Here is a 72,089-nt window from a genome sequence, read left to right on the forward strand (position 1 = left end):
AGCATCTCTGGGAACTCCTTCAAGACTGTTGGAAGACCATTTCAGGGGACTACCTCTTGAAGCTCATCAAGAGAATGCCAGGAGTGTGCAAAGCAGTAATCAAAGCAAAAGGTGGCTACTTTGAAGAACCTAGAATATGACATATTTTCAGTTGTTTCACACTTGTTTGTTATGTATATAATTCCACATGTGTTAATTCATAGTTTTGATGTCTTCATAGTCATGAAAATAAAGAAAACTCTTTGAATGAGAAGGTGTGTCCAAACTTTTGGTCAGTACTGTACCTCTCACCCATCTTCTCTAAATTCACTTGGATCCTCCGCCAGATAGAAGACAAGGCAGAGGAAAATCTCTCCTCCTCTGGCATCCCAGAGGAACTAGTCCCAGAAAAGGTACCAAACTGAGGATGAAAACCGTATGCGCCAAAAAATGGCGACTTACTTGTGGACTTCTGCCTGTTATTCAAAGCAAACTCTGCTAGGGACAAGAATGAGGACCAGTCCTCCTGATTATCGGCCACAAAGCACCTCAAGTAGGTCTCCAGGTTTTGATTAGTACGCTTTGTCTGTCCATTCGACTGCGGATGAAAAGCCGAAGAGAACGAAAGTTGAATGCCAAGCCGAGAGCAGAACGCCCTCCAAAACCTGGAGACAAACTGCGTGCCCCTATCAGAAACCACATCCAAAGGAATACGATATTATCAACAAAAATCTGCGCAAGAGTCTTAGCATTAGGCAGACTAGTTAACGATATAAAGTGAGCCATTTTACTAAAACGGTCAACTACCACCAAAATTACTGTTTTCCCGGAGGAACTTGGCAGATCCGTAATAAAGTCCATAGATAAGTGCGTCCAAGGACGAGACGGACTAGACAAAGGGAAAAGTGAACCAGCCAGTCGAGTATGAGCAACCTTTGACCGTGCACAGGTTTCACAAGCTGCCACGTAATCCTCAATGCTCTTACGTAACCAGGGCCAACAGAACCTCCGGGACACAAGATCAAAGGTGGACTTACCACCAGGATGTCCAGCAAGGACAGTATCGTGATGTTCCTTGAATACCTTGTATCACAGTTCATCGGGAACAAACAACCTCCCTGGGGGACAAGAACCAGGAGCCCCCTCCTGGGCTCCCAACACCTCCATCTCCATTTCGGGGTACAGAGCGGAGACCACCACTCCATCAGCCAAAATCGGAGCAGGATCCTCAGACAATGCATCTGCCTTGATGTTCTTAACCCCCGGGCGAAAAGTAACCACAAAATTAAACCTGGTAAAAAACAGTGACCATCTGGCCTGTCTAGGGTTCAGACGCTTGGCAGATTGCAGGTAAGCCAAATTCTTATGATCCGTAATAAACTGTAATGGGGTGAGACGCCCCCTCCAACCAGTGACGCCATTCCTCAAAGGCCAATTTGATGGCCAGCAATTCTCTATCTCCTATATCATAATTCCTCTCGGCGACAGAGAGCTTCTTGGAAAAAAAAGCACATGGAACCCATTTGCCAGGAGATGAACCCTGCGACAGCACTGCTCCAACTCCCACTTCTGATGCATCAACCTCCACCACGAATGGCTGAGACACATCGGGCTGCACCAGAATGGGAGCAGACGCAAAACATTCCTTAATAGTCGAAAAGGCCTGCAGTGCCTCATCCGACCAGACAGAGACGTCGGCGCCCTTCTTAGTCATGTCAGTCAGAGGTTTTACAATGGTAGAATAGTTCAAAATAAATTTTCTATAATAATTTGTAAAAACCCCAAAAACCGCATCAAAGCTTTCTGATTCTCTGGTCGGTCCCATTCCAGAACCGCCCGGACCTTTTCGGGGTCCATACGAAAACCAGAGTCAGATAGCAGATATCCCAAAAACGGAAGCTCCTGCACAGAAAACACACATTTCTCCAATTTGGCATATAATTTATTCTCCCGAAGGATCGTCAAAACCTGTCTCACATGATCCTGATGGGTCTTCAGATCAGGAGAGTAAATTAAAATGTCATCCAAGTAAACTACCACGAACCTCGCCACCAAATGATGGAAAATGTCATTGACGAATCGCTGAAATACCGCTGGCGCATTTGTCAAACCAAAAGGCATAACCAGATTCTCAAAATGACCCTCGTGCGTATTGAAGGCCGTTTTCCACTCATCCCCTTCCTTGATTCTGATCAGATTGTAGGCCCCTCTCAAATCCAACTTAGAGAACACCTTGGCTCCAACAATCTGATCAAAAAGGTCGGAGATCAAAGGAAGGGGATACGGATCCCGGACTGTAATACGGTTCAATTCCCAGAAATCCAAACAAGGTCTCAGCGATCCATTCTTTTTCTTTACAAAGAATAAACCTACTGCCACCGGAGACTTAGATGGCCTAATATGACCTTTTGCCAAACTCTCGGCGATATACTTCCGCATGATCTCTCTTTCGGGTTGAGAAAGATTGTAAAGCAGAGACTTTGGCAACATAGCCATGATGAGGCGGCAATTCCTGAGCCCCACCCTCCGAAAAGACATCCGCAAAATCTGAGAGATACTGAGGTAGAGCCGTAGTGGACACACCAGAGATAGATGTGCCAAGACAATTATCCGAACAATATTCACTCCACCCAATGATTTGTCTTGCTTGCCAATCTATAATTGGGTTATGTTTTGTCAACCATGGTAACCCTAAGACTATAGGAGCGGGTAAGTCCTTCATGACAAAACAAGACATAATCTCAACATGTGAATCACCCACCCTTAACTGAACACCATGAGCAATATGAGTGAGACTCCTTTGAGAAAGAGGGGAAGAGTCAATTGCAAAAACTGGAATCTCTCTTTCTAAAGTGCAAGTACTTAGACCCAGATTTTGAAGAAAAATAAAGTCAATAAGGTTTACCCCAGCACCACAGTCAATGAATACTTCAACAAAAAATTTTCTTGAGTCTAGCGCCACCATAGCTGCAAGGAGAAAACGAGTATTACAGGGAGCTTGCATAACTGCTTGCTCCACCACTCCATTCACGCTACCAAGAGTCAGGACGGTTCTCTCTTTCTCATTAACATGCGGTTTAACAAAAGGACAAGCAAAAATAAAATGACCACTTTTCCCACAGTAGTAACATAGTTTATGCAATTTCCTAAAGTTCCTACTACCAGAACGGAAAGATACCTGACCCAGCTGCATGGGTTCCTCCCCTACCCCAGAGTTACCTGTAGCATCACCCTGGGAAGCAGTAGAGACGAAACCACTCACAGAAGGGATCCCTTGCGCGGAGGGAGCCTTACACCTCTCTCTAATACGTCTATCTAACCGTACTGCCAAAGACATAGCATTCTCCAAAGAATCTGGGTACTCATGAAAAGCAAGGGCATCTTTCAATCTCTCAGATAACCCCTGACAAAACTGACTACGTAACGCGGGGTCATTCCACTCTGACTCGGTAGCCCATCTCCTAAACTCCACGCAGTAAACCTCTGCAGTATGTTCACCCTGTAATAAATCACGCAATTTGGATTCCGCCATCGAGACCCGATCTGGGTCATCGTAAATAATCCCAGGGCCCTAAAAAATTCCTCCACCGACCGGAGGGCCAGAGAACCGGGCGGCAGAGAAAAGGCCCAGGATTGCGCATCCCCTTTAAGCAGAGAAATTATTATACCAACCCTCTGACTTTCATCACCTGATGAAGATGGACACAGCCGAAAATACAACTTGCATGACTCTTTGAAGCGGATAAAGTCATCCCCACACCCTGCAAATCTATCAGGAAGAGCGACTTTAGGCTCCCCACAAATTTGACCTGCACCTGATGCCAGAGCATTCTGACACTGTGTGACCGAACTACGCAGATCCGCAACCTCTAGAGATTATCCCTGCATGCGGTCAACTAGCGCATCAATTGACGCCATCACCAAACCGCTGAGCAATGGCAGTCACAGTATGGCGGGTTATATTGTCACGGCGGACAGGATATCATATACACAGATAACAAAACAAACAAGTTTCTAGGCGAGAAGCTGGGGATAAGGCCACCTCCTAGCAAATCCCTACAGCTCTCCCTATTCTGCTAAGCCCACATTTAGACCCTGAAGATGGGAATAATGTGTCCTCGTGCCTGGGCTGAGAATACCCTAGAATCCCTGAGATGGTGAAAGGTGAAAAGGAGCAGCCTGCTCCCTCAGCACCAGGAGGAAACAGACGGCACTCAAACAGCCTAGACAGCAAACCAAAGAAATCAGAAACCAACTTATCTTATCAGAGCAGGAAAAGCCAATCCTTCACTCCTTGCTTCCACAGCCTGACAGAAGCTATAACCCGCACGGAACACTGGGAGAAGGAGTAATTTAAACCAACGACCCCACCCAGTGCATCTGAAGGGAGGCGGATCTAGCACAACTCCAAAACAAAACACAAGACTAGACGCATGCTGCTAATCAGGCAGACCTCCGCACATAGTCTGAGCAGGGCATGACACAGAGGTTATCTAGAGTCACGAATGTGGCACCAGGCCCTCGCTCCTAAGGTTTTAGATGGTCAGATCAGCAGGCCCTTGCTCGAATTGTTTTTGAGGGTCACAAGCAGGCCATCAATCATAATTTTTCAAGGGTGTGTATGATGCCCTCCTTTATGTGTAATAAAGGGTGTATTGTATTGCCAGATCCTTGTAATTTTTGGCAGCCCTTTCCCTTAGTGCATAGGCTTTATGAGTGTAGGAGTCCCACTATCTGAACTATTGTACCACAATGTGAATGAGGCCCTCCTTTATGTGATATACAGGTTGTATCGGAGTGCCTCTTCCTTGTAATTTTTTGCAGCACTTGCACTTTATATATAATTAAATATACAGGAAAGAATGCTTCCGAACAATTTTTCATTTAAATAGATTTTTTTGGGGGGGTTTAGTGCGTATTTTTGTCAGTCTGTAAAAGTGGCGTACAACTCGAACAACATGCTTCCCAGCAGCGACCTAGGAGTCCGAGATGCATCCAGACATCCCCATGGTGTTCCCGATCCATTTAGGTGGTGTTTCTGTCACTTTCTGACCTCTTACAATGGACCAGGCACACTCCCCTCTTCACAGCAGGGGGTTGTCTCCTATTGACTTCCATTATACTGGGGTGCTCGGCCGAGCACAGGAATATAGCAATGTGTGAGGGCCGAACACCCGAATACTTTGGTGCTCGATCATCACTACCATTGAGGGGTTAAAAAAAAAAATAATAATAAACTCACCTCATCCACTTGATCACGCAGCCGGTATCGTCTTCTTTCTTCTTCCTGCAGGACCTGTGCTGATGTCACCACGTGGTGAGCGAGATGACGTCATCGAAGGTTCTTTTGCAGGTCCGGCAGGAAGAAGAAAGAAGATGATGCCGGATGCGCGATCAAGTGGATGAGGTGAGTTTATATATTTTTTTTTATTTTTTAACCCCTCAATGGACATTTTAATTAATTCTTAATACAGAATGCTATTATTTTCTCTTATAACCATGTTAGAAGGGAAAATAATACAGTGAATTGACTTTAATGGGGTCCGGGGTTGCTCATCCCTATTTACTAACATCATCTCCTAGCAACTATATGTGAAAATCGCACCGCATCCGCACTTGCTTGCGGATGCTATGCGATTTTCACGCAGCTCCATTCATTTCTATGGGGCCTGTGTTGCGTGAAAAACGCTGAATACTGAACATGCTGCGATTTTCATGCAACGCACAAGTGATGCGTGAAAAACATCGCTCATGTACAGAGACCCATTGAAATGAATGGGTCAGGATTCAGTGCGGGTGCAATGCGTTCACATTGAAGGAGAAAATTAGAAATATATAGTATATAGGGAATAACAATATGGTGGCTTTTCGCTATAATGTGGGTTTTATAATATTTTGCGCTATTATACTGTACATACCTTTAATTATTCTTACTTAGGCCTCTCTCACACAAACGTATTGTTTCCATTTCATGCATTGAGTTCCCCAAAGCACGGGGCAACGTCCGTGCGGCGGCCGGGACGGATCCAGACCCATTCAACTTGAATAGGTCCGTGATCCGTCCGTAACTGCTAAAATATAGAACAAGTTTTATTTTTTTGCGGAACGGAAGCACAAATCGGAACCCCACGGGAGCACTCCGTAGTGGGGTTCCGTTCCGTGATATTGTTCCGCACCGCATCTCCGGATTTGCAGACCCATTCAAGTGAATGGGTCTGCATCTGTGATCCGGAATGCACACGCCCGGTGCCTCGTGTACTGCGGAACGGCCATATGCGCAATAGGGCCACGGGAGCACTACAGCCGTGTGAAAGAGGCCTTATGCTGCTGTTTTAATTTTCACACATTGGGTAGTGGGGTCCCCATCATACACATGACCATTGAATGTTTAGCGGTCCGCGTGCGTTCTGCATTTTGTGGCCCCTAATAGAACAGTCCTATCCTTCTCCGTAATGGGGACAATAATAGGACATGTTCTATTTTTTTGCTGCCCGGACACGGAATAAAACACGGAGTCATTTCCGTTGTTGTGCGGCCCCACTGAAGCTAATGGTTCCGCATACAGGCCCCCAAAAAAAAAGTACGGACACAGAAAAAAAATATGTTTGTGCGCATGAGCCCTTATTCTGCTCTGGGGCCCCTGACTGGCGGCACAACATTTGCCATTTTAATGTTTGCAGCCAGAAGTGACCTGACGTGTACGGCCTCCGCCAAACCTGATGCCGAAGCAGTAACTCAATCTCTTCCTGAGCCTGTGAAGGGTTAATGCAGGCCTTTAATTGCTGATGACATCTCAGGTGATAATGAGAGGGGGGGGGAAGCCCTTTGTGTCAGGTTAACCTCCACTCAGCTAGTTGTGTGTAAATGATCTGCAGTCCCAAGTAACCAGCCCAGCAGGTTTCACTATGCTCTTCTGGTTAACAGCATTTGAAGCGAACACAAGGTCTGACCAGACGCCCAAAGCCGAGGACAGCTGGACGCAGGGGGGCTATTCCTAAAACACGGCTTCCGGGAGGGGTCCGGACATGGGAATCTTGTCACTGGAAGAAGCTGGACATTTGCTGGGACAGGTGAGTCGCCTATGATCATCCTCCAGAAGTGCTTCACTATTGTGTATAGGATACAATGTATCACCCAGTGCAATACTACAACTCCCAGCATGCTAAAAGTTGTAGAGGATATCCCGATTTTAATCTTCTTTTTTAAAGTCTTGTGCAAATAAAATTCCTGGTGCAGAAGCTCAGTAGATTAAGCAGATAAATGGTCTGCGAAACTTTCCGTATCCAGTTCATTTTCAAATGTTTAAGGGCTCATGCACACGACAGTATTTTGCGTTCAGTATACTGGCCGTTTTTTGAGTTCAGTATGCGGAACATATACTGAACCATTCATTTCAATGGTTCAGCAAAAAATACTGAAGTGTCTCCGTGTGCATTCCGTTTCCATATTTCCGTATTTCCGTACCGTGAAAAGATAGAACATGTCCTATTCTTGTCCGCAAATCACGGTGCTTGGCTCCATTCAAGTCAATGGGTCCGCAAAAAAAACTGAACACATACGGAAATGCATCCGTATGTCTTCCGTATCCGTTCCGTTTTTGCAGAACCATCTATTGAAAATGTTATGCCCAGCCCAATTTTTTCTATGTAATTACTGTATATGGCATACGGAAAAACGGAAAGGAAACGGAAACCCAACGGAAACAAAAAACGGAACAACGGACCGCAAAACACTGAAAAAGCCATACTGTCGTGTGCATGAGCCCTTAGTTATGTGTTAGTTATTTTAGACTTCCCCTTTTTTGTTTTCTTACACTTTAAATTCATCTGATTTAATTGTTTTATATCCTTTTTCCTTTTATGCTATTACACGTGTGTGGTGTTTTTTTTGTTTTTTATATATATTATTTGGTCTCCATCTGTCTGGTGAAAGGATGGTACTGATTGATACAATGATTTTCTGGGATATTGGCTCACACATTCAATGGGGGTCATTTACTAAGACGGCTATGCCAGTCTTTGCTGTAAGAAAGAGATGGAAAGAACCCCTTTTTTTAATTTTTTTTAAAAGCTCACGTGACAGTATGTTGCCGCATGGGTGTTTTTACGCCGTCCTCATCGCTGGTAAGGGGCAGGGCTGGGCTATCGGCCCCGGCAAATATACTCACATTTAAGTCTCATTCTCGCGTCCATGTCCAACGTATGTGTGTTGTCCATGTTCTCCACGGACAGCACACGTACCCATTCATTTTAGGCCACATTTCACTTGAATGGGTCCGCAAATCCAGAGATGCGGAACGGAAGCACTGCGGAGTGCTTCTGTGGGGTTTCGTTCCCGCAAAAAGATAGCACATTTCCTATCATTTTGCGGCACAGACATACGGAAATGGAATGCACATGGAGTAACTTTTTTTTTTTTTTTTTTTTTTCCGGACCCATTGTAATGAATGGTTCTGTATACAGCAAATAAAACGGAACGGACACGGAAAGAAAATACGTTTGTGTGCATGAGGCCTTAAAGTGTGTATTCACACGTCGGTTTTTTACCACGGTCTGTGGCTCCGTGTTTTTAGCAAGGATGCATGCTCTAGTTTGCCCGTGTGCACAGATCCATTATAGTCTATGGGTCCGTGAAAACTACGGATGCCATCCATGTTTCACGGATTATTAGGAAGAGATGCTTTGAAAGTAATTTTTCAGCTGCACAGTGTCCACGAAACACGGATGATACACGGACAGCAAAAAACGGACAAAGAGATCCTTCATGGACATCTTCACGGAGGCATCACTGACCACCTTTTCACGGATTTAGGCCTCTTGCAAACGAACGTATTTTCTTTTTGTGTCCGTTCAGTTTTTTGTTTTTTTTTGCGGAACGTATACAGAATTATTTACTTCAATGGTTACTCCGTGTGCATTCCATTTCCGTATTTCCATTCCGCAAAAAAATAGAGCATTACGGACAAGGATTGGACTGTTCTATTAGTGGCCAGCTGTTCCGTTCCGCAAAATACGGAATGCACAAGGATGTCATGCATTTATTTTTTTGCAGATCCGTTTTTTGCAGACCGCAAAATACATACGGTCGTGTGCAAGAGGCCTTAAGCACGGACGTGTGAATGAGGCTTTACACCTAAAAACAGGCATAAATGCTGATTGAAAACTACTTTTCGGGCTCATGCACACGACCGTATGTATTTTGCGGTCCACAAAAAATACGGATGATGTCCGTGTGCATTCTGTATTTTGCAGAACGGCTGGCCCCTAATAGAACAGTCCAATCCTTGTCTGTAATGCGGACAACAATAGGACATGTTCTATTATTTTGCGGAACGGACACACTGAAACGGAATGCAAACGGAGCAATTTGCATTTTTTTTTTTTTTTTTTTGCGGACCCATTGAAATGAATGGTTCTGCAAAAAAATTAAAAAAAGGAACGGACACTGAAAGAAAATACATTCATGTGCATGAGGTGCACGGACTGCCAGAAGGTGCACCTAATTTATGATGAGGCGTGCTCCTCGTCATAAATTAAGCGCATCCTCCAGCAGCGCAGGCGCTATCAAAGACTGCCATAAAACACCGGTCTTTAGTAAACGACCCCCAATGTTTCTATTACAAAGTCTAGAATGTACCGAAGGAGGAGATTTTCTAGGGAGATTAATTGCTACAATCTACAGATGAGAAAATCAATTTTGAATTTGCAAATGCAACCCAAATTTTTTCAAAAATTCCGATTATTTAGGGCTCATGCACACGAACGTATATTCTTTACGTGTCCGTTCCGTTTTTCCTTTTTGCGGACCGTATAGGGAACCATTCATTTCAATGGGTCCGCAAAATAAACGGAAGTTACCCTGTGTGCATTCTGTTTCCGTATGTCCGTATTTCCGTTCCGCAAAAAAATAGAACACGTCCTATTATGGCCCGCATTACGGACAAGGAAAGTACTGTTCTATTAGGGGCCATCTGCTCCGTTCCGCAAAATACGGAATGCACATGGACGTAATCTGTATTTTTTGCGGACCGCGAAATACATACGGCCGTGTGCATGAGGCCTTAGGAACACCAACCGTGGGGCAGCCGCAGCGGATTGTGGACCCATTCACTTTAATTGGTCCTCGATATGCCTGTTCCGCAAAAATATAGGACATGTTCTATCTTTTTGCGGAAAGAAAGTACGGGACGAAACCCCACGGATGCACTCCGTAGTGCTTCCGTTCCGCATCTCCGGATTTGCTGACCCATTCAAGTGAATGCGTCCACATCCGTGATGCAGAATGCCTACGGAATGGCGCCCGTGTATTGCGGACCCGCAAATGCGGTCCGCAATACGGCCACGGAGCGCACACGTTCATGTAAAAGAGGCCTTATAGTCCCCTTTCACACGACCGTGTTTTTTTTTTTTTTTTTTTTGCAGTCCGTATACTGAACCATTCATTTCAATGGTTCCGTAAAAAAAACGTAATGTACTCCATATGCATTCTGTTTCCGTATTTCCGTTTTTCTGTTCCGTTGATAGATAGAACACGTCCTAATATTGCCTGCAAATCACGTTCCGTGGCTCCATTCAAGTCAATGGGTCCGCAAAAAAAACAGAACACATACGGAATGTACTGTCTTCAGTATCCATTCCATTTTTGCAAAACCATCTAGTTAAAATTTTATGCCCAGCCCAATTTAATGTAATTACTGTATATGCCATATGGAAAAACGGAACGTAAAAACAGAACTGAACCGGAAACTCTACTGAAAAAAAAAACCTGAAAGACGGATCCTGGAAAAAAGTCCCGCAAAACATTGAAAAAGTCATACGGTTGTGTGAAATAGGCCTTAAGCCTCCTGCACACGACCGTATGGTTTTTTCTGTATTTTGCGGTCAGTTTTTAACAGATCAGTTGTTCGGTTTTTTGTTTCAGTAGTGCTTCCGTTCCGTTTTTTGATCCTTTTTTTGCGCATCGGAAACGGAAGCATACAATAATGTTTAAGCAGTAAGTACATAAAAAAATTGGGCTGGGCATAAAATTTTCAATAGATGGTTCCGCAAACACGGAACGGATACGGAAGACATACGGATGCATTCCATATGCATGCTGTTTTTTTTCGCTGACCCGTTGACTTGAATGGAGCCACGGATCATTATTTGCAGGCAATAATAGGACATGTTCTATGTTTGAACGGAAATACGGAAGTAAGGAAACGGAATGCATACGGAGTACCTTCCGTGTTTTTTTTTTTTTTTTTTTGCGGATCAATTAAAAATGGTTCCGTATACAGAACGCAAAAAACGGAACGTAAACGGGAAAATAAAAACGTTCATGTGCAGGAGGCCTTAGAATAAGAATTTTGTGCACTTTGAGCTGAGGACAATGCCTGAACACTATGAACATTTGCACCTCACCGGTGTCTCCATAGGATTGACGTCCTTTGACAAGAGATGATCTTTGGGGGTGAAGACTGACTGCGATTCATGAGTTCTTCAGAAAAAAATGCAGTGAAAGGCAAATTATTTACCCAACCCGGAGGATGAGCCCCATTCATGTCTTGGCCGTCTGTCCCTGAGCTTTAGGTCAAGCTTCTACCTCTTAAAGGGATGGTGCTACTGCCTGAGGACCCATGGAATTAACCTGTGAGACAGTATAAGAGGACTGTGGACCAAGATGACTCTGTGGTGGACACGGAAACCTGTGGAAAGCGCTTCTGAAATCAACTTGCGACAGCAAAAGAGGTGAGACCTCGTAAAATCAGCTGAGTGACAACCAATACGGTCACCAATACAGCTCCCGCCGGGGTTGTCACGAACTATATCTTCAGAGGGGTTTCTAGGATTAGAAGAACATGGCTGCTTTTAGAAGAAGCAGCCATATTTATCCACAAATAACTTATTTGACCCTTGAAAGGGGTTTCTCAGGTTTCTTATATTAATGACCTGTCCTCGGATTTATAGATCGTCAATATCAGATCGGTGGGGATTCTCTTCACTGTTTACCTGCTCGCGGTCAATATCGCTGAGGTGGGCAGGAGTAATTGCAGCTCCTCCGTCCCATTCAGTGACCGGCCTGGCTCTCGGGAGTCGGACCGCCGCCGATCTAATATTGCTGACTAAAGATGAGCGAAATATCGAAAAATTTTATTTGGCTGCTTCGCTGAATTTTATAAAAAAATTTGCTTCTTGACTAATAACTTTGTCATGAAGCACATTTCTTTGTAAGAGTGGATGCAATGAGAGAGAGCGGCGATTGCGCCCCCCACCCCCATCACTGTACCTCTCAGATGCCGCGTTCATAGCTGATCCCAAAATCTAAAAGCAATAATACAGTGTAAAAAATGTATAATACCATACTTGCCCTCATCCATTAGATCGCGAAGAGCCGGCCACCACCATCTTGATTAAACACCTGGTGCGTAATCTTGCGCAGTCCGTTATGACATCATCATGTCGGCCAGCGTGGTGACATCACACATCACAACGCACAGGATTTCGTGCGAGATCTTCAATCAAGATGGTGGCCGGCTCATTGCGCTCAAACGAATGAGGTATGTATGTTTTTTGTATTTTATTTTTTCCTTACACCACCATTCAGGGGAAATCGATTCGCTACCACAAAGCACAAGGAAATTCGGCTTTGTGGTAATTTGAATTTTCCCTGAAATTTGGATCGAATTCCAGTTCGTCCGGATCAATTCGTTCAACACCATTGATGATTATCCGGAGGACAGGTCACCAATATAGGAAACTGGTTTTGCAGGTCCTCACTCTGCGTAAAAGTGTTTTGGTGTCGATGCAGGGGGGTGAGTGGCTTCCTGCGCGTTCCTGTTCTAAGAACCGGCTGTAACTAACAGCTCCAGTCCTTAAAACCGCTTCCTGCTCTACAGCCGGGATCAGAGGAATCACGGATCCTGACCGTTTAACCCCTGGTTCCATGGCTTGTGACCAAAGCAATGAGCAAACTGAATTTCAGAACAGGATCATGGGCGTGAATACTTATGCATGTGAGATTTTTCAGTTTTTTATTTTTAATATGTGAAGATGGAGGGTTAGAGTGATGGTGGCAATGAGGGTGTTTATAGTTCTCGTGGTGGTTAATACTGCTCCAACGCTCATCCAGATGCAACACTTCTTCCCCTTGGGGCACAACCTGAATTTTGGGGTGGTGGTTGTGGTGCCCTTGCTGTTAGATAAAAGGGATGGTGTCTCCCTGGAGAAAAATAAATTCCTCTTGCTACTTTCTCGGATTGCTTGCCAGGAACTCTATATACAGTATGCTCTTCCTCTTGGCTTGCTTGCCAGGAACTCGCTAAACAGGGGTAAGTGGGGCCAGCCCACCACCTGGCAACTATCACTCAGGACTGCTGCAGCGTACTCAAGTTGTGTTTAATAATGTTCCTGGGTGTTGTAGTGCAATAGACACTAACCTGAGACGCTGACTCTCTGCAAGGGCAGGTGATGGTGGAAAATGTTCGTGACGCCAGTGCCAATTAAACGGTGGCACGCCGTTTGCAGATAGTAGGAATAACTGAGGAACACGTGAGGTTAAAGCAGAACTCCAACTTTAGTAGTCATCATCAAAATAGGGACAATAGTGGAATCGCAGTTCCTTTGCATACAGTCGATTTTGCAATACGGTTGATGCAGGCAATACAGTTACAGCAAGGTGACTTTAGAGTGTTTAACTCAGGACTTGCAGTACAGGCCGTTTGCACTCTATTCCTGTCTGATCCTGGAACATAGAAATTCTTCTCCAAGGTCCAATGCCCTGCTCTGGCGTATATCCTTGGGTTTATTCTATTAAAGTACCTCCTCTGTAGACTTAAGTACCTCTTGCTTTCCTTGGCTTGCCTCTGTCCCTCTCAGCTTCCTCAGGCTCTAGAAACTTCTGAACTCTAGACTCCAGACTGACTTTCCCTTCCTTGACTGGGCCTTATATAAACTAGGGCTCCCTAGCTCCCTCTAATGACCAAGAGCTGGAATGACACCCCTAGCAGGCCTGTACATGCAAGTTTCACAGTAACAGGGAAATACATAGCATTACATTACATGCCATTTTATAAAGATGACATATACCAACTTCCCCATAAATAAGGAGGGACGACAGCACACCAAGTGACCTTTGGTAGTGACGGGTATTACAGTCCCCGTACACTACACTGCCAGTTAATTATTTCCAACCCATATACTACAGAGTGGAAGCTTTTATCATTTGTCATACTTAGCATCACAGACAACTTTAGCAGAATATCCTTTTGCAGTGAACCATAGCATTAACCCTTTAGCAGTGAACCACTGGGTCACTTTGTGGGAAAGAGCTTGTCCCCATAGAAAATCCTAGTTTTTGGGGAGCAGATTCCTGTTTATATAGGACAATCTGCTGCCCACAAATGATCCTTTTGGTGTTTGCATCAATGATGCCTTCACCCAATAAACAAGCTTTTGGGGCTCCTTTACACAAGTTCATTATTGGGCCAGGTTTTCAGAAGGAATGTCCTAAGGAAACCTCATTCCTGATAATTGTCCTATGTAAAGATGTCACTGATCCCCCGGGAATGAGCGAAGATCTCCTAGCCCCATACAGTAGAGATGATCGCTGCATGTAAATGCAGCTCTCACCTCCTCCAACAAGCAGGCAATTATTGGGATAGAACCATTCATTCACGAGAACTGCCTGCTGGGTCACCTCACGAGAGCAGGTGAACGCACATAAGATCCACGTGAATTTTCGTACGGATTTACGTACAGAGTTTTTTGCCTCGGATCTTGCCCTTCCATTGAAAAGGGTGAAATCTGCAGCTAAAACCGCAAACATAATTGACACACTATTAGATTTGAAAACCGCAATGCAGATCAATTTCTGCACTGATAAATCTGCAAAGTGAGATCTGTGTAATGTCGTACATTTTGCTGGTACTGTAAAACACTGCAGTTTTTCTGCAACGTGTGCAGGTGGTCTGAAAGGTTCCCAAGCGCATTAGATGAATGCTAGCCGATCACATAATTTTCAGCAGGAGCAGCCTGATAATTTGTGCATGAGGGCGTCCCGATTGCAGATGTTGGAGAAAAGAAGGCTTGAGCATGTGTGATGTCTAAACATGGTGGACGTGTCACAGGTTCAGCTGTAGAACAGCGTGCGGAAAATCTGCAGCGTGTCACAGGACCAGCAAAATAGCAGCCAGATCTTCCCCGGACTCCATTATAGTCAAAGGGCAATGAGGGATCCAAAGAGCTTCAGGGGGTTCTTTTCTGCCGGAACAGCCTGGTTTATCAGTAAATTTCTTGGCGGCTGACTCCCTTCGAAGGGGTTATCCTATGAACAGCATAGGTGATACGCACCGGGGTCGGAGCGATAGAGCACTTATCAGCCCACTCCTCCATTTACTTCAGGGCGCGGTCTATGTCGCCCACATAGTAGTGAATGGAGACAACATATACATTACCTCTCCATTCAAACTTTGGGCTTTGAACCCCTGTTCTTGGAGGACACCCGACCATCTCGGGAGGGTGTACAGGGACTGGGGGTCCCCCTTCCCCCTCCCCAGGTCCCCCTATCCTCGTTTTGTATGGCCCTACGTATTGGTCAAGGTTTTGGTGCCTGGGGGGGGGTTAATGGTTGCATGCTGCATATGGGCCCCTTTATAAGACCCTGTGTCTCCTCCTGCCTTCCTCTTTGGCAGAAGCGCTGTGTGGGGTAAGATTACAGCGTTCTGTCTGCACAAGAGTGATGGATCCCCTGAGGAATATGTTTATATCACGGATGGCGGAGGGAGGTGAGGAATGGCTGCGTTCATTCCTCTGCAGCCTCGGCTCCCCCTTGCCTTCTGCCCCTGGCCGTGTGCGTACCGCTGGGGGCGCTTTTGATGTGCCGGTTAGCTCTAGGGCCTCGTCGGGGGGCAGGCGGTCTGCCCGGCAAATCCGCCCCCCGCTAGGTTCGGTCACAGCCTTCCCGCTCTGCATACCTTAAGCGCTGGCAGCAGAGCTATTGCGATCCCGGCCGGCCAGCGCATCTCTGCAGCGGCGACCTTAGCTCCGCCCCTTCCGCTTTCGTCAGCGCTCCCACACTTCCCGTCTCCACGTGTATGCCGGTGGTGCGGCGCGAAATAGAAGCAGCAGCGATGGGGGCCAATGTCAGTCAGTCTCCTACTAGGGACTCACCTCCTACCCCACCAGTTTCGCGCCCCGGATATTTTCCTTTCTGGTCTCCAGGATGGGGTCGAGTAGGCCATGTTCTTGTTGGTGGTTGTTCGGAGCCCCGTTTGAGGGCGGGTCTTCCTGCCCGCTGGGAGTCCAGCGGCCGGAAGATCGCACGGGCTCAGCTATGTTTTATGCCATTAAAGAATTAGCTGTGGCCGACTACCACCCAACAATGGCAATAAAAGTTATGAACACAGCTTGGTTGTCAGTGTCGTTTGTGGCGTGTTAACATGGTGGGGCCAGAAGTGTAAGGGGTTACCCCTTCCCCTCCTCCTTTCCTAAAAGTGACTACCGACAGTCTTAGGCTACTTTCACACTAGCGTTCTGCTGTCCGCACGTGAGCTCCGTTTGAAGGGGCTCACGAGCGGAGCAGAACGCTTCCGTCCAGCCCTGATGCAGTCTGAATGGATGCGGATCCGCTCAGACTGCATCAGTCTGGCGGCGTTCAGCCTCCGCTCCGCTCGCCTCCGCACGGCCAGGCGGACAGCTGAACGCTGCTTGCAGCGTTCGGGTGTCCGCCTGGCCGTGCGGAGGCGTGCGGATCCGTCCCCCATTGACTTTACATTGAAAGTCTGAACGGATCCGCTCAGGCTAATTTCGCACTTAGAAATTTTTCTAAGTTATTAATGCAGACGGATCCGTACTGAACGGAGCCTCCGTCTGCATTAATATGATCGGATCCGTTCAGAACGGATCCGATCAAGCGCAAGTGTGAAAGTAGCCTTAGATTGCTGGTGGTCTGACCCCCCCCCCCCGTCCTGTGATAAATGCTGTGGGTGAGGAACGTTTTTGAAAGTACCTTTACACAAGCCTATTATCGTGTAAATAACTGCACCGTTATCGAGCATTGTGAAGGCAATGAATGACAGAGTGAGAATCGGTAGAATTCTCGTTGGTTTGACAAAAATCATTGTTGGACGTTAACGATTTCATATGTGTAAACAGGAATCGTTCATGCACGCACAATTACAGACGATTATGCCGTGGGTGTGTTTAAATACGCCACTCAAATTTGCCTTTGTGTAAATGCAACTGTCTGCTTTACGAACCATGGAATATGCGATCGTAATTACCATTTTGTGAACGATAATCGGAGCGCCTAAGGGGTCATTGTTGAAACGTTCACTACACCAAGTAACAACTCGTTTGTAGTGATCATCGCTTTGTGTAATGATACCTTTAGGCTCCATTCACACGTCCGCAATTGTGCGGACCCTTTCATTCTCTATGGGGACGGAATGGATGCGGACAGCACACAGTGTGCTGTCCGCATTTCTGGAGCGCCGCCGCCAATCTTCCGGTCCGCGGCTCTGGAAAAAAAGATCTCCTTCACAGTATGAGGACGAGGGATCGCTATATCGATCCCTCATCCTAATACAGAATCATGGCTTCTGAGCAGCAGACCGCACGATCTGCTGCCCAGAAACTATGATCGGTGGTGCCTGCATGCCAAGCGTTTTGCTTGTTCATTGGGTGATCGGCGGCACATTTACACGGGCAGATAGTTGGGAATGACTGTGCGCAGGTGTAATGACCAAGAGTGGCATTACCACCTCTTTTGTACCTCCACTATCTTGGTTGCTGCATCATGTGTCAGCCTGCATATGTATTGCCATATCCTGCAATGTGTATGTATTCATTTCCTTGCCAATGTAATGTTTAAGTGTAGTGTGCCTGGTTCACCAGCAGATGGCGGGAATCTGTGCAGAGCTAGTTTCTCTGGAGAGGAACCTTTTTGTTCCTTTCATCCCTCTTTAGAGAGGGAGGAGTTTGGTTGGTGAAGGCAGTCTAGCCTTCCCCATCCTGGGGAGAGGTTGTAGAACATGTCCTATTCTTGTCCTTTTTAGGCATCGTTACAATGGATCCGCAAAAAAAAATTAATGGCATACGGATTTCATGTGTTTTCAGTTTTTTTTGCGGATCCGCAATTTGCGGACCGCAAAACACATTCGGTCGTGTGCATTTAGCCTTATTCATATCTTTTTGCACTTGCTTCAGACCACATCACGTCTGGGATCCAAGGATATCCATGTAGGAGCACCGAGACACGTGCATCTAACACCCTCAGAGACACTGTAGGCCACTCTACACCACTCTGGCAATCCTACCCTGGGTACCAACACTACCATCTATAAAGGGGACTCCATGTCCTCATTAGAGATGGCCTTGTGGTTCGCCCGGCGGTCGTTTCGCGGCGAACTTTGCGCATTTACGATTCGCCGAACATATGGAGAAATTCGCGCCCGCCATATTCTTTTACATTGTAAAGAACTTTGACCGTTGACACATCCATCAGGTGGGACAGGACAGCCAATTGAGACGTTTCAGCACATGGACATACCCCCTACCTTATAAATAAACCTGATCTGGCCGCCATTTTACATTCAGTGTTTTGCCATTGTAGGGAGAGGTTGCTGTGTGGAGCAGGGACAGGCTGTTAGGGACACCAAACGCTAGCTGATAGGGCCACAAAAGACATTTTAAGGACTGGTATAGGTGTGTTATCGATAGGTGTGATATACAGAGGGGTGCGATATACTTTTATAATGAGTCAAAAACACTTAGATCTATATAGTGATCACCTGGAAGTTAGGGGCCCCGGACGGGGTCGCTCTTATCAGGGCGGGTGGTCTGTGGTTAGGCTATCAGGGCCAGAAAAGCACCCCCCGTAGGGCAATATCAGGGACAGTTCTTTGCCCACCCAGTCCTTCAATACCACATCATCATCGAGCCCAGGGATAGATGGTTTTTGCTTTCCCTCCGGGATTCATCGATGTGCGCTGGAACCCCCCGGTTTGTGGTAGGACATATGGTTTCTGATTTGGTGCCGCCGAGCTCTTGTTAATGCCGACCACATCTATGATTTTTGCTTGACTTTTTAATAATTTTATTTATTTTCATTTTGAGGGATATCTTTTCCATTCACACGTCTGCAAAATGGGTCCGCATCCGTTCCGCATTCATTTTCAATGGAGCCGGAATGTGTTGTCCGCATCCGCGGATCCGCACTTCTGCATCTGTGCTTCCGTTTTCCGGAAAAAAATAGAATATGTCCTATTCTTGTCCGCAATTGCAGACAAGATTAGGCATTTTCTATTAAAGTGCCGGTGATGTGCGGTCCGCAAATTGCGGATCCGCAAAACACTTAGACGTGTGAATAGACCCTCATAGTAACATTATTAAAGGTTACGTTTTATCTTTTGTATATTCTAATGGATTGCCTTCCTTGTACAATGTTATAATATACTTTCTATGTTAGACAGTATATTATAGTGCATTTGTATTGTGCGGCAGTCGTGTGCGGTTCTGCTGCGATACTGCAGGTATATAGAGGGACAAGCGTTATTGGGACAAACAATTTCTACTGGTGTGATATACCAGTCGCCCCCAAAAAAGCTGATTTAAGCGGGGTGTTATATACCAATATACTTTCTTTATAGTGCATTTGCGCATGTGCGAAAATTATATTGCCGATATTTCACATTGAAAACATCTGGTATGTCACTGTCCATGTTGTGGGACTATTTGTGCACTTCTAGTAATTATTTTTTGGCTGCAAATATGAGCTGAAGGTTTTTCAGGTTCGTCTGCCATTAAAATGAATAGGGCCTGCGAACCGCCCCGGCAGATGTTCGTCCATCACTAGTCCTCGTTGCTTAACTGCAACTGGCGTCACGTCTACTTGCTCTATTAGAGGGATATATTTTGTAGAAACCTCCTAAGGGGCAAGAGAAACCCCAGACGCTTGACAGTAGGCCGCTGCACAGAAACGGTCGTTCCCAATAATCTGCCCGATTCTCGGTCCGTGTAAATGCACCTTTAGTTGTGTGCTCTGAGTGGAGTCACCTTTCAGTTTCCATACAATGAGCGGAGAAGGGAGGAATAACAATGGGTTGTTTGCTTTGCAGAATTCAGGAGCTGCCGCTATTGTACTGTGCACAGAGGAACCGTGTAAGAGCGCTGAAGAAGCTTCTATCATGTAAAGCTATTAATCCGCTGCAGACAGGTAAGTGCTGCTCATATTCTAGATTTCCTACCATATTTCATTCTGCAGTTCTCTTCCCTAAATCTTGGGTTTAAAGTGTAAGAGCCCTGTATGGCTTCATGTAACAGTTGTATGGAAATGTAATAGTGAACCATAGGCTTCTATGAGGTCACAGGCTTTTGTGGGGTTGTAGGCTTCAGAGGGGTCCTAGACCTCTTTGAGGCCCTAGACTTTTGTCAGCTCCTAGACCTATGCTTCCAGTTTTATACAGAATCATACAGAGATTTGGGAGAAAAGAACCCAGGAACTTGGCTCTGCACAATGCATCCCATGGTGCCTACTGCTCTATAGAAGGACTCCTTGTTCCACTGGTGGGTCCACTAATGGGCTCCAAAAGTCCAATCATTTGCTTCTTGTTTTTGTTGCACAGGCTGAACTGGTAACTGCATAATTTGGTAGATCTAGGTGTGTTCTAGATTGACAGCGGGCCGATTAATTTCTTCTGGTGGACCTAAGACTCAAAAAAAACTGATCCACAAAATATACGGAAGACATCTGTGTGCATTCTGTATTTTGTGGAATGGAACAGCCGGCCCCTAATAGAACAGTTCTATCCTTGTCTGTAATGTGGACAATTATAGGACATGTTCTATTTTTTTTGCAGAACGGACATATGGAAACAGAATGCACACATAGTAACTTCCTTATTTTATATTTTTTTTTTGCGGACCTATAAAAAGAATGGTTCCGCATAAGGACTGCTAAAAAAAAAAAATACGGAACGGACACGGAAAGAAAATACGCATGTGCATGAGTCCTTAGTCTGACACTGCTTGTAGGCAAGGTTTCAACCATCAGTATAAAGGTGTCTTCAGACAAAGCTTTTTAGGTGTGCTTTTTAGAGCGGATTTGATGCAGAAAACTGGGACAAATCTACACTGGAACCACCTCCCATTAATTTCAATGGGAAGCAGTGCCGCAGTTCATGCGTCCAATGGCATTTGCAGTGCAGTTTCCCAGAGCGTGCAGAGGGAGCCGGCCTGCTGTTCAGCGGTATTCAGTGGAGCTAAACCAAGAGCGGGCAGTAATTTCTGCCGTAGGATACACGGCTGATTTAGTTTCAAACAAAATCCTCCGACTGAACATATCCTAAATGTGTTGGGTGATTTCGGTGGAATGCGGTGACGGTGACCATCTAATGTGTATGGGTGCACCGGCCAATAGACAGCTGTAGGCTAAGCTTTTGTCTGTCGGCTACGTAAAGCGTATGGCCATCATAATTGCCATTACCTTACTGGTACCATTACATGCACACAGACATGACGCACATTTCTGTCCATAAGGCCTCCATTGCACCCAGTATGCCTTCCTTTTCATACGTTTACAGATTTTGTTCAAAATGAGTGACCCGTTCCATCGTATGCCATATAAGCGGAGGTATATCTCTACACATCAAGTCCAGCAGAATCTGTAAAGCAGCAGGTGGAGATAGTAAAGTTCCACCATTTACTGTACAATACATGTGGCTGGAGCTTCCAATATCCACATGTAGCAGAAGAAATGCTGAAATCTGTAGCTTGTCAAATTGTCACAATGCCAACAATTTTTACCATCAATTTCACCCTTTCCAATCCATGAAATCCACAGCAAATCTGCATAAAGCAAATGAAGACTCTGCTGAGCATTCATTGTGGATATGCTATGGAGGCCAAACTCTGATATATCTGGAGTTATCCTAAAGGGGAATTCCCAGACCACTACTGATATGACTCTAACATATCTACAGTATCTGATATATTTTGAGGATGTCATCAAGATGCTCTAATGTTTGAATGGTTCTGACTAGAGTTGAGCGAACCCGAACTTTAGGTTTTTCGGCACCCGGACCCGAACATTTACGTAAAAGTTCGGGTTCGGTGTTCGGCAATTTTTATGGCGCTTTTTGAAAGGCTGCAAAGCAGCCAATCAACAAGCGTCATACTACTTGCCCCAAAAGGCCATCACAGCCATGCCTACTATTGGCATGGCTGTGATTGGCCAACTGGAGCATGTGACCCAGCTTCTATTTAAGCTGGAGTCACGTAGCGCCTCCCGTCACTCTGCTCGGATTAGTGTAGGGAGAGGCTGCAGCTGCTGTGAGGACGAGATCAGGGAGAAATCTTATCAAGAACTGGTTTATGTACTCAGCAATCTACAGAAAAAGTGTTTTGTGGGTGCAGTGCACAATTTCTTTAAGCCTGCCCTGAGCCAACTACTGCTGAAAACGAACTTTTGTTTTCTTCATTTCATCATTATCAATACCTGATCGGCAGCCATTTTATGCAACGATCGTGCACCAGCATAGGCTAGCTGCAAGTCCAGAAATACAGCTTTGGCATACTGGGGTGAAAAAACCCTCTAATATACTGCACATCTGGGATTAGACAAGCATAAGTGACTGTCACATTTAGGACAGAAATACAGCTTTTTGGTTAGGGTGAAAAAACCCTCTGATATACTGCACATCTGGGATTACACGTGCATAAGTGACTGTCACATTTAGGCTAGGTCTACACGGCGACATTTGTCGCGCAACATTTTGTTGCACCAATGTCGCTGGACAATTTTTATAATGGCAGTCTATGGTGTCGCACTGCAACATGCTGCGACTGCGATGCAACAGTCGCAGAAAATCCATTGTCGTCGTGTAGACCTAGCCTGAGGCCACAAATACAGCTGTCATATAGAGTTAAAAAAAAAATATTGAGTGCAATACCCTACATCAGGGTTTTTATTGGCGGTTAATTTTTTTTAACAGACTTAACCACTTTTTACTTTGCTCTGTAAACGCTAACTATGAGGCAAACATCTAATAAGGGACGCGGTCATGGTCGTGTTGGTGGAGCCTCTGGTGCAGGGAAAGGACGTGGCCGTTCTGCCACAGCTACACGTCCTACTGAACCTACTACCTCAGGTCCCAGTAGCCGCCAGAATCTACAGCGATATTTGGTCGGGCCTAATGCCGTTCCTGAGCAAGTACAGGCGCTAGGCAATTGGATGTCCGACAGTGGATCCAGCACGTTCACATTATCTCCCACCCAGTCTTCTGCAGAAAGTGCACAGGTGGCGCCTGAAACCCATGCCCATCAGTCTTTAACATCACCCCCGTGCATATCGGGAAACCTGTCTGAACCTGAAGTCATGCAGCAGTCTCTTATGCTGTTTGAAGACTCTGCTGGCAGGGTTTCCCAAGGGCATCCACCTACCCCTTCCCCAGGGGTGGAAGACATAGAATGCACTGACGCACAACCACTTATGTTTCCTGATGAGGACATGGGAATACCACCTCAGCACGTCTCTGATGACCAAACACAGGTGCCAACTGCTGCGTCTTTCTGTAGTGTGCAGACCGAAAAGGAGGTCAGGGAGGAAGACTGGGTGGAAGACGATGCAGGGGACGATAAGGTCCTAGACCCCACATGGAATGAAGGTCGTGCCACTGACTTTCAGAGGAAGAGGCAGTGGTGAGACCGAGCCAACAGCGTAGCAAAAGCGGGAGCAGGGTGCAAAAGCAGAGCAGCCGTCGCCAAAACAGTTTGCCTGCTACTGGCCACTGTCACCAGGGACCGAGCACACCAAAGGCATCTTCAAGGAGTTCCCTGGCATGGCACTTCTTCACACAATGTGCTGACGACAAGACTCGAGTGGTTTGCACGCTGTGCCATCAGAGCCTGAAGCGAGGCATTAACGTTCTGAACCTTAGCACAACCTGCATGACCAGGCATCTACATGCGAGACACGGGCTGCAGTGGAGTAAGCACCTTCAAAACCAAGAAAGGGCTCAGGCCCCTCCTGCTCCCTCTTCTGCTGCTGCCTCGGCCTCTTCCTCCGCCGGAACGTTGGCACCTGCCGCCCAGCAAACGGTGGATGTGCCACCAACAACACCACCTCCGTCACCAAGCATCTCCACCATGTCACACGGAAGCGTTCAGCTCTCCATCTCACAAACCTTTGAGAGAAAGCGTAAATTCCCACCTAGCCACCCTCTATCACTGGCCCTGAATGCCAGTATTTCTAAACTATTGGCCTATGAAATGCTGTCATTCAGGCTGGTGGACACACACAGCTTCAAACAGCTCATGTCGCTTGCTGTCCCACAGTACGTCGTTCCCAGCCGCCACTACTTCTCCAAGAGAGCCGTGCCCTCCCTGCACAACCAAGTATCTGATATAATCAAGTGTGCACTGCGCAACGCCATCTGTGGCAAGGTCCACCTAACCACAGATTTGTGGACCAGTAAGCACGGCCAGGGACGCTATATCTCCCTAACTACACACTGGGTAAATGTAAGTGGCGGCTGGGCCCCAGGCGGAGAGCTGTTTGGCGCACGTCCTTCCGCCGCCAAGGATCGCAGGGCATCATTCGTTGCCTCCTCTTCCTACTCGTCTTCCTCCTCCTCTTCTTCCACCTCCTCATCCGGTCAGCGACTGACCTTCACCACCAACTTCAGCACAGCCAGGGGTAAATGTCAGCAGGCCAATCTGAAACTGATGTGTTTGGGGGACAGGCCCCACACCGCACAGGAGTTGTGGCGAGGTATAGAACAACAGACCGACGAGTGGTTGCTGCCAGTAGGCCTCAAGCCCGGCCTGGTGGTGTGCGATTAATGGGCAAAATCTCGTTGCAGCTCTGGGACTAGCCGGTTTGACGCACATTCCTTGCCTGGCGCATGTGCTGAATTTGGTGGTGCAGAAATTCATTCACAACTACCCCATTTTTATAATGATAGTCTAGGGTGTCGCACTGCGACATACTGCGATGCAGCAGTCGCAAAAAATCGATTTGAGATGGATTTTTCTGCGACTGTTGCGTCGCAGTCGCAACATATCGCATTGCGACACCATAGACTATCATTATAAAAATTGTCGCGCGACATTGGTGCGAAAAAATGTTGCGTGTCAAATGTTGCAGTGTAGTTGTGCCCTATCTGTCGTGCGACTTATTGTCATGCGACACATGATGTCGCGTAGACCTAACCTAACTAGAACTCTCTGGGACTACGGTTGGAGCCAGCCCACACCCTAAGCTCCCTAAGAGGGCTGTGCCAGGATAATTAACCCTTGTTGTGCCTACACCATGCATAGATATTCTGACTACACTCACATTACATAGCATGGAATCATGGCAAATTACCAAACAATTGCAGATACCCATGTACTGGGGTACTGCATTAGCTCCACACACACACAAACTATGGCTTCTCAATATATTGACTCCACACGCTGTGCCCCCTGAATATATTGGCTCCACACGCTGTGCCCCCTGAATATATTGGCTCCACACGCTGTGCCCCCTGAATATATTGGCTCCACATGCTGTGCCCCCTGAATATATTGGCTCCACACGCTGTGCCCCCTGAATATATCAATGCCACATCCCCTTAAAATAGGAACTACAGAGTGCCCTCTGAAAATAATAGTCCCACGTACTGTGCCCCAGTAATTCACACACTTGATCAGCTTTCTACGTGCAGGTGGACTGGGCTGGAGGTCTGATTCTCCCCAGTTATGAGAACCGGCTGTAGTTCCTTCAGCTGTTTCTGCAGAAGCAGGGAGAGCTGGCTGGGTCACATCCCTTTTCTTATAATATGAGGAGGAATCGACAGTACCAGTTCCAAACAGGTGTGGTATCAAAGCTTCATGAATCTAGTTTTTTTCCACTAGTTTTGACAGAAAAATGGTAAACAAGTGGGGCATATAAGGTAAGAGCACATATTTGAGGATGAGATCACCTGGAATGATGACATGTCAAGAATCTGTGCTGATCTCTAAGAAACCCTGAGGGTTGGTGCTCACAACTAAAGGCTCCTCAGACTTCTGGAAGCGTAGTCATTATTTCACCTTTTTTATTCTACTTTTGTGTTTTTTATATTCTATTTCTGCTTTTTATGCTGTGACTTCTATACGTTTAGGACCTATGGAAGACCGTTTTTTTATCTCGGCTATTGCTCTTGGCATTTTTATTCCTGCAACCCCTGAATTTGCTGGAAAATAGAAGTGACCTTAATTTATATTGGGATGACATATTCCGCAGCACTTTAGAAGTATAACCTAATACGAACTGATACTTGTATAAACTTCACGGCGGCGTTTATCAGGAATATCAGCATTTATAAAACCTGCTCTGTTACATTTTAATCTCTCCAAAACTCGTACCACCTTCCATGTCTCACAATGATGAACCTCTCACCAGGAGCTGCAGGGGAGACTGCACTACATTTGGCCGTCCTGCACGATAACCTGGAGTCTGTGAAGGTTCTGCTGGAACGGGCTCCTGAGCTCGTTAACCTGCCCATGACCTCCGACCTGTACAAAGGTGGGTGCTGATTACCATTATTACTGTCTAATATTACTTACACAGGTTCAAAATTATTTTTTTTTAAATCACAAAGTTAATACAAAGGCGTCCTCCACTTGAGATCTTATCTTATCTATTAGACATTTCAGAAAATGGCTAGGAAGAGCAACTGGAGGACCCGGAAACTGGTTAAAGGGGTTGTCCCACGAAAAGTACTCTGCGGTTTTCAAACCTCCGTTTTTTTAAATGGAACTGAGCATGTGCGTCCACCTCCAGTGAGGTGGACGCACATACTCAGTTCCATCCGTCAACTGCCTCCTGAGCTGTGATGGGGAGGGAGCTGCCAGCTTGATAGCTCGAGCAGAGCAATTGGAACAGTAAATGGGGAGATCTCTGGATCCATGTGAGATACAGGGCTGGTTCTAGCTTTGGTAGATGTTGTCATGTACTCTATGATGTCTGATTTTAATTTTAATTTTTTATATTAATAATGATAGAAAACCTGTTTAAGTTAATTCGGTGGTTTTGCCATTCAGAACTTTCATCTATAAATGAGCGTCCAGAGTGGCTTCAATGAGTGACTGTCACAGTGAGGAACCACCATGTCTTCACATTACGTGGAAAACCCATTGACTTCAATGGGATCTATGTAATGCCTCATTTCCCCAGTGGTGGCGCTGCAGGATAATTAATTGCTTGGTGCAGGGTATCCTGAAGATCTGGATATCTGAAGTCATATACTAGTTAGTTAGTATAGTAATTAGTTACTATACTACATTTTGCTGGTCTGTCACTGGAGTCTATATAACACTGCAGCCAATGGCCAAACAAATTTTAGGGCTCACGGAGGCGTGACCACGGAGGCGAATTCATGCGACCAGCGTCCTAGACAGGAGGGCAAGGCCGCAGTTGCTGCATCACGGCCTTAAAGACTGTTTTTGTTGCCCATAGCAACCAGAGCACAACTTCCATTTTACATTCTGCTCTTGAAAAGTGAAAGCTGTATCGTGATTGGTTGCTTTGGGCAATAATGGCACTTTTTTTTTTTTTTTTTTAAACAACTTTATAAGTCTGTGGCACGTCACTGGCCTGGTTTATCAAAACTGAGTTGTCCTTGTCTTTTAAAAGGGGTTCTCCCACGAATATTGTAAAAAATGAAAACCAGACATTAATCTAGTGCATGACACCTCTAACAAAGCTAGAACCAGCCCTGTACCTCACGTGGATCCAGAGATCTCCTCATTCATTGCTCCAATTCTTCTGCTAAATTTATTGCAAGCTGGCAGCTATGGGGAGGGTCCTTTTGTAAGGGTGCATATCCTTTCTCCCGCAGCTGGTGGCAGTTCAAGGATGGAACTGAACGTGTGCGTCCATCTCCGTGAGCAGGACAGAGAAATTAAGAAGAGGGCAAACAGCAGGTGGCGCTATACACATAGATTTTGTTGAATAACTCAGTAACTATACAGAATTTTTAATTACATGCAATTACAAAAGTATTTACATCCAGGTGCTGCTTTTGAAAACTGTAGAATATTTTTCATGACACAACCCCTTTGAACTGCACTAAGAAGGTGAAAGTTTAGGGTGGACTGGTTGCTATGGGCAACAGACAGTTTTAATGAAACCCAGAGAGGGAGATTGTATGGAGACTGTCTTTGTTGCCCATAGCAACCAATCGCAACACCGCTTTCATTTTTTAAGAGCAGAAAATATAATGAAAGCTGCACTGCGGTTGCTATGGGCAACAAAGAAAATGTTCCTATTTGACAGTTTTATAAATCTCCCACGGGCAGTAGCTGTGGGGGTGCTACATGTGCTGCTGTATAACCAAATACCTTGACGAGGCCTGGCGTCAGGTGGCTGCCATGTTCTGAGACCGTCTTCTCCTCTTCTGACAGGTCAGACAGCTTTGCACATCGCCGTCATGCGCCAGAACGTGGCGATTGCTCAGGAACTGATTAACAGTAAAGCCGATGTGTGTGCGGCGCAGGCGGTGGGCACCTTCTTCCAACTGAAACCCAATTCCTTCTATTATGGTGAGCGATATCTACTGAAGAAATCTCCTGCTGTTTTAGGCTAGGTCTACACGACGACCTTTTTATAATGAAAGTCTATGGTGTCGCATTGCGACATGCAACATGCTGCGACGCTGCGACTGCGACACCATAGACTATCATTTATAAAAATTGTCGCTGTAGTTGTGCCCTATCGCGCGACACATGTCGCCATGTAGACCTAGCCTTATGCTGACAGCCCCAGCGCTGATCTATGTGTCTCCATGACTACAGACTACAACAAAACTTGCGTAGTCTGATGCTGCAGTCATTGGGGGTATGCATGCCCTGCGGATTTTGGTGGAACATGTCTTCACGTCTTGCAGCCATTGGATTGAATGGGGTTGCAGTGAAACTCGCGTTTGCTTTAAGTGCTGGATTTAAGTCGCAGCAAACATGCAATTCACACTTTCACCCCATACATTCCTATGGCTGCTCTACTACACTGCACAATTTGGACGTGACACGGACATGTAACACATGTTGCGCCCAAAATTTCCGGTAGCTGTACCCTTACTGTCCTCCATGTGTCCCCTATTTTTGTGAATATTATGGCAAGTAATATCTATGGAAAAATGTCCTACTTTTGAGGACTTTGCAATTTGCCTTTTTTTTTGCATTTTCTTTTTTGTACTCCGACTTCCCGGAGCCATAAGGAGTATGCCCTGTAGCTGGAAAAAGTACAGAGGAGAGCGACTAAACTGATAAGGGGCATGGAGGGTCTTAGTTATGAAGAAAGATTAAAATAATTGAATTTATTTAGTCTTGAGAAGAGACGTCTAAGGGAGGACATGATTAACCTGTACAAATATATAAATGGGCCATACAAAAAATACGATGAAATATGTAAACATGGAACACGTAAAATGTTGTCAAAAGACGAGGGGGCGCTGCCTCCGACTGAAGAAGAAAAAGTTCAGTCTCCAGAAGCGTCAAGGCTTCTTTACTGTAAGAACGGTGAATCTGTGGAATAGACTTCCTCAGGACGTGGTCACAGCAGGAACAGGGGACGGGTTTAAAAAAGGGTTTAGACGAATTCTTAGAAGTAAACAACATTAATGCTTATGAAAACGTGCAAAAATCTGAGTCGCTTCCTTCTGGGATTCGCGTCCCCACCTATCCCTTGGTTGAACTTGATGGACTCATGTTTTTGTTTTCAACCGTATCAACTATGTAACTAACTTTTTTTTCGTTTTCTGTTCACATAGCCATATGAGGGCTTGTTTTTTCTGGGACAAGTTGTATTTTCTAAGAGCATGATTTTATATTGCATAGGATGTAGTGGGAAGCTACAAAAAAAAACAAATTAAGTGAAATTGGGGGGGGGACTCAATTCCATGATACCATGTTGGAGCGTGTTTGACTTTTTAATCACTTTTTATTACATTTTTTGGGGAGGTGATGCATCGAAAAAAGGCATCAAGTCAGCCATTTTGATTTTATTTTCTGTTACGCTGTTGACCATACGGGATAAATATGTCATATATTTTAATAGTATTGGCATTTTAGGATGCAGCAATGATCTTTTTTTTTTTTATTGTTTAACTTTAATACAGAAAATAGGGGTAAATATATTTATTAATAATAATAATATTATTATTATTTTTTTAATAAAAAGCAAATGGCTCCCATGATCTCAATGCAGGGAAGCAGTTCGGGGCCGGGGAGTGCAGCGCTCCCAGAGTTTCACCGATTTACATGGCATCTGAGGTGTTAACTGTCCATGATCAGTTTTATCGCCGATCAAAGACATTGCCTTCATGTGTCTGCCATGTAAAACAGCACGCACCTTCTAAACAGGCGCCATCTTTAAAGTCTGGCCTTTAGGTCTGGAAGGGGTTAATGAATACAGCTTTTATGCTGATCTATGAGTCCCCTTGGCTACAGACTTAGCAACATCAGACTAAGCTATTTTTTTTTTTATCATTACTCCCTTCCATCTGTCCCCTACTTGCGAAATGTATGTGGACAAGAATTTGGGGGTAGATGAAATGGAGTATAACTGTAGGATCCGACTACACCGTGTCTGTAGTCTGTGTGACGGACCGCTTGGTGCCTCCGCCAATTGATGCTTCCTAGTGCTCACCGAGTACTTTCAAGCACTCCAAACGGACACCATCAGCACTGTAGTCCCCACTTCCAGCGTTACAGCTTGGCTGGGGTCTCACTGTCCTCCACCCACCCTGGGTCCAGGACCATGATCCAGATTCTGGTGGGTAGAACTGTGTTGTAATCCCAGGAGAGTATAATACCGATAGCAATCCCCAGAATAAATATAGCTGCCCCCCACTCCCCCCCTCACACACACACACACACACACACACACACACACGAGATGAGACTCTATGTTGAGGGTGAAGCAAATCAAGAACTCTCTTTATTGAAGACCAACTCAGTATATATACAGTTCAAGAAGGCTAACAACATAACTCCATCAAACATGAACAGCATGCAAACAGACATCCCCTCTACAGTGTCTTAAAGAATAGGGAGAGAGGAGACCCATGTGATGGGATTATCTCCTGAGTGTATCATAGGGTGATCTACTCCTCTACACCGGAGTAGTTTACTCCTAGAGTCGGCTATCTTAATCCAATCGCTAACACAATAGAACAAAGGGACAAATAAATAAACACATTCATTGGGAGTCTCAGTGCAGAGTTAACCCGTTTTTGTGTTGCGGGATTCACACCCTGCACCTTTAATGGGCAGTAGGAAAGATGTGGCCTATAACTCCACACACAAATCAGGGTTAATAGTTCCTTGTAACCCCAAGAGGTCTGAGGGGGGTCTCCATAGTTCTGGGTCAGTAGGAAGGAGTCTAACCCTCAAGCTTCTCCAGCAGCCCCATTGACGGTTCAGTCCATCACAGTCTGTAACCATGGAGAACCCAAGCTCTCAAAATAATAGACCCCTAGTAAAACAAGGACCTTTAAAGAGGACCTTTCATCAGTTTTGAGACAACTTATGGTTCTACCTTGTAGGGCGGCCCCCACTGATGCCATGGGTGTTTTTTTTGTTTTTTTTCAAATTCCCCCCCCCCCCGTTTGTCCCCTGTGGCCCCCCCAATATTTTGGCGCGCTGTATTGGAGCTATAACTTCACAACGGGGCGGAGACACAGTCTTCTGCTGTGGGCGTCTCCTTCTCCCTGGCTGTGAGCGCGATCCAATCAGGGCGGACCGCTCACAGCCAGGGAGAAGGAATCTGTTGCCGATCCAGGCAGGCATTTCCCCTGCAGCAGCCATCCATGAAAACATGGGCACTATGAGTCCTCCAGAGCGTAAGTCATTCTTGCAGAGAACCTCTTGATTATGGCTTGTAGGAAAGTGCTAAGTGGATATGGAGTAGATTTGACATCTTTTCTCATTGCAGGGGAGCACGTTCTTTCCTTTGCTGCATGTGTGGGTAATGCAGAGCTGGTGCGGCTGTTGCTGCAGCATGGAGCCGATGCCCAGGCCAAAGATTCCCATGGTGAGAAATCCAGCATATTTTTGTTTCTCTTGCATCATATGAAGGCACTTAAAGGTCTGCAGTTCCTGCAAACCCACAGTATGACAAATACCAGATTATCTGAAAAAACTTTTTCATATATTGTGTGTTTGGGTTTTTTTTTGGGTATGGAAAAATCCATACTCTCCTGCTCCCTGTCACTCTGTTTTGGATCCCTGGCTATGGTCAGTGGCCTTCCGTCCCTGTCCTATAGACTTCTGGATAGATGGGTCATGTGCACCTCGTCAGCCAATAACTGGCCTCAGGGGTGACCTTGCAGTGACGTGCTGCTTGGGGAAATGTCACCACTGAGGCCAGTTATTGGCTGCAATGGGGTGCGTGACCTCATACACCCAAAAGTTGACAGTCTAGGCCTGGGACTGGAAGACCAGTGGATGCCAGGGAGCCGGAATGGAGTGACGAGATGCAGGCAAGTATGATTTCTCCAACTAGTCTAACAATCTGGGTAGGGCAGCCAAAAATGCCTAAAAGCCGGTCAACCCCTTTAAGAAAGCACAACTTTCATCTATTGTCCTCACTTTAGGAAATACCATCCTCCATATCCTGACACTACAGCCAAACAAGATGTCTGCCTGTCAGATGTATGATTTTATCGTAAGCTTCCACAAGGAGAAGTATGGTCCAGGACTAGAGGACATACACAATATTGAAGGCCTTACTCCTTTAAAAATGGCAGCTGTGGAAGGTAACACTGTGGTATGTATGCAGAAGACTATGGTGCCTCGATATACTGTATGTATTTGAAGCAATTTCCAAATTGGTCCTAATAGACTCCTGTTAGGAGACAATTGGCCTTTCGATGAAGGTAAATTGGGATTTGTGTAAATCTCTTTCCAGGTCAACAGTCACACTGAATCTCAGTTTTTTTCTTAGATGTTCCAGCACTTGGTACAAAAGAGAAGACAACTACAGTGGACATTCGGTCCCATTAGCTGCTATCTCTATGACATTACTGAGATAGACACATGGGAAGATCCTCAGTCTGTTCTGGATTTGGTGGTTTCTGGAAAGAAAAGAGAGGTACTCATACTAGAAGCCATCAAGGTGCATATGATATGGTAACAGTCTAGAGGCTAAAAACTGGCTGTCGTTATGAATGCCATTTCTGATCCGCATAGTGTTTGCTGCTTTTCTGACCACATGTAAGACTAGGGCATTTTCTTAAAACAGACAATAGACCTCTCCATGAAAGAGTTGGTGGAATTTGGAGCATATTTCTGGATCGAAGAGTAGTTTTGGATCTGCTTAAAGGGACCCTTACATCAGAAAGGGGTATTTTTTAAACTCTATATTCATAGACAATTTTTGGGCTGTTTTTCTTTACCATTGAAAATTAAATATAAAGTTGTGTCCTTCTGTAGACGGTTTACTCCTGCTGTGTGGAGACAATGTTATTGGCAGGGCAATCCTTATCAGAACAGTAGATATAGAACTGGAATAACAGTGTGGCAGCTCTATTGTTCTCTTGTTAGGACTACATAAAAATGTCCAAGTTGATAAATGTGACCTTTCTTTCTTATGAGAGGTTTCTTTTCTTTCCAGGCACGGCGGATATTGGACCTATCTCCAGTCAAGGAGCTGGTCAACAGAAAGTGGCAGAGGTTTGGCCGGCCATATTTTTGGACCTTGACTGCTCTCTACATCATATACATGACCATTGTGTCTCTAAGCTGCGCGAACCGACCTCTCAAACCAAGGCCAGACAACAGGACTGATCCCAGGGATATCAAAATTATGGTGCAGAAGCCTCTAAATGTGAGAACCTTAATCTTTACTCAAGGCCCATTGGAATGTTGCATTGAGTTTTGAGTTACAATATGTTTTCTCCTCCAGTCACATCAACAGCTACATTCAAAGGGCTGCTGGCATCCTTTAAAGGGAACCGGTCATCTGTTTTGTGGCCACTAAATACCTAGCATGCTGTTAGGCACCTGCGGTTTAGGGTCCCAAGCCTGTACATGGCAAACCATCCTACCCCATAGCAAATTAAATTCCAACTGACTGGGAAAAGAGTCCAGGACTCTTCTACAGCATCATCAGATGCAGGGCGCCATTGAAGACAAGGACGTTACACCTACCTTCATTACACATGCACTGCACATCAAGCAGTGAAGCGAGATGTACCATCCTTGGCTTTATTGGAGCACAGCACATGATCCATTTGCACATGAAGAAGAGTCCTAGATTCTTCTCCAGGTAAGCTTGAATTTCATTTAGTTTGTGGTGGCCGGATGGGTTTGCTATGGGCAAGTTTGTGTCTCTGCATAACAGTATGCTGGTGGTTTTGCAAACCCACACCAGGTGACAGGTTCTTGAGAGCATACTGTAGGCACACATGTAGCTTTCTAGGCTACACTGTATACATGCATACACTAAGTTAAAGGGGTATTCCAATCTGGGACATTGATGGCATATTGCTAGGATAGGTAGGGGCAGGGGTGTAGCTAGAAGGGGTGCAGAGGTAGCAGATGTTATCGGGCCCAGGAGCCTGAGGGGGCCCAAAGACCGTTGTGCCACATAGGAAGAAAGTGCATGCTGGGAGGGCTCAGTTATAGATTTTCCACTGGCATCCAGAATGTTCAAGTTAGTCTTCTGGCTTGAGGGAAGAAGTTGGGTCAAGAATTTGGCATGGGGTGTGCTGTTTAAATTTTGCTTCAGGTAGCACGAAGGCCATGTGCTTCCCTGCCGCTGGCCACAAAGCACTAAGGGAAGGGAGCCCAAGCTAAACTCTTGCACCAGGGCCCCATGAGCCTTTAGCTACGCCTCTGGGACCCTCTCCTATTTCCAAAATGGGGCCACCGAAGTGAAGGAGGGCACACCCTGCATGCACAGCTTGCTCTTCATTCGCTGCTAAGGCACCGCCAAAAATAGCCAAGCGAGAGCACTCACACATTTTTGGAAGTCCCATAGCGATGATCGGAGCAAAAACCGGGAGACTGCATCTCCATTCACCACTATGACACTGTCGGAAATAGCAGAGCCAGCCTTTGGCTCTTTTTGGAACTCCCATATCGCACAGGCGCAGGTGTTCTCCCTTCACTTCGGAGCCCCCATTCTGGAAATTGCAGCAAATCCCAGATGTGGGCCCCCACAGCTAGATGATATTGATGGCACATCCTAGGAATATGCCATCAATGTCCTAGATGGGAATACCCCGTTTAAAAAAAATATCTGTCACCATGATTAACCCTATTAAACCAGGAATGCTGCCTGGTAACATTGATCATGGTGAATCAAATGAGCCCTCCTCGCTGTTCGGATGCTCGACCTGAAAATCTTGCTCTTGTGTCAGTGACGCTTAATGGTTGCATATGCAGCTGATCTCCCTCCACTGAGAACAGCACTGCGCAAGCGCCATTGATGTCAGTCTCCCCTAGGAAGAGATGACTGTCCACTACGCTTCTAGATGAGCAAAGCCGAGCGTCTTCTGTTTCGGGAGGAAAATTATATCATTGTCACATGCTCGGAGCAGAACTCAGTTGGTAGAGCCTCCTGGGATGAACTGCGCATGCGTTGATGAAGTCTTACTAGCACAAGATTTCGGGGCCAGGCATCTGAACAGTGAGGATGCCTGGCCCTGTCAATCGGGCCATACGGGAGAATGGTGATGGGCAGGGGTGTAGCTAAAGGCTCATGGGCCCTGGTGCAAGAGTTCAGCTTGGGCCCGCTTTCCCTCAGTGCTTTGTGGCCAGGGCCAGGGAAGCACATTGGCTTCGTGCTGCCTGAGGCAAAAACTGAAATGACACCCTACCCCCCACCCCCCACATGCCATTTCGTGACCTAACCTTCCCTCCAGCCAGAGGTGTAACTTGACCATCATGCACTTTCTATAATACCGGTGTCTTCTTATGTGGCACAAGGATCTTTAGGCCCCATCAGGCTTCTGGTTCTGCACCCCCTATAGCTACGCCTCTGGAGACGTGGACGAGAAGGAGATGAAGTGGTGCTCCGAGGGGCTAGGCCAGCCACTCTGTTTTCTGAGCACCTAATTTGTATATGAATAAAAGTAGATTGCAGCAATAGAGGGCTTATTTACACCACCCCAATCAACCCTACTGGGAAGTATGCCTGATTTAATAGGGTTTCTCGTGGGAACAAGTCTTGTCAAGTGATTCCACAGAATCCACATATTCTAAGGCTACTTTCACATTAGCGTTTTTTGCGGATCCGTCATGGACATCCAAAAAACGCTTCTGCTACCATAATACAACTGCATGCATCCGTCATAAACGGATCCGGTTGTATTATGTCTTCTATAGCCATGACTGATCCGTCACGAACACCATTGAAAGTCAATGGGGGACGGATCTGTTTTCTATTGTGTCACATCGCGGACAGAGTTATTCTGTCCGCGATGGGAGCGCAACCAAACGGAACGGAATGCATTTTGGTGTATTCCGTTTTGTTCAGTTCAGTTTTTGTCCCCATCGACAATGAATGGGGACAAAACGGAAGCGTTTTCTTCCGCTATTGAGATCCTATGACGGATCTCCATAGCGGAATTGAAAATGCTAATATGAAAGTAGCCCTAAGTAAAAAGCATCAGAATTTCTACTTTTGATTTGTATGTGAGTAGAGCAGAAAATATCAGACAAGTGAGAATGTACATTTCATATTCCATATGCATTACGCACTTAGCACTGAGGTCACCGTCCATATTGGGAGGGTCCTGGACGAGAACTGTTGGTTTCCATATGACTCCGTCCACACGTACTTGTTGATCTAAAAGTCATTGGTGACTGACGAGTCCATTGCAGACGAAAGATTATTTGTGTGCATTCAGAGGACTGTTTTAAGTGATAACAATTTTTGAAGGGTATTTTATGTTTGTAGTGTTGTTCGGCATGACACCGCTCCTGCTCCCTCAGGAAGTGCTGTTTTCACCTAGTTGTCGTTGTATAGTATTTCCCCCTAAATAACATAAATTCGCTAAAAATATTGCACCTTCAATTGTCCTCTTCTGTCAGACCATAACTTAGTTTTACCTATATCCGTCAATATGTAGTGACAACTGATTTGACTACAGATTCATTTACATGTAAAGTGTTTTTTTTTTTTTTTTTAAGGAAAGGAATTATTAAAAAAAATAATAATAATAATTAGCCACCTCGCCAATCTCCTGTTTCTCCGTTTCGAAATTCTTTTTATTCCCTGGTCCTAGACTTGTCCCACAGGAAATGGCCTGGACTGCTCGCTCAGCCAATCACTGGCAGAGTCTCGTCGCTCCAGCGGCCGGTGATTGGCTGAGCAGGCAGTCCAAATCATTTCACATGGACGTGGAGAGCAACCACCCCCTTTGGTATGGAAATGTACAGACATTGATGTGAGGTTGGGGACGTTTTGTCAGGTCCTCTACTTTCTATTTTTTGACCTTTTTGGTTAAAAGGATCTATATGACCTTCCATGGTATTTGGCAAGGAGTAGGCCCATATAATTTTTGGAGTAGTCCTTTGGGTGGTCGTTTTAAATGACCAGTCCTATATTTGGGAACATGGGCAGAGGCAAATCAAGATCTGTTTCGGTCAAAGAGCCATTGTGTGGTGCCCTATTCTTGAAAGGAGAGAAAGAGTAGTACTGAAATTTCTATCGTAATAGCACTGCCATATAGTGTCCAATTGAAAAAAAAATAAAACAAAAAACACTGCCATATAGTGCCCAAGTAATAGTCATAATTTGTAAATATGCGCTAAATATGTTCAGAACAATAGGCCATTGTGCGTTGACTGAATGCGAACGTCACGTCATTGGCTTTGGTAGACAGCGAACCGCCACTGCCTTTTCAAACAGCTAATTGGTGGGGGTGATGGTAGTCGGACCCCCACTGATCAGATATTAATGACCTATCCTGAGGATAGGTAATTAATATTGTACTCCTGGAAACCCCTTTTAAAGGGTATGTCCGAGATTTTGATATTGATGGACTGTGCTCAGGATAGCACATCAATATCACATCAGCGGGTTCCAAGTCCTACCACCCCCACCAATCAACTGTTTGAAGAGGCCACAGTGCTCTGGGTCCTAGGCCAGTGACGTCACGTTCATCAGTCACATGACTGAGGTGCAGCTCCGTCCCATTCAAGTGAATGCGGCTGAGCTGCACTACCAAGCACATGCACTATGGAGGCGACGCTGCTCCCCGGAGGGCTGCGGCCTCCTCAAACAGCTAATCGGCAGCGGTGATGGTAGTCAGACCCCCACCGATCAGATATTGATGACCTGTCCTCAGAAACCCCTTGAAGGCTACAGAAAATTCACACATGCAAGAATGGCAGTGCAAGACATTGGGATGAAGCATTAAGAGGGTGGAGCTATTTTTAATTTTAACTTTGGAGCACTATTCTATCTGGACATGATGTGAAAAGTTAGGGTTGGACAACCTGTGCTCAACAAGCAGTGTGGGGACAACCAACCCTACCTATACCATTGGAGTGTATCTAAAGGTAAAAGTCCCTTCATAATTCATAAGGTTAGCCATCTACTTCCTTGCGCCGTCTTAATTCCAAATAATCGATAAAATGAGACGATGCAGGGAAGATCTCACCCAACCTCACTTGAATGGTGCATTTTATGGTTTTCTTGTAGGAAGCGTATGTCACGTCGGAAGATTACCTACGTCTGGCGGGAGAAATCATTAGTGTCATAGGAGCCATTATAATACTATTATTAAAGGTAAGAACTAGAGCATCAGGGGGCCAACAGAGCTAATTCACAACCTAAATATGCTTCCTGAGGGTGGTTTCCATTGAAGGGGTCTCCATCCAATTTGTTGGTACATTCATGTACATTGTTGTCATTCGACTCTCTTGACGTGTCTGCTACCCGTGTTTATCCGAAAATAAGACAGGGTCTTATATATTTATTTTTCTCCGAAAAAAGGGTTAGGGCTTATTATTGGGGTAGGGCTTATTTTGGCTCCATGAACCTATATTATATAGACACATGCCAATTACAGAACAGTCCCTGGACAGTGTTTATATTAAATATGACTATAACCCCCCTCATCCATTGGAATGCACCCATATACTGCAATACATGGGTGCATTCATGTGGATGAGAGGGGGTTATAGTCATATTTGCCACACATTTTCATTCTGGTACTGTATATTGCCCCTGAACTGTCCTTACCCAAGGGACCTAGGCAGCAATCTACGGTACCAGGGAGAGCTGATACGTCACGGGAGAGATGTAGGGAGCTCCTCCAGGCAGCAGAGAGGAGAAGGAGATCCTCCAGAACGTGCGGGCTGGCAGCAGTACAGGGCATACAGAGAAGCCGCCAGCCCGCCCAACGTGAAAGTGAAGGGAAGCATGGGCTGCCGGCATAATTTAGCATTTAGTGAAGCCTGCCCGTCAGGTGCTGCTTAGTGCCACGATGTATGCGCGGGCTGGCGGCTTCACTTCACTGAAGCCTGCGCTGCCTGCCTGCCCGCCCGCCCACAGTTTCATGGCAGCTCAGGAGCCATTAGTCAGCGCTCCCGAACTGCTGCAGCCCACACATTTCCCCCACCTTCCCTTTATATAAAATAAAATACAGCTGTATCTAGGGCTTATTTTTGGAGTAGGGCTTATATTTTAAGCATACTCCAAAAACCCTGCAAAATAGCGCTAGGGCTCATTATTGGGGTAGGGCTTATTTTCAGGGAAACACTTGAATTCCCCATAGTTCTGGAGCCTTAATTCTAGAACTGTTTTGCGCTATTACTTGTAATTCCGCGTAGAAATTTATGAATAAATTTACAATTGGGCTTACTATTCTTCTTGTTGGCAATGATTGCACTCTGTCAGTTTGTGTAGGAATATCCAATTTTCAATTTTATTCAAAAAATGTATAAGAATAATAACGGAGATGCCATAGCTAATTGTGCCTTTTAATATCTCTCTGTAGATCCCGGACCTGTTTCAGATACGTGAAGCAAGATTTCTGACCCAAGCAGTACAAGGAGGACCATTCACACTTATTATGTAGGCATCTCAGACTTGTCTTCTTGGGGACAATATTATAGATATTTATTATTGGCCTTTAGTTCACAGTTTCTTGGGAATTTCCAGAAGTACTATATATACATGCAACGTGCCAGTCCGCAGGGGTAGAACATGTGAGGTTCACGGTGGGCCGGAATGTACATACAGTTCATCGGTTACTCACGGTTTAGCAGTCGCCTCCCTGGGCCAGCAGTGCAGTGAAGGGGAGAACAGCACTGGATTCTCCGGGGCACACTCGGTTACAGGGGACCCTGGCCTGGTGGTGGTTGAGGTGCCCTTGATGGTGACTGGTTGCTGAGTGCTTGGGCGGCTGGGCCCCTGGTTTAAATAATGTTGTGACGCCAGCACCTTGATGGTGCAAAATGTTGAGTGGTAATGGTATGGAGTTAGAGTAATGAGGCAGGTTTAAATCCAACGGTAAACTTTACTATAACCAGGTTCTTGATAACAGTTTACATCCAGCAATAAAACAGTCTCTGATACACATGCAAGTTGGATGTGATAAATCCTAGTAACAGGCTTTGCTGATGATACTGTGTCAGACTAGGGTGGTAAGTTATGTACTCACTGACAAAACAGCTATTTGCCTTGCTTCAGTCTTAGTTGAGGTAGTCCCAATCTTGAGCTTCTACACAAGTGATGTGACAGAATCCTTATCTGTCTTTAGAATAACGGTGAGGCTGCCTGAAGCTAAGTCCTTCACCAAATTACAAAGGCGCCTAGAGCCTATACCAATGGCTTTGTCCTTCCTTGGTTTTGATCCACTAAATTCAAGAAATTCACTTGTTGCTCCTGAAGAATATAGGTAGACTTCCCTCTGCCTGTCTTCCCTGCTTAGATCCTGAGGTGTATGATGGCTTCTCTGGGCCGTGAAGCTCCAGAGAGCTGGGAGGAGAGGGGACCTCTTCTTCCCCCTGTAGCTCCTCACTCAATCTCCTTAGAGAGAACCCACAATCTCCACTAGCTAGGCCTGAACTACACTATTTATACTGTGGTGCTACGCCCATCTAGTGGTGGATGTATGTAGTGCACCTGACAGCCTGGTAAATAGGAATATCACAGAGTAACATAATACAGCATGATATACAGATGATAACAAAAAGGCTTTTGCAGTTCCCACATAAGCTAGTGGGACGCTGCATACATATTGTTGAACTATCCTCAGGATTGCCCATCAATATCTGATTTGTGGGGGTCTGACTCTTGGCACCTTTGACGATTAACTGTTTGAAAGGCCACGGCACTCCAGTGTTGTCATGTTCATTGGTCACATGGCCTATGATCAACTCTGCCCCATTCAACTGAATGCGCCTGGGCTGCAATACCAAACACAACCATGGGGCTATGTTTGATAAGATGTGAGTAGGCCACACAGCACTCACCGGAGCACCACAGTCTCTTCAAACAGCTGATTGGTGGGGATGCCGGGAGTTTAGCCCCAACCAATCAGATGTTGATGAGCGATCTTGAGTATAGGTCATCAATTTTGTTATCTTTGACTTTTATGGCATAGTAGCACAGTTTGTAAGGCTGAAAAAACACATGTTCCCATCCAGTTCAGCCTATTGTCTGACTAAGGCTAGTTTCACACTAGTGCTAAATTGTTCCGGTAGAGGCACAGCTTGCTGGAGTTGATCATGTCCGGCATAGCCGGATACTACCTTTCCTACTGGAGCCCATTAACTATAATGGGACCCCGCAGGGATCTGGCCTTTTTCCAACATTAGTGCCGGGATTCAACCAGGCAGATACCGCTGTTTTGCAAGCCCTAATGAAAGTCAGCACTGGATCTACACATTGTGTAGTGGAAGGAGCTGGTTACCATTTACTTCCTTAGGAGTAGAGTTGCAGTAACCAGCTCTTTCCACTACACTAGGGAGGTAGCTGTGTAGATCTAGAGCTGAATTTCAGCATCAGAGATACTTGGAACAGTGGTTCGAAGGGGTGTGGGATGTCAAACCCCCACGGATCAGATTTTGATGGCCATCAATAGTGAAATCCTGGAAAACCCCTTCAAGTTTACTGTCAACTATTCCCAAGTCCTTCTCTACTGTCAAGTCAAATTTTCCTGTCGAGATGAGGATCCCCTGAATCCTGTTCAGCAATCCAATTCAAATAGGCTCAATAGACAGTCTCCAACATGTGCAGCCATCTCTCCATTTATGTTCCTTCTGAATGTGGCCACTGTCTGTGGGCCACCTCACCCTGCAGAATGAGGATCATGGCACCCTGCTATGTTAATAAATATAGAAACTCCAGCAATTGAGTTGCAAGAAAAGGATTTTTTAATTGGTATTGTGGCTGTGTACAATGTGACGTTTCGGCCACACATTGGCCTTCATCAGACTTATGCCGCTTGTTTAAATAGATGTCCAGGATGCAGGCGTCAGGGTAAGAGTGCATTAGCACTGACTGGAAAGCGCTTTCCAGTCAGTGCTAATGCACTCTTACCCTGACGCCCGCATCCTGGACCTCTATTTAAACAAGGGGCATAAGTCTGGTGAAGGCCAATGTGTGGCCGAAACGTCACATTGTACACAGCCACAATACCAATTAAAAAATCCTTTTCTTGCAACTCAATTGCTGGAGTTTCTATATTTATTATAAGACTGGGTAGGAACCCGACTTCCAGCAGCAAACGGGCGGCAGAGTGCCATGAAGTTTTGCTTATAGATTAATTCACCCGGTTATGTTAGGTAGGGAGAATCCATTTTGCTTTTGCCACAGATTGGATCAGTACTAAACATACAAACTGTGTAGACTCCGCTCTATTCACATGTATTTTATGGACCAACAGCACCTGCTTCCCATGTCTGGTCCTGGTGTTACTAATCCTAAGACTAACTGGCACCGATGGAGAGGTCATCCCCATGTCTATCCTGCTAGTACTGGGATGGTGTTACGTCATGTATTTTGCACGTGGATTTGAGATGCTTGGACCTTTCACCATTATGATTCAAAAGGTAAGCAAATTTCATGAAATCTCTTGAAATAAATTCAGTGCAAAAAGACGACCCTCGAACATGTTGCCTCTTATAGGGAATGCATAATCAGAAAATTTCCTGATCACTTATCAAGTCATCTCATTTTAACATATAGGATTACAATGAAAGGTAATATACACTGCTCAAAAAAATAAAGTGAACACTTAAACAACACAATGTAACTCCAAGTCAATCACACTTCTGTGAAATCAAACTGTCCACTTGGGAAGCAACACTGAGTGACAATCAATTTCACATGCTGTTGTGCAAATGGGATAGACAACAGGTGGAAATTATAGGCAATTAGCAAGACACCCCCAATAAAGGAGTGGTTCTGAAGGTGGTGACCACAGACCACTTCTCAGTTCCTATGCTTCCTGGCTGATGTTTTGGTCACTTTTGAATGCTGGTGGTGCTTTCACTCTAGTGGTAGCATGAGACGGAGTCTACAACCCACACAAGTGGCTCAGGTAGTGCAGCTTATCCAGGAAGGCACATCAATGCGAGCTGTGGCAAGAAAGTTGCTGTGTCTGTCAGCGTAGTGTCCAGAGCATGGAGGCGCTACCAGGAGACAGGCCAGTGCATCAGGAGACGTGGAAGAGGCCGTAGGAGGGCAACAACCCAGCAGCAGGACCGCTACCTCCGCCTTTGTGCAAGGAGGAACAAGAGGAGCACTGCCAGAGCCCTGCAAAATGACCTCCAGCAGGTCACAAATGTGCATGTGTCTGCTCAAACGGTCAGAAACAGACTCCATGAGGGTGATATGAGGGCCCGACGTCCACAGGTGGGGGTTGTGCTTACAGCCCAACACCGTGCAGGACGTTTGGCATTTGCCAGAGAACACCAAGATTGGCAAGTTCACACTGAGCACATGTGACAGACGTGACAGAGTCTGGAGACGCCGTGGAGAACGTTCTGCTGCCTGCAACATCCTCCAGCATGACCGGTTTGGCATTGGGTCATTAATGGTGTGGGGTGGCATTTCTTTGGAGGGCCGCACAGCCCTCCATGTGCTCGCCAGAGGTAGCCTGACTGCCATTAGGATGAGATGAGATCCTCAGACCCCTTGTGAGACCATATGCTGGTGCGGTTGACCCTGGGTTTCTACGAATGCAAGACAATGCTAGACCTCATGTGGCTGGAGTGTGTCAGCAGTTCCTGCAAGACGAAGGCATTGATGCTATGGACTGGCCCGCCCGTTCCCCAGACCTGAATCCACTTAAGCACATCTGGGACATCATGTCTCGCTCTATCCACCAACGTCACGTTGCACCACAGACTGTGCCTCATTTTGATTTGTTTTAAGGACATTACATCAAAGTTGGATCAGCCTGTAGTGTGTTTTTCCACTTTAATTTTGAGTGTGACTCCAAATCCAGACCTCCATGGGTTGAAAAATTTGATTTACATTTTTTAATTTTTGTGTGATTTTGTTGTCAGCACATTCAACTATGTAAAGAACAAAGTATTTCAGAAGAATATTTAATTAATTCAGATCTAGGATGTGTTATTTTTGTGTTCCCTTTTTTTTTTTTGAGCAGTGTATATAGCACAGGATCCATCATTCACAATTGTTGATGTCACAGCTCACCCCCTTCCTGCACAATGACCTCTGCACGATTCACAGGGCATGCCCACAACACGCTCCCATAGAAGTCAATAAACATATTCCGCCTACAGGCTCCTAGGATCCATGTGGTTGCTGTAAAGCAAAGAGAATTTAAAAAATCTACAATTTAGAAAAAATATGCTTCAGTATCAGGTTTCAATTAATGAACAAATCTAGGTGCTAATCTTCATCCTAGCCATCACCTATAATTTTGTTACCTTGTGAGTCTGTAATTTTGTCCAACAAGACACTTCCATCTCAGTTCGACATTTAGACAGTTTCTGAAATCAGCAGAAATAATGCAACGTTTGATAAAAGTTTCCTTTTTTTTTTCCTAGATGATTTTTGGGGACCTTCTGAGGTTCTGCTGGCTGATGGCTGTGGTCATCTTTGGATTTGCTACCTGTAAGTGTAACTCATTGAACTCTTTTTCATGGAAAATACCAGAAAGAGCATTTCTTCTTTAAAGGAGGTCTGTCAGCGGTTTTGACCATGCTAAACTGCTGCTGGCACCAGGTAAGAGTCAGGGAGAGCATTACAAACCTATTTTTTTTATGGAGCTTTTATTATCAGGAGTAGTGTGGATATGAACTTTTATTCTGCCCAATTCCGCTCCTGCAAGTGCCCAAGAGGTGGAGCTTTAACATAAACTGATCGCTCTCGCTCTTTCTCTGGATTGAGTTGCTTCATAGCCTCACCTTTCCTCCATTAGTGACATCTGTAGTGGTCTCCTGGCCTCCTGCCACTCAGAGCAGAGGGAAGGGTCTGTAAAACACCTCAATGCAAAGTAATATAGAGCACTTCACATTAAAGCTCTGCCCCCTGGGCACTTGCTGGTACAGAACCTGACAGAATAAAACTTATTATTCACAAGAGTTACAAAAGTATGTTTGTACTGCTGTCCTCCTACCCCTAATTAGAGTTGTCAGCCATATAGCAAGATTAAAACTGCTGACAGACTCCTTTTAACAAAACAGAGGAAATGCTATTAAAAAAATATGAAATGCTGTAGCAATATGACGCTCTGTATCTTCCCCCAGCTTTTTACATCATATTCCAGACCGTGGACCCCAACCAGTTTGGCTACTTCTACGGCTACCCTATGGCTCTGTTCACCACCTATGAACTTTTCCTTAATGTCATCAACGCTCCAACAAACTACGATGTTGATCTCCCTGATATATTCCAAATCGTGTACTTTGCCTTCACCATTCTTGCCAATCTTCTCATGTTAAACCTCTTGATAGCCATGATGGGGGATACTCACTGGAGAGTGGCACAGGACAGAGATGAGCTGTGGAGAGCTCAGGTACAGTACCTACAAAGGTTTGAAGATTTGTATGTTTAAAAAAAAGTTCTTTAGAAGCAAAAAAATAATCTAGTAGTATCTGAGCATTCTGCACGGTGGCGCTACTGAGCGAATATCATCACCACTCTGGTTATAGGAGGGTTGAATCTGTTAGTATTAGGATCCTGAGAAATATTGAATTGGCTTACAACTATTTAGCTAGTGCAACCCCTCAATACGTTAACATTCTTTTCTATGTATTTTACTGTATTATAACTTTACACTTATTTTTTAGTTTTGATAAGTTTTGCTATCCTTTTTGCCCATTGCGCATCTTAATTGAAAATGTTATGAGAATAAAGCATGTGCCTCATTGTAAAATTGAGTAGTTAGGAAGAGGGATCGAAAATAAAGTGAAGATGTAGGCACTGGGTACAATGGGCCCACCAGAAGGATTCTGAGACTAACCTACAGCTCATAAGTAGGGTTGAGCGAACCTGAACTGCAAAGTTCGGGTTCATACCGAACTTTGCGAGTTCGGGGACCCGGACCCGAACCCGGACTTTCACTGAAGTTCGGTGTTTGTGTGATTTTATTATTTTCCATAACATGGTTCTAACAGAAAATAATAGCATTCTTATAACAGAATGCTAAATAGAATGGCCATTGAGGGGTTAAAAATAATTTTAAAAAAAATCACCTCATCCAATTGATCGCGCAGCCAGTATCCTCTTCTTTCTTCTTTCTGCAGGACCTGCAATGACGTCACCGCACTCGCCACGTGGTGAAAGTGAAGTTCGGATCCCCATTGACTTTAATGGGGTCTGGGTTCGGGGTCAAGTTCGGGTCCCGAACCCGAACTTTGACCAAACCCAGTGAACCCGAACTTCCATGGGTTCGCTCATCCCTACTCATGAGCAAATTCACCCTCAGATCATATGTTGTATAATAAAGAATAACGTGTTCTTTGTGAACTAACTTAATATAGTGAAATACGGTATCGGACATCTGCACTAAATTAAAATTTTAGGTGAACATCCTGAGCCCTCTTGTGGCCAGGCTTTTGATGGGCCATTCCAATCATCAATATCATGCTATCAACTCAAATTTTAGACCTACTCACTAGAGATGAGTAAAATGATTTTAGACAAATCAAATTTGATACAATTTCCCCAAATTTGCCAAATCCAAAACCTCTGTGATTTCTACCGCATGAAATCAGAGGTTTTGGATTTGGCAAATTTGGGGAAATTGTATCGAATTTGATTTGTCTAAAATCCTATTACAAACCTTTTGAACAAATGGCAGCCGCCATTTTACAGATCAGAGAAGAAGGCTCTGCCACCAGATAGGGTAATTTTTAGATTTTTTTTGTTTTTTAATAAAATAAAATCAGTGCTGTATGTTATTAAACAGGCTGTGTTACCACTGGTTCCCATTCATTTAACAATAGATATATGTCACTGTCACTCTGACATTACTAATGCTGTCTTGGCATGAAAAGAGCTTGAAAGGGGTTGAATACAGTCCTATGAGACCACAGGGTGTCGTACATGTTTGTTTTTATTTATTTTTTAGGGCATATGGGGAAAATTTTCATATATTCAGACCCCAAACACATTTTAGGAAATTCACTCATTTCTACTACTCACTATCAGTAAAGAAAGATACAGGAGCATCTTATTGTAAACCATCATTCATTATGCCACAGAAATGAAGACATGCTGGATATTGTAGATTGCCCTGTGGTTGTGGAATCTTATTTAATCACCCGCCTTTCTTCTGCTACTTCAGGTTGCTGCTACCACTGTTATGTTAGAGAGGAAGCTCCCACAATGTCTCTGGCCTCGAACCGGAGTGTGTGGCACAGAGTATGGCTTAGTGGACCATTGGTACCTACGGTGAGTTCAAGTCAAAGCCTTGTCAAAATTTTATTTTTGGGTAAAGATATCACAGTTGTATTAGATTGAAAATGAGGGATCATTTGACATTTAATAGGTAATGCTAAAGATAGTGGTATATCAGATGGGTTGGTATGTGTAGGTACTTGGCCCAGGCACACAATGTAAAGCTAGCCCTTCTGTACAACTTATTATGTATCTATGGGGTTCATTTGGAGAAAAAAAAGTTAGGTCCAAGAAACTGCTTAGAATTAACTTCTGGTTGTGTTACAGAGTGGTAGTGAGGAAGGACCTCAGTCAGCAGAAGATCCGCCGTTATGTTGAAGCTTTCCAGGGACCTGAAGGAGACCACCTTGATAAGAACTCTCACGATGTCCTTAAATCAGACAAAACTGTTTCTTCAACCGGGATACTCAATCTTCCCATTGTGACGGTCACAGAGGTGGAAGCACAAGAGTCGCCAAGAACTGGTCAATCTAGGCCATTAGATGAGGACACAACCTCCATACACAATACACACAAGACCCATCTTATACTACCACAAGTATATGTAGAGCCACAAAGGTCAGACTTGCAACATGCAAATGCTGCAGCATCATCAATAGTACAAAAAGGTAGCGGTCGTGGGTGGCAGATATTGAGATCAGTTACTATACAAAAACTACAAGTACCACAAGAAGCCAGTAGTGATGCTGAGGAAGAAATACACCATGTCTGATAAATTAATACCTCAGTGTTCTAATACAATAGTTAGAATCATTTGATCTCAAATGTCGCAATGGTGTCTTCTGAACAGTTTGTGGAGATATTTAGTACAAAAATTTCTCCTCAAGAAAAAAAATAACTTGACTCAATGAGTTAAATTCTGGTTTTGACTCACACATGTGTTTGCTTTTTACAAATAATGTTGCTATACATGACAAAAGGACCTGACAGAAACTTTGGACAAGAAGTCAAGGATTATGGAAGGGTAATTGGTCCCATCAAAAAACAGTATTATATATTTTTTGGCTAAGGCTTCCAGAATCCGGGGGAAGCTGTCATATAATAATGTTGTGTATCACTACCTAAGAAGTAGACAATGTGGACGTTTATTAGATGAAGCAAACATGTTTTAACAATCTTCCTACTGAAGAGGAATTACACAAAAATGTACTTAACGAACAAAAATTTTATTTTATAATAAATGTGCAAATTGTTAATTTTTTTTAAGTAATGTCGCCAGAAGTGCAACTAGAAATTCTCCGGACCTGATCAAAATTTTCTCTAGGGTACTATTTCTATGGCCTGATAAAAATTTTAGGCTGAGGTCTGATTAAAATTTTCCAGCCTAATAGTACAATTTAATGAAAGGTTTCCTGGGGTTTGAGCGTAGACCCTGGTCAAAATTTACCTGGAGCGCCTCCGACTTTCAACTTGCCATTTGTAATGCTTCTGTCTGCTTGTGTAGCTGTTGACGTTCCTAGAGCACCTAATCATGAAACTCTGCATTCTACATACTATAGCTACAGTATGTCACCGATTTTACCACGTGTGGAACGTTTTAGAATAAGGACAAATGTATTGGCCACTATTATTCTAGAGTGTGCCTAGAATGCTACCAATAACCACACAGGCATGTGGTTTTACAGAGAATCATTGTTGTTTTCTTGTTAATTTCCTGTCTGTTAGAAAAAAAATCCCTATGCCAATCTGTTTTGTAGTTTCACATATTGATTGCCCAAATGAATTGAGCCCTTTCCCAAAGAGAAGTTCATCCATAACAATTTATTTTCATTTTATGCTATGTTATAATGCAGGTTCTGGAGAGGCTCTACATAGGGTTCTTCACACCATCTATGGTTGTGTTTAGAGATGAGTGAATGTCTCAAAAATTTGGTCGGTTCGCCGAGTTTTCCGAAAAGATTTGATTCGATCCGAATTTATTTGTGGTGAATCGCGTTTAAAAACAACTATTTCCTGGCTGCAGAGAGCCTGTATAGTGGTGTAGAACACTGTGCCTTGCAGTAACACGCATAGGGAGTCTGCTGTGGTAGTGAACCAAAACTGACCAAATAACTCAAGTGTGAACTCAGCCTTACAGGTCGATGTTAGCGCCAGGTATAAAAAAAAACATACAGAGGCCCAAGATCCTACTGTAGCGTGAAAGAGCGCACTCCTTTTACAAAGTGGCCAGCTGCTTCCACATAGATGTCTACAGACCCTGTTCTATTAAACTCTTTTACAAGTAGAGCCCCCCTGACAGAGTGGAGAGGGTGTCAGCAGTAAGTTTGTGTTGACGTCACAGATTATTTTGCCCTTCCTCTGATCCATCAGAACAATAACCCCCCCCCCCCCCCCCAAAAAAAAAGCGGGAGTGGATCCAAAACAGACATGACACGTGAATAGAATATTTGCATGCCTTCTGTGTTTTGCACCCACTCCTGCTTTTAGCTACCAAATCACAAGCCAATTCTGATTGGACCATACAGACCTTATAGCTGCTACATAGACAGGATCCGTTGTGCTTCTCATTTTATCTTCCTTCAGTCAGATCACAAGAAGGGTCAAATAAATGATGCCAACCAGGCCAAAAAGGCAAAATAATGGCCCAGTCATGAAGTAGGGAGGGCGGCAGCAGCATGAGGATACCACAGAGTGGCCCAGTGTCATAGTGTTGATGTGGCAGCAGCATGAGAAGACCACAGAGTAGTGATGTGGCAGCAACATGAGGAGATCACAAAGTGGCCCAGAGACATAGTGTTGATGTAGCGGCAGCATAAGGATACCACAGAGTGGCCCAGTGACACAGTGGGGAGGTAGCAGCAGCATGAGAAGACCACAAAGTAGTGAGGTGGCAGCAGCATGAAGAGACCACAGAGTGGACCAGTAACAGTGTTGAGGTGGCAGCAGCATGAGGAGACCACAGCGTAGCCCATTGACATAGTGTTGAGGTAGCAGCAGCATGAGGAGACCAGAGAGTGCTGAGGTGGCAGCAGCATGAGGAGACCACAGAGTGGCCCAGAGACATAGTAGCAGCAGCATGAGACCACAGAGTGGTGAGGTGAGGGGCAATACCAGTACCAGCTGAAGATGGTGGCTGGCAATAGAAGCACCTGGCATCAGGTGTGGCATCAGGCGGGTGGCAGCATCAGAATAGTAGCTGAAGAAGGTAGCCAGAAGAAACAGGCCTCTTTTGTGAAAGTGTACGTGTGGCACCATGGATGATGCATCAGGCACTGGTGTTTGAAAATCCTGGCTGATACACACCTGATTCCTCTTCACAAAGGTCAGTTTCTCCCAAGTTTTCTCCTTTGGGTAACTATGGCCCCGGCCGCACTAAACACCTGCTCTGATGCCACACTGCTGGACGGGCAGAAAAGCTTGTCCCGAGCAAACTCGGCCAGCTGAGGCGAAAAATCAAGTTTGACTGCCCAGTAGTCCAGGGGATCTTCGATGTGGGGTGGCAGGGTACACTCCAAGTATGCCACCACCTGCTGGTTCAGGTTCTGCTTTATGTCTAGCTGCTGCTGCTGGGGAGTAGTTTCTTCAGTAGGCCGGTGAAGAAAACTGCTAAACAGTGACTCTAGACTTAAGTTGCTGCTGATGGAGCTGGTACTGCTCCTGTCTCCCAACCCCCCCCCCCCCCCCCCCCCCAGCAGCCATGACAGTGGAATGTGAGTACAGAGGGCCTCCCCGGGCAGACCTGCACGAGGATGGGCGATGGTGCACATAGGCAGCGGACAACTGACTACATAGGATGTCTCTATAGTAGTTCAGTTCATCCTCCCTCTCAGCGGGTGTAAAAAAAAAAAGGCCCCAATTTTGGACTGGTAGCAAGGGTCTAACATGGTGGAGAGCCAGTAGTCATCCCTCTGCCCAATAATGACAATTCGGCTGTCACTACGCAAGCAACTGAGCATGCATTGAGCCATTTGCGCAAGTGACTCAGAGGGACTCTCTGCCTCCATGTCCACTGCATACTGCCACGGTGTGTCTGGTTCATCTGCCTTATCTTCCTCATCGCCCTGTAGCTCCTCCGGCTGCTCATGCTCCTCATCTCCTGTCACGTGTAGAAAAACCACCCATTTCTCTACACATTGCTTGTACTCGAATGCCCTCCTCCTCCTCTAGTTCAGCCCCCGATGTAGTCGCCACATCTCCTGTCCCTAGCCGGCCAGATTTAGCAGCATCTGTTCCAGGACATGAATTAGTGGGATGATGTTGTTCATTCCATAGTCCTGGTGACTGACAAATAAAGGGGTCTCCTCAAAGGGCCTGAGCAAATGGCAGGTGTCACTCCTGAGCTGCCATTGGCTAACATCTAAGTTACACAGGGGAGTACTCCTGTCTGCCTGTATCATCAAGAAATTGTTTATGGCCTTTTTCTGGTCATATAATCGGTCCAACATATGGAGGATGGAATTCTAACGGGTGGAAACATTGCATATCAGCCTATGTTAGGGGATGCCGTTCTGCCGCTGAAGCTCAAGGAGTCTGTGCTTTGCATTGTATGAGTGGCTGAAGTGCATGCAAAGTTTCCTGACCATTTTCAGAATGTCTTGCAGATTGGCGGAAGACTTCAAGAAACGCTTTACAACCACATTGAACATGTACGCCATGCAGGGCTCATGGATCAGCACTACTTGACGCAGCGCCAATACCATGGTTCCGATTTTGAGTTGTTGAGGAGAGAGCCAGGATTCGATTTCTTGATGAAGGATGCGGAATAGTTCCTCCCCTGTGTGACTCCATTCGCCCAGGCAAACTAGGTGCAGAACAGTATGACACCGCCGTGCCCTGCACATGTGGTATGCTGGTGGAGCACTGGGAATTGTCCCTGCAGTGGAGGATGAGGAGCCAGACATTGTTGCAGGACCAATGACGTGAGAACGTGGAGGCGGAAGCGGCATCACCTGACCAAGGTGCTGGTGTGGCTGGGCAGGAACCACATTTACCCAGTGGGCCGTAAAGGACATATATTATCCTTGACCGTAGTTACAGCTCCACGCGTCGGTGCTGCCGTGCACTTTGGCAGACACCGACAGGCTCAAGGGCTGGCCCACCTTCTGTTCAACATATGTGTGCAGGGCTGGTACTGCCTTTTTGGCAAATAAATTACTGCTTAGGACTCTCCACCTTGGCTCGGTACAAGCCATCAGTTCTCTGAAAGGTTCAGAGTCCACCACTTTGAAAGGGAGGGACGGGAGCACCAGCAACTTGTCCAGCAGATGATTGAAAGGAAAGACAGTTCCCTTTTGTTGCGGTGGTGGAGCCTTTGCTGCATTAAATTGGGTGCATGCCACTGGGTGATGCAGCGGTTGCTGCGGCAGGCTGGACCACCACATCGTAGCCACAGTTCACCCATGCAATTTTATTATGATGCATGTGTAGACACAGGGCGGTGGTGCCAACATTGGCACCCTGCCCACGCTTCACCTTCTGCCCACAAATTCGGCAAATGGCCATGTTCACCTCCTCTGGCGGCCTAACAAAAAATTGCCACACCGCCCAGTATGGCATTTTCCCCCCAACACTCCACACTGGCTGCCTGCTATGAACCCCTCCACCGCTTCTTCCCGGGCAGGTAGTCTCCTTTAAAGTGGGCGGTGTACCCCAGGCACGATTGGCTCCCGACCTCTCACTGCTGCCACCCTGCTGACTCCGGGCCAAGCTACCACCTTGCTGGCTCAGGAGCTGCCTCACTCGCATGTTTCCACCCTCTTCTCCTGATGATGATGAAGCCCCTTCTTCACCCGGCTCCCAAGTGCGATTGGCTTCATCATCACTCGCTACTGTCTGAACGTCACTGATGTCCTCCTTAATGGTCTCAGGGCCAGGAGCCTGACCGCTCGCAACATCAGCTCCCACGCGACTCTCCTCTTCACTACTTGCCCACCTACCGGAGGAAACTGTAGATGTCTCCTCCAGATCTTGGCTTGGCAGCAGCTGCTGACTGTGCTCTAGTAGATCGTCCTTGCTGAAAAGTGGAGCTGTAGCCCACAGCATTACTGTTGATCGAGCACTATGGTATGGTTGCAAAGCCGAACACATCGGGATGCGAGCACCCGAGTATAATGGAAGTCAATGGGAGAACCCGAGCATTAAACCAGGCACCCCCTGCTCTGAAGAGGGGAGGGTGCCTGGTTCATAGAAAAAGGTCAGAAATTGATGGAAACACCACCGAAATGGTTCGGGAACAGCATGGGAAGGATGTCTGGATGCATTTTGGACTCCCAGGTCGCTGCTGGGAACAATGTAGTACGCCCCTTTTATAGACTGACAATAATATGCGCAAAGCCAAAGATAAAATACATTTTAGGAAACATTCTTTCCTATACAGTTGCAAGAAAAAGTATGTGAACCCTTTGGAATGATATGGATTTCTGCACAAATTGGTCATAAAATGTGATCTGATTTTCATCTAAGTCACAACAATCACAGTCTGCTTAAACTAATAACACACAAAGAATTAAATGTTACCATGTTTTTATTGAACACACCATGTAAACATTCACAGTGCAGGTGGAAAAAGTATGTGAACCCTTGGATTTAATAACTGGTTGAACCTCCTTTTGGCAGCAATAACTTCAACCAAACGTTTCCTGTATTTGCAGATCAGACGTGCACAATGGTCAGGAGTACCGTATTTTTCGCTTTATAAGACGCACCTGATGATAAGACACACCTAGGTTTTTGAGGAAAATAAGAAAAAAATATTTTGAACCAAAAGGTGTGCTTTTGGTAGCTTTTGAACTAATGGTGGTCTGTGGATGACACTGTTATGAGGGGTCTGTGGATGACGCACTGTTATGGGGGGATCTGTGGATGACGCACTGTTATGGGGGGATCTGTGGATGACGCACTGTTATGGGGGGATCTGTGGATGACGCACTGTTATGGGGGGATCTGTGGATGACGCACTGTTATGGGGGGATCTGTGGATGACGCACTGTTATGGGGGGATCTGTGGATGACGCACTGTTATGGGGGATCTGTGGATGACGCACTGTTATGGGGGAACTGTGGATGACGCACTGTTATGGGGGATCTGTGGATAACACTGATGGGGGATCTGTGGATGACACTGATGGGGGGGATCTGTGCATTACACTGAGGGGGGATCTGTGCATGACACTTATGGGGCTCTGTGGATAACACTTATGTCATCCACAGATCCCCATAAGTGTCATCTACAGATCCCCCATCAGATGCATCAGTGTGGAGGAAGGAGGCGGGGCCCGGTGCAGTGACTCTACTCTAATACACCGGGCCCCGCAACTGTTAAACATTCAATCTGATAGTATATGCTCTGTACGGCTCTTACTATAGTACCGTAAGTATAGCGCAGACCGGCATCTCCATCGGTCATGCGCCACCTGCCGCAGCTCCCTCTGTCATGCGCCGTCTGCTCCAGCTCCCTCTGTCATGCGCCGCCTGCCCCAGCTCCCTCCTCATGCGCCGCCTGCCTGCTTATCTCACTTTATGAATGACTTAGGAATTCATTTTTCCTTCGATGATCGCAATCCGTCCAGGCCCTGACGCAGCAAAGCAGCCCCAAACCATGATGCCCCCACCACCATACTTCACAGTTGGGATGAGGTTTTGATGTTGGTGTGCTGTGCCTCTTTTTCTCCACACATAGTGTTGTGTGTTTCTTCCAAACAACTCAACTTTGGTTTCATCTGTACACAGAATATTTTACCAGTACTGCTGTGGAACATCCAGGTGCTCTTGTGCAAACTGTAAATGTGCAGCAATGTTTTTTTTGGACAGCAGTGGCTTCCTCTATGGTATCCTCCCATGAACTCCATTCTTGTTTAGTGTTTTACATATCGTAGATTTGCTAACAGGGATGTTAGCATATGCCAGAGACTTTAGCTGACACTCTAGGATTCTTCTTCACCTCATTGAGCAGTCTGCGCTGTGCTCTTGCAGTCATCTTTACAGGACGGCCACTGCTTGGGAGAGTAGCAGCAGTGCTGAACTTTCTTCATTTATAGACAATTTGTCTTACCGTGGACTGATGAACAGCAAGGCTTTTGGAGATACTTTTATAACCCTTTCCAGCTTTATGCAAGTGAACAATTCTTAATCGTAGGTCTTCTGAGAGCTATTTTGTGCGAGGCATCATTCACATCAGGCAATGCTTCTTGTGAAAAGCAAACCCAGAACTGGTGTGTGTTTTTTATAGGGCAGGGCAGCTGTAACCAACACCTCCAATCTCATCTCATTAATTGGACTCCAGTTGGCTGACACCTCACTCCAATTAGCTCTTGGGGATGTCATTAGTCTAGGGGTTCACATACTTTTTCCACCTGCACTGTGAATGTTTACATGGTGTGTTCATTAAAAACATGGTAACATTAAATTCTTTGTGTGTTATTAGTTTAACCACCTCAGCCCCCAGTGCTTAAACACCCTGAAAGACCAGGCCACTTTTTACACTTCTGACCTACACTACTTTCACCGTTTATTGCTCGGTCATGCAACTTACCACCCAAATGAATTTTACCTCCTTTTCTTCTCACTAATAGAGCTTTCATTTGGTGGTATTTCATTGCTGCTGACATTTTTACTTTTTTTGTTATTAATCGAAATTTAACGATTTTTTTGCAAAAAAATGACATTTTTCACTTTCAGTTGTCAAATTTTGCAAAAAAAACGAGATCCATATAGAAATTTTGCTCTAAATTTATAGTTCTACATGTCTTTGATAAAAAAAAATGTTTGGGTAAAAAAAAAATGGTTTGGGTAAAAGTTATAGCGTTTACAAACTATGGTACAAAAATGTGAATTTCCGCTTTTTGAAGCAGCTCTGACTTTCTGAGCACCTGTCATGTTTCCTGAGGTTCTACAATGCCCAGACAGTACAAACACCCCACAAATGACCCCATTTCGGAAAGTACACACCCTAAGGTATTCGCTGATGGGCATAGTGAGTTCATAGAACTTTTTATTTTTTGTCACAAGTTAGCGGAAAATGATGATTTTTTTTTTTTTTTTTTTTCTTACAAAGTCTCATATTCCACTAACTTGTGACAAAAAATAAAAACTTCTATGAACTCACTATGCCCATCACGAAATACCTTGGGGTCTCTTCTTTCCAAAATGGGGTCACTTGTGGGGTAGTTATACTGCCCTGGCATTCTAGGGGCCCAAATGTGTGGTAAGGAGTTTGAAATCAAATTCAGAAAAAAATGACCTGTGAAATCCGAAAGGTGCTCTTTGGAATATGGGCCCCTTTGCCCACCTAAACTGCAAAAAAGTGTCACACATCTGGTATCTCCGTACTCAGGAGAAGGTGGGGAATGTGTTTTGGGGTGTTATTTTATATATACCCATGCTGGGTGAGAGAAATATCTTGGCAAAAGACAACTTTTCCCATTTTTTTATACAAAGTTGTCATTTGACCAAGATATTTATCTCACCCAGCATGGGTATATGTAAAAAGACACCCCAAAACACATTCCTCAACTTCTCCTGAGTACGGAGATACCAGATGTGTGACACTTTTTTGCAGCCTAGGTGGGCAAAGGGGCCCATATTCCAAAGAGCACCTTTCGGATTTCACAGGTCATTTTTTTCTGAATTTGATTTCAAACTCCTTACCACACATTTGGGCCCCTAGAATGCCAGGGCAGTATAACTACCCCGCAAGTGACCCCATTTTGGAAAGAAGAGACCCCAAGGTATTCGCTGATGGGCATAGTGAGTTCATGGAAATTTTTATTTTTTGTCACAAGTTAGTGGAATATGAGACTTTTGTATGAAAAAAAAAAAAAAAAAAAAAAATCATCATTTTCCACTAACTTGTGACAAAAAATAAAAAATTCTAGGAACTTGCCATGCCCCTCACGGAATACCTTGGGGTGTCTTCTTTCCAAAATGGGGTCACTTGTGGGGTAGTTATACTGCCCTGGCATTTTCCAGGGGCCCTAATGTCTGGTAAGTAGGTAAATGACCTGTGAAATCCGAAAGGTGCTCTTTGGAATGTGGGCCCCTTTGCCCACCTAGGCTGCAAAAAAGTGTCACACATCTGGTATCTCCGTACTCAGGAGAAGGTGGGGAATGTGTTTTGGGGTGTCATTTTACATATACCCATGCTGGGTGAGAGAAATATCTTGGCAAAAGACAACTTTTCCCATTTTTTTTATACAAAGTTGGCATTTGACCAAGATATTTATCTCACCCAGCATGGGTATATGTAAAAAGACACCCCAAAACACATTCCTCAACTTCTCCTGAATACAGAGATACCAGATGTGTGACACTTTTTTGCAGCCTAGGTGGGCAAAGGGGCCCAAATTCCTTTTAGGAGGGCATTTTTAGACATTTGGATACCAGACTTCTTCTCACGCTTTGGGGCCCCTAAAATGCCAGGGCAGTATAAATACCCCACATGTGACCCCATTTTGGAAAGAAGACACCCCAAGGTATTCAATGAGGGGCATGGCGAGTTCATTGAAAAAAAAAATTTTTGGCACAAGTTAGCGGAAATTGATTTTTTTGATTTTGTTCTCACAAAGTCTCCCTTTCCGCTAACTTGGGACAAAAATTTCAATCTTTCATGGACTCAATATGCCCCTCAGCGAATACCTTGGGGTGTCTTCTTTCCAAAATGGTGTTATTTGTGGGGTGTTTGTACTGCCCTGGCATTTGAGGGTCTCCGCAATCATTACATGTATGCCCAGCATTAGGAGTTTCTGCTATTCTCCTTATATTGAGCATACGGGTAATGAGATTTTTTTTTTCCGTTCAGCCTCTGGGCTGAAAGAAAAAAATGAACGGCACAGATTTCTTCATTCGCATCGATCAATGTGGATGAAAAAATCTCTGCCAAAAAAAGAAAAAGGAGGGGAAAGGCGTCTGCCAGGACATAGGAGCTCCGCCCAACATCCATACCCACTTCAGCTCGTATGCCCTGGCAAACCAGATTTCTCCATTCACATCAATCGATGTGGATGAATAAATCATTGCCGGGATTTTTTTTTTTATATATACAAAGTGTTTGCCAAAGTATATGAACACCGCCACCTCCTCAGCTCATATGCCTCGGCAAACATATCTTTTACTGCAGAGGAGAAATCTCGTCTTGCAGCGCCGCATACACCGACTTGCGTGTAATCTGACAGCAGCGCAATGCTTCTGTCCGAATGCACATCAGTGCTGCAGCTGGTCGATCGGTTGGTCCACCTGGAAGGTAAAAAAAACAAAACAAAAAAGAAAAAACCAGGCCGCAAAGCAATAACTTTATTAACTGTTGAACAGAACATAGAAACTTTTTTTAAACTTTTTTAACTGAACGTTTAACTTTTTTACTTACCGGTATTTTTTTTTTTGTTTAGTTTTTTTTACCTTTTATAGAGCAAACCTCTCCTTCCCCATGGGACAATGTGCAAAGCGCAAATCGCCCAAAGATGTGGCGAAGTACGTTATGCACTTTATCCCAGGTGAAAGGAGAGGTTTGCAGCAGCTGTGAGAGAAAGGGCCCTAATAGCCCTGTGTGCCTGTCCTGGTGAGATGTGATCCCTATGCTAGGTGTACCTGTGTGTGGTACTTCCGGAAACACTCACCATAGCATAGGGCAGGGTGGTCCGGACAGTCAGGACAGAAATAGCGGGTGTCACGCCTTATTCCACTCCTGCTACAGACACAACATTTTTTTCGGGGTGGCGGTTGGGTTGAGGTACCAGCAACGACACTGGGGAAATGTCGCTCGTGTAGACGGCTAACTACACTGGTGGATGGGGCCACGGAACCTCCCGGATAAATGAGGTTCTCGATGATCTCTTCCTGGAATTTGAGGAAGGATCCTGTTCTCCCAGCCTTACTGTAGAGAACAAAACTATTATAGGCAGCCAATTGAATTAAATATACAGACACCTTCTTATACCAGCGTCTGGTTCTGCGGGAAACTAAATAGGGAGCCAACATCTGGTCATTGAAGTCCACCCCTCCCATGAGCGCATTATAGTCGTGGACTGAGAGGGGCTTTTCAATGACACGGGTTGCCCTTTCAATTTGGATTGTCGTGTCTGCGTGAATGGAGGAGAGCATGTAAACGTCACGCTTGTCTCTCCATTTCACCGCGAGCAGTTCTTCGTTACACAAGGCAGCCCTCTCCCCCCTTGCAAGACGGGTGGTTACAAGCCGTTGGGGGAAGCCCACGCGACTAGTTCGCGCGGTGCCACAGGCGCAAATCCGTTCTAGAAACAAATGCCTAAAGAGGGCCACACTTGTGTAAAAATTGTCCACATAAAGATGGTACCCCTTGCCGAATAAGGGTGACACCAAGTCCCAGACTGTCTTCCCACTGCTCCCCAGGTAGTCAGGGCAACCGACCGGCTCCAGGGTCTGATCTTTTCCCTCATAGATCCGAAATTTGTGGGTATAGCCTGTGGCCCTTTCACAGAGCTTATACAATTTGACCCCATACCGGGCACGCTTGCTTGGGATGTACTGTTTGAAGCCAAGGCGCCCGGTAAAATGTATTAGGGACTCGTCTACGCAGATGTTTTGCTCGGGGGTATACAAATCTGCAAATTTCTGGTTGAAATGGTCTATGAGGGGCCGAATTTTGTGGAGCCGGTCAAAAGCTGGGTGGCCTCTGGGACGGGAGGTGGTGTTGTCGCTAAAATGCAGGAAACGGAGGATGGTCTCAAATCGTGTCCTGGACATAGCAGCAGAGAACATGGGCATGTGATGAATCGGGTTCGTGGACCAATATGACCGCAATTCATGCTTTTTAGTTAGACCCATGTTGAGGAGAAGGCCCAGAAAAATTTTAAGTTCGGAAACTTGGACTGGTTTCCACCGGAAAGACTGGGCATAAGAGCTTCCCGGGTTGGCGGATATAAATTGTGTGGCATACCGGTTTGTCTCTGCCACGACTAAGTCCAAGAGCTCCGCAGTCAAGAACAGCTCAAAAAATCCCAGGGCCGAACCGATTTGAGCCGTCTCAACCCGAACTCCAGAATGGGCGGTGAAAGGGGGAACTACAGGTGCGGCTGAAGTTGGTGACTGCCAATCAGGGTTTGCCAGCACCTCAGGGATTCTAGGGGCTCTACGGGCCTGTCTGCGCGGTGGCTGCGACGGGGTAACTAGTGCACGTGCCACCGTACTAGCTTCAACTGCCCTTCTGGTGCTCGCCACGTCACCATGTTGTACGGCAGTGCTGGTACTAGGTCCAGGAAGGGCTGCGCTGCTGGTGTATGCCTCACCACGTGATCCGGCAGCGACAGCCCCACTCTGCTGCTCTTGAAGCGGATCCTGCATAACCTGTGGTCTAGCGACACGGGGCCGGGTACGCCTGGTGCTGCCAGGGACCTCCACCTCCTCGTCCGAACTTTGGGTCAGAGAGCCACTGCTTTCCACAGGTTCATATTCTGACCCGCTAGATTCGTCAGATGAGGGTTCCCACTCCTCATCCGACTGGGTCAGAATCCTGTAGGCCTCTTCAGAAGAATACCCCCTGTTTGACATTTTGGACTACTAAATTTAGGGGTATTCCCTGAGACTACCCAAGAAAAAAAGCAAGCCTGTCTTACAAAGGGGAGGCTAGCGAAGTACCGGAGGCCGCTGCGGTTGATAAAAAATATCAAAACTGATTTTTTTATCGCCGCAGTGCGTGTAAAGTGAATGTGCAGTGATCAAAAAACAAATTTTTTTTTGTCACTGCGGTGGGGCGGGCGTGGGTGAACGCACGTGTGGGCGACCGATCAGGCCTGATCGGGCAAACACTGCGTTTTGAGTGGAGGGCGAACTAAAGTGACACTAATACAATTATAGATCTGACCGTGATCAGTTTTGATCACTTACAGATACTATAAAAGTACAAATGCTGATTAGCGATACGCTAAACAGCGAATAAAAGTGACTGCGGTGCGGTGGGCTGGGCGCTAACTGACGCTAACTACCTAACCAAGGGGCCTAAACTATCCCTAAAACCTAACAGCCAATACTAGTGAAAAAAAAAAGTGACAGTTTACACTGATCACTTTTTGTCTTTCACTAAGTGATTGACAGGGGGCGATCAAGGGGTTAATTAGGATGATGGGGGTGATGGAAGGTGATCAGGGGCTAAGGTGTAGTGTTGGTGGGTACTCACAGTGATCTCTGCTTCTCTGCTGGATCCAACCGACGAAAAGGACCAGCAGAGAAGCAGAGAAGCCATATAACAGATCATATTTACTAATATGATCTGTTATCTGGCTTCTGATTTGATTTTTTGAAAATCGCCAGCCTGCCAGCCAATGATCGTTGCTGGCAGGCTGGTGACGAAATACTTCTTTAACTTTTGCCGGCCCGCGATGCGCATGCGCGGGCCGGCAATGCACGAAATCTCGTGTCTCGCGAGAGGACGCACCGGCGCGTCCACCCAGAACAACAGGACCGCCGCAAAGACGCAATCCTGCGTACGGCGGTCCTGAGGAGGTTAAGCAGACTGTGATTGTCTATTGTTGTGACTTAGATGAAGATCAGATCACATTTTATGACCAATTTGTGCAGAAATCCATATCATTCCAAAGGGTTCACATACTTTTTATTTCAACTGTATATTTGTACAGTACGACAAGTGTCTATTTACTTGGTAAGACAAATTGTCTATAAATGGAAAAAGTTCAGCACTGCTGCTACTTTCCCTAGGAGTGGCCGTCCTGTAAAGATGACTGCAAGAGCACAGCGCAGACTGCTCAATGAGGTGAAGAAAAATCCTAGAGTGTCAGCTAAAGACTTACAAAAGTCTTTGGCATATGCTAACATCCCTGTTAGCGAATCTACGATACGTAAAACACTAAACAAGAATGGATTTTATGTGAGGATACTACAGAGGAAGCCACTGCTGTCCAAAAAAAATATTCTGTGGACAGATGAAACCAAAGTTGAGTTGGTTGGAAGAAACACACAACACTATATGTGGAGAAAAAAAGGCACAGCACACCCACATCAAAACCTCATCCCAACTGTGAAGTATGGTGGTGGGTCATCATGGTTTGGGGCTGCTTTGCTGCGTCAGGGCCTGGACGGATTGCTATCATTGAAGGAAAAATTAATTCCCCAGTTTATCAAGACATTTTGCTGGAGAACTTAAGGCCATCTGTCCACCAGCTGAAGCTCAACAGAAGATGGGTGTTGTAACAGGACAACGACCCAAAGCATAGAAATAAATCAACAACAGAATGGCTTAAACAGAAGAAAATACGCCTTTTGGAGTTGCCCAGTCAGAGTCCTGACCTCAACCCGATTGAGATGCTGTGGCATGACCTCAAGAAAGCGATTCACACCAGACATCCCAAGAATATTGCTGAACTGAAACAGTTCTGTAAAGAGGAATGGTCAAGAATTACTCCTGACCGCAAACGTTTGGTTGAAGTTATTGCTGCCAAAAGGAGGTTCAACCAGTTATTAAATCCAAGGGTTCACATACTTTTTCCACCTGCACTGTGAATGTTTACATGGTGTGTTCAATAAAAACATGGTAACATTTAATTCTTTGTGTGTTATTAGTTAAAGCAGACTGTGATTGTCTATTGTTGTGACTTAGATGAAGATCAGATCACATTTTATGACCAATTTGTGCAGAAATCCATATCATTCCAAAGGGTTCACTTACTTTTTCTTGCAATTGTATATAAAGTGCAAGTGCTGCCAAAAATTACAAGGAAGAGGAACTCTGATACAACCTGTATATCACATAAAGGAGGGCCTCATTCACATTGTGGTACAATTGTTCAGGTAGTGGGACTCCTACACTCATAAAGCCTATGCACTAAGTGAAAGGGCTGCCAAAAATTACAAGGAACCGGCACTACAATACACCCTTTGTTACACATAAATGAGGGCATCATACACAGCCTTAAAAAATTATGATTGATGGCCTACTGGTGACCCTTAAAAACATTTGGAGCAAGGGCCTGCTGATCTGACCATCTAAAATATTATGTGCGAGGGCCTGCTGCCGATTTGGTGACTCTAGATAACCTGGGCCCGATCACACGTCCCTGTGACGGCGACGATCCATTCGGATGTCTGCCCTATCAACTTTCAATGTTATTTTCAGCTCCAACCACGGTGACCACGGGTAACGGGGAATCAGGTTTTGATTCCGGAGAGTGAGCCTCAGAAACGGCTACGGCTACCACTTCCAAGCAAGGCAGCATGTGCGCAAATTACCTATTAGGTATAATTAGGTGAGGGCCTGCAGGTGAACTGACCCTGTAAAAGATTGTAGGTGAGGGCCTGCTGCTGAGCTGACCCTCTAAAACATTATGGTTGAGAGCCTGCTGCTGAGCTGACCATTTAAAAAAAATTATGAGAGAGTGCCTGCTGCTTAGCTGACCATTGAAAAAATTTACAGTGTTCAAAGCAGGCCAGGTCGCCTGAATATTTCAGCTAGGAATAATGGAATAGGGCTCTGGTTCTATTTTTTGGGGTTTTGAAACTGGGGCCATGATTAAGAGGGACGGCCAGGAGCATCCGTATTGCGCCGCTAGAGGTGAAATTCTTGGAGCGGTGTAAGACGAACCAAATCAAAAGCATTTGCTAAGAATGTTTTTATTAATCAAAAACGAAAGTCGGAGGTTCGAATATGATAAGATACCATCGTAGTTACAACCGGTAATCTGGCAACATTATTCCCATGACCCACAGAGCAGCTTCCGGGAAACCAAAGTCTTTGGGTTTCGGGGGGAGTATGGTTGAATTGACGGAAGGGCACCACCAGGAGTGGAGCCTGTGGCTTAATTTGACTCAACACGGGATGCCTCACCCGGCCCGGACACGGAAAGGATTGACAGATTAATAGCTCTTTCTCAATTCTGTGGGTGGTCGTGCATGGACGTTCTTAGTTGGTGGAGCAATTTGTCTGGTTAATTCCGATAACGAACGAGACTCCTCCGTGATAACTAGTTACGGTACCCCCGGCGGTGAGGATTGTGTTGACCAGACTCTTGGATAGTGAGACTGGACTTGTAGGTAAGGGCCTGCAGGTGAGCTGACCCTGTAAAACATTATATGCGTGGGCCTGCAGGTGAGCTGACCCTGTAAAAGATTTTAGGTGTGGGCCTGCTGGTGAGCTGACCCTGTAAAACATTATATGCGTGGGCCTGCAGGTGAGCTGACCCTGTAAAAGATTTTAGGTGTGGGCCTGCTGGTGAGCTGACCCTGTAAAACATTATATGCGAGGGCCTGCTGGTGAGCTGACCCTGTAAAAGATTTTAGGTGCGGGCCTGCTAGTGAGCTGACCCTATAAAACATTATATGCGAGGGCCTGCTGGTGAGCTGGCCCTGTAATAAATTATATGTGAGGGCCTGCTGGTGAGCTGACCCTGTAAAACATTGTAGTTGAGGGCCTGCTGGTGAGCTGATCCTCTAAAAAATTATATGTGAGGTCCTGCAGCTGAGCTGACCCTGTAAAACCGTATATGCGAAGGGCATATATGCGACGAATAAGCATGTTGATATAATGTAAGAAGAGGAGGAGGAGGAGGAGGATGAGAAAAGGAAGATTCAACCATATACCCTTGTTTGTGGTGGAAGGGGTTTATGGGAATACAGTGTATACAGTACATTATAAACAACATATTTAAAGTGCCTTTATGTTCATCAGCTTTTCTCTGGTGGAGTCGAGAAGTCATGGTCAATCCAGGCCTTGTTAATTTTTATAACAGTCAGCCTGTCAGCATTTTCAGTTGACAGGCGGATACGCTTATCTGTTATAATGCCACCAGCAGCACTAAATACCCGCTCAGACAAAACGCGGCAGGGCAGGCCAGCACCTCCAAGGCGTAGAGAGCCAGTTCATGCCACGTGTTCAGCTTGGACACCCAGTAGTTGTAAGGCACTGAGGGATCATTGAGGACGCTGACACGGTCTGTTATGTACTCCTTCACCATCTTCCAAAATTTTCCCTCTCTGTGACACTAGGCCGCGCATCAGGGTGAGGGTGCTGGTGGGGTGTCATGAAACTGTCCCAGGCTTTGGAGAGTGTTGCCCTGCCTCTGTTGGAACTGCTGTGTGTTCCCCTTGTCTCCCCTCCTCGGTTGGCCAAGGAAGTGCAGACTCTGCCACCAGCGTTGTCAGATAGAAATTTTTGGAGCAATTTATCAACAAGGATCTTCTGGTATTGCACCATTTTGCTCGTTCACTCCACCAGAGGAATAAGAGATGAGAAGTTCTCTTTGTAGCGGGGGTCGAGAAGGGTGAACAACCAGTAATCCGTGTTGTCTAAAATGCGTATAACGCGCGGGTCACTGGAAAGGCAGCCTAACATGAAGTCAGCCATGTTGGCCAGAGTACCAACAGGCAAGACTTCGCTGTCGTCATCAGGAGGAGCACTCTCAATCTCCTCATCCTCTTCTGCGCTCCCACGCTGAACAGATGGAATTAAACTTCCATGGGTACTACCCTCTGTAGCGGAGGCAACAGTCTCCTGCTCCTCCTCCTCCATTTCATCGTCCAATTTTCGCTGAGAAGACAAACTGAGGGTGGTCTAGCGATCACCCTGTGTAGTGTCTTCCCCCATTTCCACCTCTTCCACATGCAAAGCGTCGTCCTTAATTGTGAGCAGCGAGCGTTTGAGTAGACACAGAAGTGGGATGGTGACGCTGATAATGGCGTTATCTGTGTTGTGTTGATTCCTCAAAGTTTCTTAAAACCTCACAGAGGTCAGACATCCATGCCCACTCCTCGCTTGTGAATAGGGAAAGCTGACTGGAAAGGCAACGACCATGTTGCAGCTGGTATTCCACTACTGCCCTCTGCTGCTCACAAAGCCTGGCCAACATGTGGAACGTCAAGTTCCAGAACGTGCTTATGTCGCACAACAGCTGAAGCTTTCGGAAATAGGCATGCACGCAGCACACCTTCACCAGTAGCTCAGGCAAATTGGGGTAGGTTTGGAGAAACCGCTGAACCACTAAGTTGAAGATGTGGGCTAGGCATGGTATGTGTGTGAGCTTGCCGAGCTCCAAAGCCGCCACTAAGTGACGGCCATTATCAGACACAACCATGCCTGGTTCTAGGTTGAGTGGCGAGAGCCACAGCTTAGTCTGGTCTCTTATCCCCTGCCACAGCTCTGTGGCGGTGTGCTTTTTGTCCCCTAAGCATATCGGCTTCAGCACGGCCTGTTGCCGCTTCCCCACTGCAGTGCTACACTGCTTCCAGCTACCGACTGATGACTGACTGGTGCTGCACGCGGATAATTCGGAGGTGGAAGTGGAGGAGGAGAGGGAGGTTGGAGCCACTAACGTATGTGCTGGCGGAAACCCTGATGGAATTAGGGCCTACAATCCTTGGCGTCGGTAGCACCTGTGCCATCCCAGGGTACGACTCGCTCCTGGCCTCCACAACATTCACCCAGTTTGGACGGTAAATGTAGCGTCCCTGGCCGAATTCACTTGTCCATGGTAAGATGGTTCTTCCCAGAAACTGCATTGGTCAGGGCACAGGGGATGTTACGGGACACATGGTGTAAGGCAGGCACGCCACACCTTGAAAAATAGTGGCGGCTAGGGACTGCATAATGCAAGACGGTCGCCGACATGAGGCTGTGAAAGGCCTCAATGTCCACAAGCCTAAATGGCAATATTTCCAGGGCCAGTAATTTGGAAAGTTGCGCATTTAGTGCTATGGCCTGTGGGTGGGTGGGTGGGTGGCTGGGTATTTGCGCTTGCGTTCGAATGCCTGGGGAAAGAACATTTGTACGCTGCCCTGGGACACAGAAGTGGATGTGGTCGCTGATGGTGCTTGGTGCAGGGCGGGAGGCTTCAACAGGGGATTGGCCAGCACGTAACACAGGGGAAGAGGAGGCAGTGGTTTGATCAGCAGACACAGATTCTGGACCAAGGCATTCGGGCCCACCTATTACGGTGCTTGGATGCCATGTGGCGGATCATGCTGGTGGTGGTGAGGTTGCTAGTGTTCATGCCCCTGCTCATTTTTGTTTGGCACAGATTGCAAATTACAATTCTTTTGTCGTCTGCACTTTCCTCAAAAAAGCGCTAGACTTCGGAACACCTACCCCTTGGCAAGGGAGATTTCCGCAAGGGTGTGCTCCAGGGAACAGTTGTGGGCCTGTTTGGTGTGACCCGCCTTCTCCCTTTTGCCACCCCACTGCCTCTTCCAGCCTGTTGCGGTGCAGCAGATCCCTCCCCCTCTGTACTGCAGTCCTCGCTCGGCTTGGCAAATCTTCTGAGGTTGGGTCCGTGACTTCATCGTCCACCACCTCCTCTTCCTCACTCTGCTCATCCTCCTGACTTGTTGACCTAACCACCACCTCAGTGTGTGTCTCATCCTCTTCATCAACCTCTTAAGACAGTAATTGCTGTTGAGCTCCTCTAAATATTCGAGTGTGGGATCACTTATTTGCCCAGACTCTCTATGATGGGAGGAAGGAGGATCAGGTTGAGGATTGGATTGAGCAGACTCTTGGCTACTGAGACTGGTCTTGGTGGAAGACAGCGTGGTGCTTAAGCGACTGGAAGCATTATCTGATGCAATCCAACCGACCACCTGGTCGCACTGGTCTTACTTCAAGAGTGGTGTCCTGCGCCGCCCTGCAAACTGGGACATGAAGCTAGGTATCGTGGATGATTGTTTTTCTTGTGCTCTGGAAACAGGCACAGTTTCACCACGCCCAGGGCCACGGCCTCTGTGTGCACCATCAGCATCACGGCCACTGCCCTGTCCCTACTGCTCGCCGCCTTCATATTAAATGTTATATATGATTGAAAGTCTGTCACACATACAGTAGCGTAGGATTTGAAAGTGTATGTGCAAACAAATACAAAAAGGTATTTTGGATGTGGAAACGTCACAAAGAGATATTCTGCAGATAATGTCAATGCTGTCACCAGCGGCTAATGAAAAATTACAGGGAATGTCACAGGTGTTAAGGATGAGGAAACGTTATACAGGAGAGGTAATGTCACTGTCCGAAGCATCTACGCAAAAAAGGACAATGTCACTGTCAGAAGTGGACACCGTCTATTGACAAAGCACACTGTATGTCACAGATATTTTTTGGATGCGCACACTTTACACTGGAGATGTGGCGCAGCTAATGTCACTGTCCGCAGCGGACACCGTCTTCGGAAAAAGTACACTGGATGTCACTGATATTTTAGAGATATGCACACTTTAAACAGGAGATGTGGCACAGAAAATTTAACTGTCCGCAGCGGCCTATTAGACGCTATTTAGCACTAAAAATATATATTGCACAATAGTCCACACAGTAGTCCTTAGAAGGATTTTTGGGTCTCTGAAAAGTTTTTCAAATAAAAATCTTCCAATAACACTCCCTACATTATCTGTCCCTTCCTATGCTCAGCTCTCCCTGACTAAGACTGAGCCGAACACGCGTCATTGGGTGCTATATAGCACCCGATGACGCGTTCCGGCCAGCCAATCACTGTAATGCCAGTAACCAACATGGCTACGTCAGTACAGTGAGAGCAGTACTTACCCGCACGTTTATTGACTGCGTAGCCGAGTACCGCCTTGTGCCGAGCATCGAGATGCTCAATAGAGATGTTGCAAACATAAAATTTTCCGTTCGCGGACGGCGAATGTGAATTTACTCAAATGTTCGCGAACCGCCATAGACTTCAATAGGCAGGCGAATTTTAAAACCCACAGGGACTCTTTCTGGCCACAATAGTGATGGAAAAGTTGTTTCAAGGGGACTAACACCTGGACTGTGGCATGCCGGAGGGGGATCCATGGCAAAACTCCCATGGAAAATTACGTAGTTGACGCAGAGTCAGGTTTTAATCCATAAAGGGCATAAATCACCTAACATTCCTAAATTGTTTGGAATAACGTGCTTTAAAACATCAGGTATGATGTTGTATCGATCAGGTAGTGTAAGGGTTACGCCCGCTTCACAGTGACAGACCAAACTATGACAGACCAAACTCCCCGTTTAACACACCGCAAACAGTCCATTTGCACAACCGCAAACTCCCCATTTGCACAAGGTTGGATACCAAGCTAGCCATGTCCCGTTCCTTGTCCTCACTGACGTCATTGAAGGTCTCTTCCTCCACCCAGCCACGTACAACACCAAGGGTGTCACGGCGGGGAGTAGGGGAAACCCCCCACCGTGCGGTGTCAGAGGGTAAAGGGGATCAGCCTGGCCAAAAGGAGTAATAAGGGAGCAGGTCACCTCCTACCGCGTCCCTAATCCTCTCCCTGACTCCTCACTGTATGAGCGGACCCTGATGGTAGGACGACTCATACTCAGGATACCTAAAGACCCTAAGTCGCCCTGGTAATCCCTCACTTAGGAGCAGGGGAGAGACAACCTGTTCATCCCAGTAATGGAGGAACAGGAGTCTCTATCTGAGGCCAGGCTGCAAGGAGAGGGGAACACATACAGCTATAGAGATGGCAGGTAAGCGAGACCAGTATCACACTTACCTGCCACAGACACACAGACTGGAACCCGTGCACAAGTGCTGGTGTCCACACCAACAGTAAAGGACACAGCACACACCACAAACCACACAGGGACCCAGGACCCCCATAGCTGCAATAAATGTGAAACAGGGGAATGTCTAAAAAACATGCTGGACACTAAACACTACCAGACATGTAACACCAAAAATAGACATACCAACACCCTGAACATAACCCACTCCATACACAAAGGGACAGTAAGGGGAGGAGACACGGTGATAACATTGATGACCACAAGGGTGGCCCTCACTGGATAGATGGAACAGAGAACCACCAGCATACACCAAGGCTGGAGGAACACTGGGCTTCAAGCATACAGCAGACACTAAATAGCAAGACACTAGGAAGGGAGTTAACCCTTCCAACACCAGACAAGGGAAGGCTACAACTTAAAGGGGAAGTGCACACACAAGCATACTAAACCACATGTTACCACCGGCAACAGCATGCGTGGCAACCATGTCACGGCAATCACCCAGAAGGCCAAGACACTGCCACCGCATGCTCTCACAGCAAAACGTTGCCGCGGGCAACCGCAAGTGTGTCAACAGTGTCACAGCGCAAACCAAAGGCCGTGACAAAGGGTCCCTGAAAGGTGACAACAAGCCCCCTGGGACGCCTGCTGTGGTTGGTCTTCCACCTCCTCAAAGCCACCTTCCTCCTCTGACTCCTCTTCTTCAGACTCCTCTCTCTGCGTTGCCGCAGGTCCAGCAATCGATGACGACAAGGCTGCTTCTGGTGGTGATGGTGACCACAACTCTTCCTCTTCATGCTCATCTACGGCCTGATCCAGCACTCTTCGCAGGGCACGCTCTAGAAAAAACGCATATGGGATGAGGTCGATGATGTTGCCTTGGGTTTGACTGACCAGGTTTGTCACCTTCGCAAAAGGACGCATGAGCCTACAGCCATTGTGCATGAGCGTTCAGTAACGCGGCCAAAAAATACCCAGCTCCGCAGAGGCTGTCCTCTTTTTTTTTTATAAAAAAAAAACTGTTCTTAACAGTTTAATCTCTGTTTTGTCCCCTATCAGGGGCCGGTGTATGTAATAGATTTTAGGAACCGGGAGATGGGAAAAGATGCTTGGTCGGTCCTCTCACTTCAAATTTGGGGCACTGCGCGTGCAATGTACTGTGCCACCAGATAGGAGTGGTGTGTTAAGTAGTAGTATTCCTATCGGTTTAATCCCCGTTACGTCCCCTATCAGGGGACGTGTATGGAATAGATTTTAGGAACCGGGAGATGGAAAAAGATGCTTGGTTGGTCCTCCTAGTTCCAATTTGGGGCACTGCGCGCGCCGTGCAATGTACTGTGCCACCAGATAGGAGTGGTGTGTTAAGTAGTAGTATTCCTATCGGTTTAATCCCCGTTACGGCCCCTATCAGGGGACGTGTATGGAATAGATTTTAGGAACCGGGAGATGGAAAAAGATGCTTGGTTGGTCCTCCTAGTTCCAATTTGGGGCACTGCGCGCACCGTGCAATGTACTGTGCCACCAGATAGGAGTGGTGTGTTAAGTAGTACTATTCCTTTCAGTTTAATCCCTGTTACGTCCCCTATCAGGGGACGTGTATGGAATAGATTTTAGACAACCGCAAAGAGTTGTCAATAGTTGACACACTCATGACATAAATTTTATTCCTCTATGCGTCAATCTTGGTGTAGTGATGACTGTGCTCGTGCGCACGTTTTGGAGATTGCAGGCGATGGCGGTTTTTTCAAAGCCTATGGTCGTGCTGAGGTAGTTCAGTGACAGTTAAGTGACCCAGAAAACAATGATTCTGCAGTGTGGGCCCATTGTTGGCCTAGTAGGCTTTAATGATCACCTTAGA

At 45.9% G+C, this 72,089-nt stretch overlaps 1 protein-coding gene across 1 annotated transcript; it reads left to right on the forward strand.

The window, feature by feature from the left end:
• Positions 1 to 20,054: 20,054 nt before the first annotated feature.
• Positions 20,055 to 48,532, forward strand: LOC121005464 (transient receptor potential cation channel subfamily V member 6-like). Its single transcript, XM_040438233.1, has 14 exons — positions 20,055 to 20,172; positions 26,383 to 26,505; positions 28,386 to 28,523; positions 31,915 to 32,013; positions 32,576 to 32,748; positions 32,926 to 33,072; positions 33,595 to 33,807; positions 38,635 to 38,721; positions 39,935 to 40,011; positions 42,830 to 42,995; positions 44,964 to 45,030; positions 45,666 to 45,934; positions 47,708 to 47,814; positions 48,088 to 48,532. The coding sequence occupies exons 1-14, from the start codon at positions 20,055 to 20,057 to the stop codon at positions 48,530 to 48,532; spliced, it is 2,229 nt and encodes a 742-aa protein (XP_040294167.1).
• The last annotated feature ends 23,557 nt before the right edge of the window (positions 48,533 to 72,089 follow it).

This window comes from Bufo bufo, chromosome 6 (genome assembly GCF_905171765.1).
Source record: "Bufo bufo chromosome 6, aBufBuf1.1, whole genome shotgun sequence".
In the NCBI taxonomy this organism is placed as follows: domain Eukaryota; kingdom Metazoa; phylum Chordata; class Amphibia; order Anura; family Bufonidae; genus Bufo; species Bufo bufo.

Excerpts from the sequence above, each read along its gene's own strand:
- LOC121005464 (XM_040438233.1), top strand. The coding sequence starts at position 20,055 with ATGGGTTGTTTGCTTTGCAGAATTCAGGAGCTGCCGCTATTGTACTGT. Across the intron at positions 40,012-42,829 it reads GGACCATTCACACTTATTAT|CACCTGCTTCCCATGTCTGG; the intron begins GTAGGCATCTCA and ends ATGGACCAACAG. Across the intron at positions 47,815-48,087 it reads GTGGACCATTGGTACCTACG|AGTGGTAGTGAGGAAGGACC; the intron begins GTGAGTTCAAGT and ends GTTGTGTTACAG.